Raw genomic sequence first — 72,089 nt, forward strand, 5'->3', positions numbered from 1 at the left:
TGTTGAGGATTGTCAATCGCCAACCCTCAAAGCCCTAACCCTGTTATCCAACCCTTAAATCACAAACCCATACCCTCTGTTTAACTTCAAATTGCAATCCTCAAAGCGCAAACCCTATACCCTAAACCATATATCTATCTTCGATTTTGAAACCATATTCCCAAACTCTTGAAATCACTAATTCAAATCGATTTTCTGATGGAGAAGATGAAGATGAAGCACAAAAAAGATGAAGACGAATAAAATGGTCACTGCCTGTTTGAAATACGAACTAAAATTTGAAATTCAAGTATTTATTGCTTAAAGTTTTCTTGATATTATGTGAGGTTTGCTTTAGATTGTTTGAGATTTATTGAATTGCCTTAAATTTTATGAAATTGTTTGATTGTGTTAGCTAATTGCTTCAGATTTGTTGATTGATTTGTTAATTTCTGTTCAAATTGGTGAAACAATTCTTGTTTTTTTTTAAAAAAAAATAAAATAAAATGTTCTAAATACATTTTTGTTTCAAAAAAAAATGGTGATTTTGGTTTTACAAAAAAATATATATATAATAAAAATAGTAATAACTACGTGGGTGTTTGAGAAATTGTTATTTTAGTAGGTTATTTTAGTTTTTTGCTATTTTAGTAGGCTAAATTTTTTGTATTTGATAAGATAATTGAATTTTTTTTGTGATTGGATATGATATTTATGAGATAAAAAATGAAATGATTATTGATTTGATGTGATATTTTATTTTACTAGTTATTTTAGTCTATTTTTATCTTTTCGTGAATTTTAGCCCAAAGGGAAAGATAAGAAAGAGATGGAGGAAACAGTTGATTTTTTGTGAGTTGGCAAATTTAGCCTCCGCTTGGGAAATGGGTTGGTTTTTTGTTTTTTTTTTTACTATTTTAGCCTGGTTAAAAAGTTTGGTTTGGGAATGACTTTTTTGTTTTTTTGATTTTTAGGCTTTTCTTTGTGAGAAAATAGTATAATGATTATGGATTTGATGTGATGTTTTGTTTGTTGTGGCTAAAATAGCCTATTTTGTCTTTTGTGGCTAAAATAACCCCAAACCTCCTTACCAAACGGAGCCATTTGTCAAATTTTACAGCTGTCATTTTCAACTATTCCCTTTTTTTTTTAGATCCATAAGAAAGCAAATAACAAGAGTTAATGAGTTAAGTTACAGCAAACAGAGAGCTAGTCCCTCCAAAAACTAGCTTCAGTCATGTCTTTAATAAGGAAAGTAGTAATTTCAGCTAGAGGGTTGTCAAGAAAAACAACATGCTCAGTTTGAACCACTCCCAAGTTGGCTAAGAGGTCAGCAGCTCTGTTTCCCTCACGCAGGGTGTGCTGGAGAGAACTGTTACTTCTTCTTAGTAGGAACTTGGCATCTTCGATAAGAGCTTTATATGGGGAATTATGAGATGGACCATGCAGAATTTGGTTGATAGCTTGTGCAGAGTCAGATTCAATTTATACATTTCTAGTTCCTTTCTGGAAGAGTATAGTTAGACCTCGGTAAATAGTCCAAATCTCTGCCTCTAAACTGGAGCAATGACCAAGCTTGCCATGGTATCCCCAAACCCAATTACCAGTTTTGTCTCGCAGCAATCCCCCATATCTTGCCTGCCCTGGGTCGCCTTTTGAATATCCATCAGTATTAAGCTTTAGCTTACTTGCAATTGGGCAACACCAATGGATTAGTTTAGGAATTGCAGGGGATGGGCAGAGAGGAGATAGAAAGGCCTCCTCAATCTCTTGAACATATTGGAAGATGTTCTTAAGATTGAGCTGAAGTGAGTTGGAAAGATTGTTAAAAATCAATTTGTTTCGGTCTTTCCAAATTTGTCATAGAGTAACAATGAAAACAAGGTACCATTTTCAACTATTCAAGCACCAATTTTTACACAGTTGCTATTTTTAGATTTGACAACTTTAATAGCAAATCATTAAAGATGTTCTTAATTAACTATTTGACTCTTACGAAAAGACATATAAAAAAACAGTGATGTCATAAAATATTTTATTTTATTAGATATTTTAGCTCATCTCAAATATAATGTGTTTTATATTTTAATGATGTAAATCATTAGGGAAAAAAATGGTGTAGATTTTATATATTTTTTTTACAGTCTTGCTAATAAGCACCCGTAGGGTACAAGTAAAAGACAAAAAATTGAAAGACCAAGACACTTTTCGCAAAATTAAATGCACTTTTTATTAAAATCAAATTAGGTTTTTATTATTTTTTTACATATTTTCAAAACACTTTTACACACTTCCAATAAGGGTGCTTGTAGTTCGGTCTTGGACGATTCGCTTTGCGGTTTGGGTCCACTCGTGTATGTGCGGTTTGGAAGGAATTAAACCCACAATAGCCCATAGTGCAGGTTGCAGTTTGTGGGGATAGAGTTCGTGGATATGCGGGTGATTTGTGGATTGAATTTTTTTCTTTAAAAAATTATTTTAAAGCCTTTTTTTTTCCCTCTCGTTTTGTAAATATTTATTCTGGGCCATTTTTCCTCCATTTTCAAAAATGCTCAACGTTAATAATTAATAAATTAAAACTTATAAAATTTAAAACACAATAAAATCAATTCATAACACAAGCAAATTATTCAAAATCCTAAACTTTTAAATAAAATTATAAACTAACACAAGTACATCTTTTAAAATCATCAAAATCATTCACCACCCAAGAATACAATTAAAATAAAATAATTCAAAATCTAAAAATATGTAGGATAGGATGAATGAAATCAATTGTCCATTTTTTTTTTTATTTTAAAAAAAAGGTTTAAGTGCAGACGGGTTATTGCTGGTGCAAATAAAGCCAGCAACTCACAATAATATCATATTTCAAACTGCATTCGCCCACATTGTATTTCAAAAATCGCTCATTTGTATGCGAATTAATTTGGATTGTGAGGGTTGTGCAATTCGAATAATTCTATGCTCAACCCTACTTTCTAACATTAAGCCTCCGTTTGGGAAGTGGGTTGGCTTTTTGACTTTTTGGCTTTTTTTGCTATTTTAACCTGGGCTTAAAAGCTTGGTTTGGGAAGGGCTTTTTGGCTTTTTGGAGTTTTTTTATGAGAGAAGAATGTAATGATTATAGGTCGGATGTGATGTTTTGTTTGTTATGGCTAAAATAGCCTATTTTATTTTTTTTTGACTAAAATAACCAAAAAAGTCCAAACCATGTCTTCCCACCAGTCACTTGTTTGCGTTTGACTTTTTTATTTCTATTCTTTATATTCCAATTATCTATCGTTACTCATTATTCATAAAAAAAAAAAAAAAAAAATCATTAATTATTATAAATTTTATTTGTACTTTACGTGTCATTTATTCAACTATTTAACGCAACTAATAAACCAAATCCACAAAGTCAAGCTCTATGAGCACTATACAATTTTTTAATAATGAGAAAACGAGGGAGAAATAAGCCGTTATAAAAAATGTATCAAACTATTTTTTATAGGATTGGATTCGAAATCTCATATTACAAAATATAATTTTACATAATTATTAAACTAATTAGTAATTATGTAAAATAATATTTTGTAAATGTGCTAGTTAAGTTCATTCATGTCAAGGATAACGAATAAACAAAATATTTTTATATATTATCAGCTCTTCAATTCCTACATTTGTTTAGAATAATGTTATATGTATCAATTAGTGTACTAATTAATGTATTAATTGATGATGTAACATAGTTTAAGAGATTTTTTGTATTTACAATGTTAGTAATAAGTGAAATTTATAATAATGTTATAACTATTATTGATATCCTAATTGATCTAATTTTTTAAAAATAAATTGAAATTATCTAAATAAATACATTATTTAGGAGGTATCAAACAAACTTTCTAAGTGGGTAGGGTAATTTTGTCAAAACACCAGCAAAGAGTAATCAGGGGCTGGTTATGTAAAAACTAGGAAACAGCATGGGCAATTCGGACCGGTTAGTTCGAAATAAAAAAAGACCACACGGGCCGGTACAAATATCCCATCAAATCTACATATAACTAAAGCAAAACAAACTAGCCGTTAAAACAATCCATGGACCATTATACCCTCACAAAATCTGCATAATCAAGGCAATTCCAATGGTCTTTCCCAATAATTATTCATAAAAATCAAGGGTAACATTAGAACAGGCCCAAAACTCAAAGATACTTTATCTTTAACCCGTCGTTTTCGTTGGGCAATCATGCTTTATACCGTGCCAGTTTTTAACACAGTGGTGGGGCAATTTAAGTAATTATGAGAACTAAATAAGGGCATTTAATAATTTTCAAGAACATTTATTCATCGGGATGAGAGATCTTGGATTTTCCCGAGCTCACTTTTTTGCTTTAATTTGGTTGGGGGACCTACTTTGACAAGAGTCGGCTACCACTTTCAAATATTTAGATGTAGAAAAAAAAGGGCTAATCACAGTCCAAAAAGAGATTGATTCGTCACGTACGTGTAAAAGTGTACAAGAAATAAAGTATAAATACATTATTAAAATTTGTTTAAAATATAAAATTTAATTTTTATAAATAAAAAATAAATTTTATATTTTAAATAAATTTTAATAATATAATAAATAATTTATTTTATTAATAAATTATTAAGTAATTAATAATTTGTAATAATATTATAAATATATTTTAATTAATAACTTATTTAATTTTATTATTATATAGAAGAGTAATTATAATTTTTTTTATTATTGATTTTATTAAATAAAAAATTATAATAGTGAAATATTTGTAAATTTTAAAATTATAAAAAAAATTCGTATTTTAATTTATTTTATAAAAAATAAAAAATTACATAAAATTAAATAATATTTTTTAATATTTTTTCCACTTTAATGATAATCATTTGGATTTCTAATTTAAATTATAATAAGTACCTTCATATTTGAATGATGTGATTATTAATATTGGGTTGAAATTGTAGGGTGTTTCGAGGATATGGTTAAAATTTTTTATATTTATTTTTTTTAAAAATGTGTAAAAAATGAGAGAGATGATATAATCCAAAATGGGTTAAAAACTGATAAGTGATTTTTAATCCACTTCTCAAAAGAGGTATGCATGTAAAATTATATTTGTTTATGCACTAATATGACTGTATTTAATTAATTGGTTTTAAAAATTATAAAATCACAAAAAAATATGATATAAAATTTAACTTTTTTATTAAATAAGAATAAAATAATTTTTCACCTCTAATTTTATAAAATTAGTTTAGTAATCCAATAATATTACCACTGGGGGTGAGGGTAGCGTGGACAGGCGCTGGCCTTCCACACAGGTGGCGAGGGCTCGATTTCTGGGAAGCACAATTAATAACCCATTTATTTAGTTGAAGTTGACTACACTATACTTCCCTTGTGATTCTGCCTCCTATATTGGGGGTTAGTGCATTCTCTGCTTATCCCGATAGTAGGTTCCTTCCTTTGGATTGGTATAAATCCGGCCTTAAATCACTGAAGCTTAAGGCCAAGTTTGGCATACTTGAAAAAAGATAAAAAGTCAAAAAGTCACTATTCTATTTAAGTCACATCATTTTATTTAAGTCACATCAACAATCCCTAAGAGTTGTAATGATGCGACAAAGAAGCACATTTTTCTACCCATTAAAAAATAAATATATAAATAAAAATCCAATAATAATTACTTATAGAGCTGAAACAAATATGGCATATGTGGAATATTTTGAACTGCAAGACTAATAACGTTAATCTTGCAATTAAGGAGTAAACTCTCTGATTAACCATTAAAACATCCTAACTACTGTTAATGTATTCCGAATTTAATTAATATCTATAAATTGTGGAAATTTTCAATTATCTAGATAAAGATTAAGAACAAGAAAAACAAGAGCCACATCTGTTAAATAATAAAGATTAAAAACAACAGCTAGAGACCCATGATAGTTTTTCATGTAATTTTTAATTTTTGAATGATAAACAAAGAATGTGTACACTCATAACTTCATCTCATGTTATAAATCTATAACTTACTAGGTAATTCCGATTCGAATTCTCTCTATTACTAGTGATATTCATTTCAAAATAAATAGTGATAAAATATAGGGAAAATCAGTCTAGGGTCCCTCTCCCACTTTTCGTAATGGAAGAGGTCCACAAAATTATATTATGATGTCTAAGGTCCCTATAGAGAAATTTCATATCCCTCACCCTTCAAACCTCCATAAACCAATTCGATGATTTGTCTCTCCATTCTAGAGAGAGAATCTAGTGAGAGAGAGCGCCATAGTTGCATTGCAGATCTGTTGAACAGACATGGAGGCTGCCTACTTCAATGATTCTCAACGTGAGGCAGCAAACGATGATGGTGTAATTGCTGGACTCAATGTAATGCGTATCATCAATGAACCCACTGCCGCTCCTTCTTGGCAGCCTCTCGGATCAGATTATCGAAGAAATCTTCGATTGTTATCAGACATATTCACCCCCACATGTATTGACTTTGCCCAACTCCAGTATGGCGTCCCAGAAGTCCATCATCCACCGAACCTCATTTTAGAGAGAGAATCTAGAGAGAGAGAGCGCCATAGTTGCATTGCAGAGCTGTTGAACAGACATGGAGGCTGCCTACTTCAATGATTCTCAACGTCAGGCAACAAAGGATGATGGTGTTATTGCTGGACTCAATGTGATCCGTATCATCAATGAACCTACTGCCGCTGCCAGGCGTCCATACACGATTGCTTGAACACTGGCCATTAGTTTCGCTATCTCTCGACCTGAGAAGCCTTCTGTCTTCTTGGCAGCCTCTCGGATCAGATCATCGAAGAAATCTTCTATTGTTATCAGACATATTCTCCCCCACATGTATCGACTCTGTCCAACTCCAGTATGGCGTCCCATAAGTCCATCATCCACCGAACCTCATTTTTCGAATCTACGAATCTCTCACTCCTCCACCACTATAAACGAGATTGAAAAACATTTTAGAGACAAACCGAGAACAAGACAGAGTCTCTATATACAAACCCATGCCAATTTTAGACCCTTGGCCTCATTTTTAGCAAACTCATTTCCTATAAACAAGAAAGGGACAAATTGAGAGTGTGAATCTGAGAAGTTCTTACTTTAAAAACCCTGAAAGCTCTGAAAATTGAAAGCACTTTGCGTATACACTGACTTTTCCATCTCTTTGCGAATTTCTCTGGGTTTGGGAAATTTATTTGGTTTAAGTGAATTTCTTTGGGTTTGGAGAAGAGAAATTTCTCTGGAGAGAAGGGAAGGCCAGAGAAATTTTCTCTAGATGGCCAGAGAAAATCACAGAGATGAGTATGTGATTTAGTCAGAGAAATTTGAAAATTTTTCTGTGAAGTCACCAGAGAAATTCTTTGTGAACCAGAATTCTCTATGAAGTTCACAGAGAATTCTCTGTGAAATTTGATATTTGATTCTACAGAATTCAGGTTGTAGAGTTGGTAATAATTGTTGATTTTGCTAAATTCGACTTCACAGAGAAAATTGGTGCAGGGACTTACCTTCCCTAGACTTTCCATTGCAAATTTCTCTGGTCTTCCCTTCTCTCCAGAGAAATTTTTTTCTCTGGCCTTCTGTATATTTCCCACTCTCCATTAGAATTAGGTAAGGATAGATATACCCTGAAAAATTTGTAGATAAGTACAACAAAAATTTATTGAATTCATTCAAAGAAAATGATAGGAATTTCCCAAACAAATTGTAGAAATTCTGAATCAATATCAACAATATAACATATTCAAACAAGATGAAGCACATTACAATTTCTCTAGAGAGAAGGGAAATTTCTCTGGAGAGAATGGAAGGCCAAAGAAATTTACAGTGGGAATTCTAGGGAATGTTAGAGAAATTGGAAAGTCCTGAATTTCTCTGGACCAATTTTCTCTTTGAAGTTGAATTTTCTCTGGAAGTCTAGGGAATGACTTCTTCTCTTTCTTATCTATGCTAAGGTATGGCAAAATCTTACTGTCAACCACCTCATCTTGTTGAACTTGATCTACAAAGAGCACTAGGATTAGCAAACAGAATTTTGATAGTAACCCTTCATGAAAAGATATTTGTAAGAGAACATATAAAATGCACGATGATGCAGAGTTTCCTGGATTGTGTGAATTTTCTCTGAACTATCTGAATTTTCTCTGGATGTCTAAATTTTCTCTGGACTATCTGAATTTTCTCTGGATAAAGAGAATTTCTCTGGATGTCTGGAGAGAATTTCTCTGGAAAGTCCAGAGAAATTCTCTGGATCGAATTTTCTCTGGATCGAATTTTCTCTGGATTGATGTTGAAGGACCTTAGACATTATGAAAATATTGAGTGTCCTTTATACTATAAATTCTTAATATCAGGGACCTTAAAAAAAATCCCCCTAAAATATAACATATATTTATTTCAAATCAAAAAATACTCAAAAAGGAAAATATTTAAATGCAAATTTACTAAAGAAATACAAACATTGATTTTAACTTTAATTATGAGTTAATTAAGACATCATGCATTGAAATAAAAGTCTCCATTGGAAAAGTCAAACAATAATAAAATAATATATAACAAATAGATAAATCTATTGAATTTTTCATTGGATTTGTGAAAAATAATGGTGATAGTTGGTCATAACATAAAGAAAAACTACAAAATTTACAGGTCGTAGCTCATGCTCAAAACTCCTACTACACAAGTCCTAGTTGTTGCAACATAAAGAAAAACTACAAAATTTACAGGTCCAAACAAAATGCAATACCCTTTTTTTTTCCATTTAGTATTTAGCAAACTAATCAAGGGAATCCTTGACAGGGTTAAGAGGAGCACATAACTGAAGGCTACCAACACAATTGTCATTAAAGTATCACTGCTGTGATGAACCTGGTGGTGCACCTTGCTGATACTGCTGGGCCACCGCTTGGGGTGGGGGTGGGGGTGGGAGAGGTGGCACTGTAGAACGATAAGGCGGAGGTGGGTATTGCTGATACGATGGAGGGGGAGGCGGCATATACCCATATGGTGGATAAAATGGCTGATGAAACTGAACTTGAGGTGGTGGAGGCATGGTGGTGTAAGCATAATGCGGTCCTTGCTGCTGCTGCTGCTGCTGCTCCTGCTCTGGCATAGTTGTACTCTCACCTGACCCTGTGGGCCCACTAGAAGCCCCCTCTTTGGATTGAATTAGGGCACCCATTCTCTGAGGATCCATCGACGGATAATATGCTCTCTCCATCTGAGGTGGTGGTGGTGGTGGTGGAATATTGAAATAATGCATCGGTGGTGGTGCTTGGTCTTTAAAGTCTGGTGGCTGTAGTTGGTTCTGCTGCTGCGATATAACTGCCCTCGGCAACATTCCACTGTGAGTTACCGCTTGTTGTCTTGCTTCGTCTGAGACTTCGGACTCTGGTTTTGGTGCTTGTGGCCTACCCCACATCAGCTTCAGCCTCAGCCCCTTTATGACCAGCTTGTTTGAGAGTTCTTCGGCTGCTTTCTCTGCGCCTTCTCTGGTTGTGTAGGTTACAAAAGCACAAGCTCGTTGAAGCACAATCCTTACTGATTCAATTTCCCCATGGGCATAGAAATTATCTCTTAGGTCTTGCTCAGTGATCCTTGCATCAAGCCCACCCACATAGAGGGTTTTAATGCTCTCATCGTCGGGGGCCTCCAGAGAAGGCATTTCACCTGCCTTGTTGAGAAGCTTCATTGCCACGGGATCGTTAACTCTGTCAGCATTTGGCAAAGATCAAAAATAGATGTCATTGACATGAAAATTTGTGTATCACGGGTGCATAAGCATAGGTGTGTACAAGGATGTAAAGAGAGAATGATGAATCCCTTTAACAGCTTCAAGCCATATGTTCTTAACATATATTGTCTATGAATCACATGTCTACAAGGTAGGATCGTTGAACTTCAGATCTCCACCATACCCCTCTAACAGGGTTATTCATAATGAACTACATCATAATCAATCTCTTTAAAGCCAATGACTATTAAAGAATATTCAGTTTCTCCCCTGTAACGCAAATGCTACCAAAAATAAAAAGGAGATAAAAAGATGGATAACATTTTGTAGTGCACATCTTTGACTTTTGTATGTGCTTGAGCACGAGTATATGTTTGTGAGTGAGAGAGAGAGGGATTACTGTACTGAGGCTAATTCACAAAAAATGGTAGCAGCATCAAACCACACAAATGTGGCAGTAAATTGGGCTTTCCAGTGTCTACACGATGTTATTCATAAAACTTGAAAGACTTCTGAGACAGTGATGTAGAAAAACGTGTCAAACACCTCATGCAAGCTCTAAACAAAGCCTGATGGTGAAGAGTAATATTGAAAACGGTTTTCTGAAGGCAGGTTTTATTATCTCTCTCCAAAACTGAAGTTCAACCAGTTGGTAGTTAGGGAAGAATGTGAACTTCAACCAGTTGGGTTTCTCTGGCTAAAAGACTGACGCAGGGCACTACTATTGGGATGCTCCAACACTGTTATGTCTAAACAGCCCTCAAAACCAATTTTTCTATACCCAAAACTCCAACCAATCAAATCCCCGAGGTCCCTAACCAACTCTAGACCTTCGTACATTATATGTTCCAATAAGACTTAAAGATCCCAAATCAGAGCAAAATAACATATTTTTCCCTCAGGAGCTGATTCAATAGCCTTATAAACTACTTAGGTCAGAAATTATTCAATGGATCTTTCATCACTGGGTTTGACACAACACAATTAGCTACAGCTTAAAATTGCAAATCCACTTGAAAAGGCCTAAATTTTTACTCAAAAAGACTTGTCGGACACACACATCGCTCATCCAACTGTCACATGTCCAGTAATAGAACTTCATGCATCTAGAAGAGTCCTATAGAAATCATAAAATAAGGCCCAAAATTTACCAAGACTAGATTAGACAAAGTTGTAAGAACTGTCCATGCAAAATTCTGGAGTTTCCCTTTCATTGTTTAGCATGCTTCGCATCTATGTCTACATGTCTATCAACCTATATACATGTATATGCTATTCACACATCCAGTGCATTAAACAGAAATGGCCCTAGATCAAAATATAAATGAAGAAAATATTAATTGCACCAACCCCAAGCAGTTGGGGATATTTATGGTGGTCAGTCTCATGTCCATAAAATTTGATGAAAAAAAAGATGTAGACATTATGTGAAGGAAACTGTCAACCATCTGCATACCCATAGTAACGATCTTTAATATTTTGCTGTGACAACTCCCCAGTAACAGGCATCTCATGCCTGTAAGGGCACTCAGCACCTCTTGTGCATTCACCACGCACATAAAAACTGCAAACATGTGCTCGATTTCTCTTGTAATATGGCATTGTTCTTTGAAGCTTTAAAATGGTATCACTTGGTCGTACCTTTCCATATGAGGATTCGTAATCTATACCAGCTCTTGCCTGCATATAGTGACAATTACATTAAATACTCACAGTAATCTGCCAGAACAGAAGACACAAGTGATAAAGACATCTATCAGATTATCCCCAAAAAGGGAATTAAAAAAGAAAATTCCAAAACACATCTGAGAACACATGCAGTTTTCACATTTCTTATTCAAAACAAATGTCATTTACTTTTCCAAACTAACATTGAATCTCAATTTCAAAAGTCACATAATACAAGGTATTATTTTTTTCTTAAAAAGCATGGACACAACCACATGAAACGAAACGAACACACCAAGAAGGTAATTTTAAAAAAATGTAGGATACTACACATGGGGGACAAGTGCAAACTATATAGTTTTAAATTTATGCCATATACAATGATAAGCGTTTAATATATATCATGTATGTGAATATTTAATTCAAAAACAATAACAAAATGCAATATAATAGTAATTTAAATTCTAAAAGAGGATAATAGGTATAAACTTACATTGTTTTTCTTTTAGTATTGAATTCTAAGTTATTTTATTCAAACTTATAATGTATTTAATGTGTCTAAGTGATAGTCATGTCTTTCCCCACACTTCCAAAGTGTGTGTCTATTTTTTTTTTTTTTCGAATAGTGGGGACATGTTTGAAGGTGTGCCTAACAAGTGTTGAGAAGTGTCTCGTGAATGTCTTATTGTGTTCCATGAGTGTTGTGTTGGTGTTCAACTTACATGTCACCTTTATAAAAGTGTCGGTTCTTAGATTTTTTTCATCAAAGTCCTAACAATCAAAAACCATAAAAAGAAGAAAAAGAAAACCATCACAACATGCGGAGAATACTTTTGTAACCATATCAGAAATGAATCAATTATCCCACCATAGATGCAAAGGCAACTCCCGGACAATTGAGTCAGAAAAAGTTGTAGTCTTTTTTATAGAAGGCAAGGAAAGAGATGGTATATAGGGAGAGAACATAAGTGAAGGAAGAAGAGAAGAAAAAAGAGATTCGGTAGTCAGAACCATAAATTTAAAACTTAGCCAACAAGCGTATCTCAAAATGTAGCGAGCATATTTTTTTATATATAACTAAAATTCATAAATCAAACGCCACAAAAATGGGCATAGTTTGTACACAAGATGCATACAAAAAGCAAGAGACCAAAAAGTATCGCAGCTAAGCATCTACAAGAAAATTCTCCCTTAGCCAAAAAAAACAAGGAGACAAAATATAAATAACTACTAGAGGTGCTATATAGAAAATTCACCCTTCTATTACTCAACATAACCCCATAAAAAGATTTCACATCAAATCAAACCTTTTTAAAAATGTCTACAATTTATGTCATGTAGACTTAGGACGCAGTTGGTGCTGTACATGCATCTGCAGCTACTAAATTCTGGGATAGGTACATTACCTAAGCTTTTGTAATATCTTGTCCAAAAAAGAGGCATTCTATTTTCTCAACAGATTATGGGTCCTGCTAACAAGTTCCCCTAGAACAAAAAATAAATAAATAATGATTATACAAGACATTTTTTACTAACATACGTTTGGATCAAGAGACGAGAAAAGAAAAGAAAATATTGTGATTTCTCACCTTCTTGTTTGGATGGACTATGATTAAAAGATGATATATATGTGTCTTTTATTTTATTTGCGTTGTATTTAGAGGGTAGTTCAGGTATTATAATTTATTTATAAAGAGTATTTTTGGTTTCTCGCCACTTTTGGTGAGAAACAAAACTTAAGTTTAGTGTCATTTGTCTTTCCCACCATTTCTCATCAGCATTACTCACCCAATTAATCATCCAATCAAGTGATGAGAAATCATTCTCTTCATTTCTTTTCTTTTCTTTTTTCCTCACCAAACCCCTCAATCCAAATAGAGTGTTAAACTTTTCATTGAATTTAAAACTTTCTTCAACATTTTCTCTATTTTCAAAGCACTTTTTACACAAATCTCGATATTAAAACAATGAATCGGGGGCTCTTATTAGTATTTGACACAAATTATTATACAAAGCAATCACAATAGTAGTAGTCTAACAACCTAATTAGCCCAGAAACACACTACAAATTCCTCTTGTGCAGAAAATTCTACAAAGCCACATTTTCTTGGCAACATAGTAGTAAATAATCAATAAAATTTGTAAAGGAAAGAAACATACCCTGCGATCATGCTCCTCAGCAAAGTACTCCCGATTTACATCACTCTTGGGAATGGCATCGTTGGAATTGATATGAAGAGCGGTATCGCGAACCTGAACAGGCAAACCATATTCGAGATCCAAAAGACAAACCTGACAAACATTTTTCAACTTACTGCAAGTTTGGCATATCTCTGATTTCTTATACCTCGCATCCCGACCTGGCCTCCATCTGAACACCGTGAATGGCCTTGTGCATATCTTGCACTCCTTATCGTAATCCGCTTTTGTCTTCCATCCAATTCCAAATCAAGTAATTCAAAATTAGGGTTTGAAATTGATAAAAGAAGAAGAAGAAGAAGAAGAAGAAGAATAAGAAGAAGAAGAAGAAGAAGAAGAGATGGTGTAGATACCATTCGAATGTAAGGATTGTCGCCGAGGCAGGACTCGCAAATGATAGGGAAGTCGGAGCGTTCCCAACCATCGGCTTGGAGATCTCTGAGAAACCTATGCGCCATTCAAAGAAAATTCTCAGCAACTGAGAGTGATTTAGGTATATTCACAGTTTTGGTTGATATCACGAGAGCTCTGAACGAATCCAATCCAAACCCTAGGAATGGAAGAGAGAAGGAAAAGAGAGAATTTGTTTGTGCGTTTGCTTGGTTGAGGATTCGATCAGGTTCCACCGCCTTTCCGATAACGAAGACTGCAAAACGGCGGGTTAACCCGAACCAATCAAGTACATTTATAAGAAGCGGAAATGGGTCTTCTCACCACTACCCTCCCCCCTTCTTTTATTTTAGGACAAATTACATATACCCTTCAAAATTTAGTAAAATTACAGATATTTTCTTAAGGTTTAAGAAATTATAAATATTCCTTAAAGGTATTATTTACATAACAAATTATGGAACAAATTGTTATGAAAATATAAACATCAAGAAATAATTTGTTATGAAAATACAAACCTCAGGAGTATCTGTAATTTCTAAAACCTCAGAAGGTATTTGTAATTTAGCTAAAGCTTGAGGAAGGTATATGTAATTTGCCTTTTATTTTATTTTTTATAATTGAGATATTGTTCATATGGCCTAAATAAATATATTTTTTAATTTTTTTTATAAAATATATATAAATAAATAATATAATTCAAAAAACAATTAAAAAAAAAATGAGTGTGCAACTCAACCAGCCTCTATGTCTGTGTACTTTTTCCACTAATCTCATAATTAAATCTTAAAATTAAGAATAAATTATAAATACACCTTTTCAAGTTTATTTAAATTATAAATTATTTCTTGTGATTCTAAAAATTATACTATGTCCCTTAAGGTTTTTAATTTCATAAAAAAAAGTTCTTTTATTAATAAAATATCAAGTTAATTAATAATTTTTAATAATGTTACAATTTTATTTTAATTAATAATTCAGATAATTTTATTATTATATAGGTGAATAGTTAAAAATTTCACTTTTTAAATTAATTCAATTAAATAAAAAAAATTGACAGAGAGGTATTTGTAATTTTCTAAACTACAATGGACAATTCGTATTTTAAACAAATCTTAAGGAGTGTATTTATAATTTCTCCTAAAATTAACGACATGATTAACTTTGTATTTGTAATTAAAGGATTTGACACTATTTATTTATAGGAGAATATTTGAAATTAGATTTCAATATTTGAATTTTGAGAGTAGTTAGAATGAATTTGAAATAACAATGTCAAAATAATTATATGAAAATATTTAAGAATCACTTTCTGAAAATTAAAATTTTTATTTTTCGTTTTATTTATTGAATTTTTTAAATATTTTAAGCAATTTTATTTTTTAAAATTTTTAGATACACCTAACATAAACACATTTAAAAAGTATAATATTTGTGTATTTCTTTTTAGAAAATTCACTAAATATAAAAAATATTTAAAAAAATTAAATTCAATACATTTTTGTATTCTTATGTGTTTATTGATTTTTTTAATTTTTTTTTATACAAATATTTACTTTTTAAATACATCTAAACAAATAAAAAAAATAATTAAAATTTTAAAATATTCACTATTTTTTTTTAATAAAAAAAACACTCAAAAAACAAAAAAAAAATTAATTTTTAAAAAATTAAATTTAAAAGATTAAAATCAAACATACTGAACACTTCTTTCATACCAGAGTTTACTCGTACCACCCTTGACACTTTGTCAATTCACCCTATAAAGGCCTAATTTGGAATTTGACTTTTAATTTATTTTGAGTTGCATCGCCTTTCTATTTTTTTAAACATCTTTTCAACAAAAAAAATTAAAAAATCAATTTTTACCCAACTTTCCAAAACAATCCAAAAAGACGTACAAAAAAAAAAACTTTTTGTGTTAATGTATATTAGCTTTATATTGTAGATATATCTCATCTCTATCTCCTTATATCTCTATCTCCTTCTATATTTATCTAGGTTTTTTTTCAACCTATAAATACAAGTTTCTCCTATTGTATGATTTGTTCAATTCAATAATACAGATACACAATTTTCCCTTTCTTTCAACAATTCTAACATGATATCAGAGCTTTAGGTTCTACACTTATAGTTTTTTTTTTTTTTTTTCTATTTGTATTTAGTCCCACAGACAGTGGCACTACAACATTCATTTCATCACCCATACACTTATAGCCTTTTGTCTTTTTTCTTTGTGTTTTAGTCCTGTACACAGTGACACTATAGCATTAATTCCATCACCCATACATTTTATTATCTCTGTTCCAACACTGCTTCATCGTTATTTTCACCAATTTTTTTTTCTTTACCACCAAACTAATCAGAATCTTCTCGTGATTCCAACAGCATCGACCACGTCACCAGAAAATACTCAACGCGCCCTCATGCGCCGTTCCTATGCTTAGTGCGTTTCAGTTTTCCGTCGCCACTCTCCCATGTGCCCTCATGCGCCTTTCAGTTGCTTGCTCATATCAGCACTTGACGTCAGCCCTGCGCAGCGTGTGCGCCGTTCCTGCTACTGTGCGTCACGCGTGCGCTAGTCTGCTACTGTGCGCCACGCCTCCTTCTGCTATTGTGCGCCATACCCCTCTGCTGACGTCATCCACCCTTCTGCTGACATTATCCCTGCACCGCAGACCCCTTTTCCTAGCTGTTTTTGACCTTCCGAAGTCACTAGTATGATGTGTTTTACTTGATTTTGCTCATAGAGGTTTGTGCCTATTTATTTAGACCTCTCCCAATATTATTATGGATCGCCATGATGCCTCACATCCAATTTCTCTTCTTCTGGATAGATCTAATTATGTTCTGTGGGCCAAGCCATGTCTTTCTTTCTCAAAGGTATGAAACTCTGACGTATTATCATCGGAGATGTGACCAAACCAGTGAAAGAGGTCGCTGAAACTGCTGCTAAATATGAAGACCATTTAGAAGACTAGGATAGTAAAAACTACCAGATCATTACTTGGCACAGCAAAGAACAGTCCCTCACTGCTCGCTTTAGTACTGAAGCTGAATACCGCTCTTTTGCTGACACTACTCAGGAACTTTTGTAGCTTCGCTGACTCCTTGCTGATATGAGTGTTTCACTTGGTGCTACCTCTTTTTATTGTGACAATTAGAGCGCCATTCAGATTGCTCACAATAATGTCTTCTATGATCCCACTAAATATATTAAAATTAATTGTCATTTCATTTGACAACATGTTACTCGTGGCACTGTTCACCTTCTTCCTATTTTTACTGCTGATCAAACTTGTTGATATTGTCACCAAGGCTCATCATTCTGGTCGTTTCAGTGATCCAATTTCCAACCCTAAGTTAGTTGATGCTTACCTACCTCGAACTTGAGGAGGGGGCTGTTAATGTGTATTAACATTATATTGTAGATATATCTTATCTCTTTCTTCTTGTATCTCTACCTCTTTCTCTTTCAATACTTATCTAAGTTTTTTTTTTTTTTTTTTTCAGCCTATAAATACAGATTTCTCCTGATTTATTTAACTCAATAATATAAATACACAATTTTCCCTTTCTTTCAACCATCCTAACATTTTGATTGATTTTATATTTCTGAAAAAAAAAAAAAGAAAAAAAGAAAAAAAGCAATTTATAATAACTTCTTGATTTTTTTAACTGTTTTAACCAAATGCCAAATGAGGGAATTACTTCAAAAGAAGGGTCAATAATTCAAGCAGTTTATGTACCTGTACCGACCCTTAATCTACTACATTTTATAAATCTCTTCAATAGAAATCCCTCCATTTCCACAATCATCCCTAGTACTGTTTTCAGTAGTTACAGTTTGAAATCCATGCACATGACAGAGAGTGATGCACTCAGCAGCCTAAAATGCAGCCTTCACAAACAAACATACTTCAGCAGCATCAACAAACTCAAAAAACACAGCTCATTCCCATTACCACAAATTGCAGTTAAAAAGTAAAGAACAAATGAAAAACCCAAAAAGCTCATTTGCATCCAAAAATACTTAAAACGCTAGAAGAACTTTCATACCGCATCTTTAGTCTACCTTAAAATAACAAAAAAGCCAAAACAACAAACCAACAAAACTAGAGGCCATAATAAGAGAGTCCATCGTAAGAAAACAGGAAAAAGAATATCAAAGCACCATGTTTAAGAAAAGAAAAGAAAAAAAGCTCATCCCGACCTGCGCAACTCATCAGCACCATGAGCAAAGTGGCACCTTTCTCCAAAGGTACAAGATCCTTTGATAAAGTTATCACAAATTTTTGTCTTGAAGTTTCCTCCTGCAGGACCCGAGCCTGGCATGCCATGGTTCTTCATCGGAGGTGGTCCAGAGGCTGAACCAATGTTCACGATAAGTTCACGAACCATTGCGCTGGCTTGCTTGATCTGATCAAATGTACCTTCCAGCTCAATGTTCCTTAGGTTAGGATCTGACTCGTGCTCTCTTATCGAAAGCTTGGCTCCTGTCAGGCGGCAAATTTGCTTCGAGTTCACACCACTTTTTCCGATGATGGCACCGGCAAGCGAAGCATCAACACTGATCTTGGCCGTGGCAGAGGCTCCAAAGCTGGCTGCAAGACCTGGCGGTGCCTGTGGCTCCATCCGGCCACCACCAAACCTGCCTCCCATTGGTCCTCCTCCCATGCCACGAGGATCTTCATGGTGGTGTGGAATTGATGATGGCTTGCCAAGCTCCCACTCACCGTGTGCAAAATGGCATTTGTCGCCAAACTTGCAACCTTCGGCTGTGTTGTATTTGTTGCACATACGGGTCTTGACAGCTGGAGGAGATGAACCATCTGGAAAGGACGGTGGGGGAGCCGGATTTCTGGCAGCTGTTGGAAGAGCGGGGTTGTTGCCAAGCATCTGGGTCACGGTTTTAATGCCACCAGGAACGTAATGCAGGAAATGGCATCCCTCGCCAAATGGGCACCCCGAAGTGCTGCATATGCCAAGTAAAACCAAATGCATCAGAGGCAAGTAGGTAGAACAAGAACCGAGTCAAAAGATGCTCCAAGTAACATAATAAGGGAGGGAGGGAAGGGGGCATAAAGAGGGAAAAAAAAACAAGTACAATGAAGTTCAACAAACAAAAATGTCCAATCTGAATATAAATGTATCATATGGAATAAAATCATATGTAATTTGTAAATAAATTCCACCTCCTCAAGAATCAAGAACATAACGTTGATAGTTCTTTTGTCATAGTCAAATACTCAACTAACAATTGGTTTGAGCAACCCCCCCAATATACAAGATGCAATGAATTCATGATTTTCTCAAACTCTAATGCTCTATTTCGTTCACTGGAATCAAAAGGAATGGAATGATAATTCCTTCTTAATGTTCATTCTCACATTTGGTTCACTAAAAAAATTGGTGAAAACAATGCATTACAAATGGAATCATTCAGTCATTCCACAGAAAGACTAAGGAATGTCCATTCCATTCCATTCTAGTGAACCAAACACTACATAACTAAAACATCTCAATCGCAACATCACCTTCATGCTTCATGCACTGCTAATACTAATGAGGAACCACAGCACCAAAAATGAGAAAAGTAATTTATGGGATGATAGGCAAAAAGGGGTAAATTACACTAATCACCCTCTAACCTCAACACAAACTCCTGAAATCCTTAATTCAAATTAGTTGTTATGACAGGTTTAGTTGAAGAAGAAACAAAACTACATTCAAATAAGGGAAAACTGGCGACTTCATTATTCCCGTTTGTGACCACAGATTGGTGGTCAATGGTCACCATTGCAAAATGAAAAGAGCTACAAGGATAACATTGTTACAAATTAAACTAGATATTAGAGTGACCAAAGCAATATTTAGATCAAACTTAGGGGTGACAAGTGTGATTTGTCCAATAAAGGATGGGGGAATACCTACAATCAAGTAGTATAATCACTTCTAGAGAGGAACCATGAGGCCTGTGCCAATGACCTACGTGTTGGACATCAGACACTTGTTGGACACTCCTAGAAACATGTCCAACACTTCTTCAACAGTCCAAATTTTAAAATGAAAATTCATTATTTTAAACACTTCGATGACACTTCATGGATATGACTTATGTGATGAATCTCTCAACAGTAATAACATTCATTCATCCTTGGAAAAGCAACTTACACACCCCAAACACGACTTAAAACTTTTGAAAAAAGAATACATCATGTGCATGATCAACATAAAGTATGCAATAAACTTCAAACAAATGAAAAAATATAGATAAAGATTAATTAAAAAGAGAACTGTAGTAAGAACACAAACAATAGGAATGTGCATCATTATATATATGATATTTGTAGATCTTGTTCTCCACAGTTTGCAATTTTTATTAAAATATATATATATATATATATATATATAAATTAAACTACATATTTTCTTATACAATATGCACAAAAAAAAAAAACATAAATATCTTATATGTTGTGGTGTCCTTGCTGTGTCGTGTCCTACTTTTCTAAGATTTGTCATGTTAGTGCATCAACCACCTACAGTGCAAACAATAATTGATGTCCACCATATAATTTAGAACCCTGCCATGCGCACTTTGGGGTTTGACCAGGTGGTAACAAATAATTAACATGAGCCATGACCATTAACATCCTATGTAAAACAAGCACACAGAAGGCCATAAAAGTTTTGTAGACACAAAATCACGTAATTCTGTTTACACTAACCAAACAAAGTATAACCCTTCTTTTGTTTGAAACAACCTTGCAGCCATGCCACACACCAGTCGTCCACTAATTTCCGCACATCCTTCTTTCATTGTAGCTTTAAGTAAGCTCCATCAAGCACAAACAACACATGCACTCGTTATCTAATTAGAAATGGGAGGATGATGCACTATGCACATGATCCTTGCATCATTGTATCCTATTTCTCAAATCCAGTTTCTCACATTGTTTTCAATCATTTTTAATTCCGAAATTATACCAAGCAGCAAATAAACCAAAAAGAGGCAAACCATCAATATGACACATTGATACTGAAGATGATACAAGAGATAAAAATTAGACAGCAAATCACGAACTAAGGCCAAATTCAATAACAAACATCCACAAAATAAATCCAACAAAATTACAAAAACATTGATCCAATAACAAATATTATTATATAAGAATAATATATCCAAAGTGTACATAATCAGCCTTTGAAGAGGGTACATTACCAACCAGCCCGTGAATTTCCTCTATCCTGAGAGGATTGCAGATTCTAGAAAAATTTGACAATTTAAGTTATGCATTCAACCACAAGTCATGGAAATCTTATTAAAATTGACTGTTTTGGAGTATCAACGGATTGATTGCAACAAGTCATGGAAATCTTATTAAAATTGACTGTTTTGGAATATCAAACTGATTGATTGCAACAAGTTATGGAAATCTTATTAAAATTGACTGTTTTGGAGTATCAACTGATTAATTGCAATTGTAGCCACAAATAACAGAGATCAAGACAAGAAGAGGGTAACAAAGCCACTTGTCAGTGGAGATCGAACTTGCATATTTGATGGGTGAAGAAGTCCAGCCAACTGACCAAATGCAAATGGAGCCACAAAGAACAGAGATCAAGAACTGAAAAAGGTAACAAAGCCACTTGCAAGTGGAGATCAAACTTGCACATTTGATGGGTGAAGAAGTTAAGGCTAACAACATCTAGGTTGTGTTGTAAAGTCGTTTACTTGAGTCTTAGTATTAACTCTTGATCTAGTGGTAGTGGATTGTTTACACCCAGTGAACCTCACTTTACATAAATAAACCTACTGAAACCAGAGATTTTTAATATGCAAGTAAAGTATCCAGTCACTGGTCCATGCTATCTGCTGCTACAAAGGATATCATTTTCTTTAGTTATTATCTCTAATTTTAAGTAAGAGAAATAATTGGCATTTTTATGAACTATCATAATAGAATAATAATGTCAACTTTTTACATGTCGCAAATGCAAAATACAATATATATGAAAATAAACAATTACATGTAGACTGAAATATAACACACTTCATAATCTGTGAATGTTCACATTGATTGACTAATGATGAATTTGAATTGCTATATTTTTTCAAATATATATCAATTTACATTTCTTAATTATTTTTCAAATGCATTTTTGTTTATATTCACCTAATTAACTTAAATATGTGCATTCTGATCAGTTGGTCTGGTAGTTTAGCTGGTGACCTATCCACCCAGTCACCTCACCATGTAGGAGCTTGAGCCATGTCAAATAAATGCTTCCTAATATGACTAATTTGAAAAATAGAAACAAGAAGTTCGATTAGCAATCAAACTAGTATAACATAAACACTTCATAAGATCAATGGGCCAGATACCGAGTTATTAAAAAACACTTCACAAGATCAAACTCAACTATGTTACATGGTCACAAAAGCATCTAATGCACCTTAGACACATATGATACACCAATGATAAAGATGTGAGGTTACCGGTACATCTAATATTGAACACCTACCCAACAGAAATACCTAACAAAGAAGAGAGGAGTATATCCTAATTCAACTTTATTTTCTCCCTTATACTTTATATAGTTATGGTTCTTCATTGCATGGTATAAAAAAAATGTGTACCAATCAAACATACATCGTTACACATAAAGACATCATTTTGCCATTGGCATTGATCAGAAAATTTTGGCCCACACATGAATCAGCAGTGTCCTTGTGTCCTGAATGCGCAAAAATAACAAAATCCAACGGAAGACACAAGATTGCTTCCAACACTTGCAGAAATGGCCATGTAATCTGTATCTACCTTTTTTTTTGCAAATAGGAACATTTAAGTTTGCTTGACTCCAATGTACATATCACAGTTTTATATGGAAATATGATCGAGGACATCTTAGATACCCATGGATCCTCAACTATCAATCAACCATATCACAGTCACATCATATATGGATATAAATGCAGGAAAAAATCAATATATGCTTTCATGAAACAAGTAATATTAACACAAAATTAAACAAATAGTCAGAAGGAGCTACTCCAAAATATATATATATATGGATTATTATATAAAAAATACAACAATTGACCTATGTTAACAACTTGCATACCAATTTTGAAATGCTCACTTTGTTTAAAAAATTTGATAATGAATATTTACCAAAGCACTCTATAGTAGTACTACATCCAGCACACATTTTTGGTATCCAATCCTCCCACAGCATACATGGTAAGGTATTCCATGGAGTAAGAGGAGAAATGCATAAGAAGATACTGAAATAAAATTTAACATAAACAAGATGCTGTCTGAATGCAACAAACCAATTAAATGCACATAGCCAAACCAAAAGGTCATAGGGATCAAAAGAGAACCATCGCTTGTCAAAATCAACTTGAAACTTGAAAGTAATATCCAAGGCATAAGTAACGGATATTATGGGCATTTTAAACTCAAGCAACCAAAAGCAAAGTGATTAACAAAATATATTAGGAGAACAAATCATACTATAGCAATCATACTATAGCAACCATTTCCAAGTTAAAAATATAGCCCATAAGAGGCATATTCTAACTGTACTGTCATGAACCCTACTAATTTCATTCAATAGTCTTTCCTAATGAGATAAGGGTGAAAAAAGGGAAAAAGTGAATAACCTGTGCCGACAATTTTAGATGTCCATTAATGGTTCTATATTCCACCGCTATGCAAAGATTGCAATAAATATTTCATACAATGGACAAACCTTTCCATCCCATTCAACTTCTTTTGGACTACAAACAGCCCAACAAGTAATTTATACAATAGTAAGTACGCATCCCACTCGGCTTCTTTTGGACCATAAATACCCCAGCAGGTAATTAATACAACAATACTCTTACAAATCATCCAGTTCTTGTTACCATGATTAAATGATGTGTATGGCCTGTATCACAACTTTAGACACCCAATTCATTAGTCCGAATCACACAACTTTTATGTGCAATGGTTGTAACAATATTTTTTTTTCTTACAATTTGTATAAACATTAACAATAGATAAAAATTGAATTTAGAGTATTTATCTTAGATAGGTTAGGATTTGAACCTGAAAAACTTTGTGCATGGCTTCGATTTGCTTCCTATACCAGTTGGAAAGGACTCCATTTCTGTTGCAGAACATTAATTATTTTTCTCAGTTAAAATTCCAGTAAGTTATTAATCTTGGAACTTCGCAGAATATCTATGAACCACCTTACAATTTTTTTCATCACTAATGACATATCTCTGCCTTATTAAAGATATCCAATATATACACTTTGCTAAAACAACATAGAAGACGCACCATTAACATTAAGGCTCCAAAGGTTCAATTAAAATAGTTCTCGAAAAACTTCATCAAGGATTGTAATGAATTCCATCAATCTGATTTATTTCATTAAAATAGACACTGCTTGTGATAAAATATAAAATTATCAATAAAATAAATGGGGCCCAAAGAAAATTCAAAAATAAGGAAATCAAATCCATTAGAAAACTCGCAAAGATTGGAGGTCTTCAAGCTATACTTGATCAATCGCCACAAGTCATTGCCATTCAGTTTTTAAATTTGTAATCTTTTCTTCTTCTTTTGATTATCACAAAACAAGAATTAAAAAAATCACATTAGCTGACTTAGCCTAAATATTTTGTTCTCTTCAAAACTAAATGGCATAAAATGCAAGGAAAATATTTTTTTCCTTCTCTTTTCCTCAGTTTTCAAGGCAATAACGCATCTTCAAATTTTATATTATATTTGCCCCCAAATAAACAGAACTCCAAATCATGTTGGGGGTAAGAAATTTAGGCACATAACATATTTCTTTCCATCTCTTACTGAACTATTTCCTATAAACCTTTTGTGAATGGACTGATATAACAGGCCAAACTCCTGAATAAAACACACCAATACAAAAAACCCATAATTTTGACAAGGTACGACATTAGTGAAAGATGTCACACGAATAAATCTCCTGAACAAAAGACCAATACAAGAGACCCGTAACACAGGAATCAATAAACTAACGAATAATAAATAAATAAATAAATAAAAAGGGCAACCAAGAATCAACCAAACTGAGCAACTTAAACAAACAAAATGCAAATACTCAGAGACACAAGATGAACGAGATAGTAAAAAGAGAGCGAACACCTAATACAAGTGAGAAACTCTCAGTAGCAGTAGCTAAAAAACCCATTATAAACCAGCAGAGTCGTAACAAATCTTGTACACGCTACATATAGAGATGTCGAGCAATTGAATCAATAAAACCCTAGATTCAACAAAGAAAGAGCATAGTAAAGCAATGTAAAAAACGAACCTTGCTTGGATTTCTTGTACCCTCCATTTCCATTCAAGGAAGCTTGTGGCCTCCCTCTCTTTCGAGCACCTCCGAACTCCATAGACACAAAGAAAGCACGAACTTAGAGAGATAAACTGATACGAAGACTACAAATCCAGAGAGAGAAACACAACAATGACGACGTATCAAAACCCTACAACTACAAAGAAAGCAAAAACCCTAACGAGATGGCTCAGATGTGGAGAGAGAGAAACTAGGGTTCCTACGCAATAGAGATAGAGAAAAAATAAGCGCGGATTTGAAAATTGCGATTAAATGCGGTTGATAATTGGCTTTTATTTACGTCAACCGACGAGGCTGAGATCTAACGATAAGATTTTTTCCGGACTAGGTTTATTGGGATTTATGAAAAGCCCAACTAAATAAATTATGCTTCCGTTAATATTGGGCTGATCCAGATCTTAGAAGGAAGTAAAGCCTACAATAAATTGAGTCCAAAATTTTAGAACCAAATATAGCCCGATATTGTCATCTAGTTTAAATTGCGTTATTTATTAAAAAATATCATTTTAACTTTTTAAACTATAAAATTATACAAATTGATTCCTAAATCATTGAGAAGTATCGTTTTATCCTCTAAATTATTAAAAGTATAAATTGACCCCCTAAATTGTTGATACGTTTTATTTTGTTGCTTCTATTAAGAGGTATAATTTGTATGTTTTTATAGTTTATGTGATTAAGGAGTGTTTTGGGAAGATGGTTAAAAGTTATTTTTTTTATTTTTTTTAACTTTTTTGTGAGAGAATGAAATGAGTTAAAAGCTGAAAAGTGGCTTTTAACCCACTTCCCAAAATAGGCCTAGTTTGTACACTGTGTGTGTCAATTTCCGACCACATTGCCAACTTAGTACTCAACTGGAGAACATCGGTAGAATAGATTAAGCCCGAACAACCTGTAACAGAAAGAAGAGTTTCCGGCGGTGGCTCGTCCACCCAGGGGCACTCCGACAATCAAGTCAGTACTCAATATCTCTCAAAGATAACCAATAGTGCTTAACTCACAAGCTTGAGTATTAAAAGTATACTTTAGACTCATGGAGGTGCCTCTCTTTTATAGCCAACATAAACCTAGTCCCAATAGAAGCCTAACTTTTATGGACTCAGGATTTACTGCTAATCTTGGACTCCCAATAAAATTAGGATAAACTCTCTAAGAGTCTTATCTTAATACAAACTGAAGTCTTCTCTCATTTTAGGACTCTTGTCCCTCATCCGCTTATCTCGGATTCCGATATCTTCGGAGGTAACCTCGGCCTATCTGAGATGACCTCGGCATAACAACCAGGACACGTGGCACATCGGCTGACACGTCGGCGTCACCTTGGCCACGTGTTGGTACTGAGAAAATATATCCCCACAACTGTCCCCTAGGTTCTATTACCTTGGCATTCTGAGGTGATGGAACCTACACTGTTCGTTCATCTGTGCCCCTCTGTCCGAGATCAAACTCGCCGACCTCAAAGTTCCCTGGACTTTATTGTCCACTTCTGTCAAGTATCAAGTTTCATGCTTTCCAAGCTGCTCGAGATCACACCTCCTAGCCGAGGTTCTTGTTCCATTAATTCGTAAACTCCAAGAGCTTTGCAACTGCTCCACTCACATTCTTCGGTGGGTTCTCGACTTCCAATCATCTATTTGACTCCGGTGATCTTCATATCGGCGTTCATTTCTCTTGGTAGGTTCATAAACTCTTTTATTAAGCTCAATCTTTCATAACTCTTCTGAATCCGTTTATTTGCCCTCTGTTGTCTTCTATTTTCGTTTGTTTTCAAGTTTTGAATTGTTTGAATGCCTGACACTGTTCTTGCCATATCCGCTTTCTGTTGCTAGCATCGTGTCTGGGTCATTACTTTCTTGTTCTTCACATACTTACTTAGTGCCTGTGCACTTGGCTTTATTCTTGAACTTTGTCGTCTTCTTGACTCTGATTTTTCTCTTTTTTCATTCAATCTTCTGACTTTTTCTCTTTCTAGCTCTTTTGCTTAAATCCGTCATTGTTCCAAGTTTTCACGCTCTGCAACTGTTTTCGTTCCTCTCCTCCGGTGAAGCTTACGTCATTCTGTCATTTTCGCATCCGTCGTCAGACTTCGGCAATTCTCATTCCGGCTTCCCTCTTTCTGGTAAGCCACTGTTCCTCCTAGTTTTATTTCTTGTTGCTTTCCAAGAAGCTCTGCTTCATTGTTAATCACCATTGTTGCTTTACCCGTTGTTTCCAAATCATCTTCTTGAATACACACTGTTCACACATCTGTTGATTTCTGCCACTGTTCTTGACTTGACACACCTGTGCAATCTTTTTGTCTTGATTTCCTGATAGCTTCATCACCATTCTTGATTACGAATTACATTCTTGTTTTTGTTTTTTGTGTCTTTTTTCAGATTCTTGCTTTCAATCCTTGCCTTCAAACTCTGAGGTGCCAATCGCCGAGAAGAGCTTTGATCAAACTCTTCGGGAGATCGATGCTGAGCTCGAGGCCGAGAAGGCTGCTGAGAAGTCTTCTCAACTGTCTTCTAATCCTGCCATTGATGCCGAGTAGTTTTGTTTCCTTCTTTTACTCTTTGTACCTTGTACCTTGTACTTTGTCCTTCTTTGTATGTTTTTAATCCGGCCGACGTGCCATTTTTGTAGTCTGAATAATTTATTTTTCAATATTCAGGCCGAAGTGCCTTCTTTCTTCTTTAAATGCATTTCTCTAATTTCTTCTTTGAATGAATGTCTTCTTTTTTCTGCTCTTGTATGATTCTACACTTAGAATAATTTGCATGTCTTCAAAGTACACCTTGACTGTGCAATTTCTTCGGGTAAAATACCTCTGTCACAACTTCTAATCTTGCTCATCTCGGCCTTGTCCTAACACTTGAAAATATTGTAACAAATATTTTCACAAGTGTTGCTTAGGACTTGTCACTTTCTCAATGTCTTCTATCAAGACTTCAGTTTTCCATATTTCAAGTTTTGACAACCTGATAGTCTCGGCAAGTACGCAGATATTGCTTGAGCTTGACTTTAACTTGTAAATTTTTCTCAAAAATTTCAACAAGTGTTTTAACCATCATCCTTTATCATAACCTCGGCTTAACTTCAGCATGTAAATTTTTCTCAAAATGTCAACAAGTGTTAAACCATCTTCCTTTCGATACGACCTCGATTTAACTATAACTTGTAAATTCACACAGAATTTCAACAAGTGTTTAAACCAATCTTCTTCCGATACGACCTCGGTTTAACTTCAACTTGTAAATTCACACAGAATTTCAACAAGTGTTAAATATGACATCGGTTTAACTTCAACTTGTAAATTCACACAGAATTTCAACAAGTGTTAAATATCATCTCGGTTTAACTTCAACTTGTAAATTCACACAGAATTTCAACAAGTGTTAAACATCATATCGGTTTAACATCAACTTGTAAATTCACACAGAATTTCAACAAGTGTTAAACACCATATCGGTTTAACCAACTTGTAAATTGTTACAAATTTCAACAAGTAGTAAACATCATATCGGTTTAACCAACTTGTAAATTGTTGCAAATTTCAACAAGTGGTAAACATATTTTTTTCTCTCTGCCCCCTGCATGGCTTCCACATACTCCTTTGCGAACCTTATAAAAGGTCTTCAACCTGGCTAACTGCAGTCCAACCTTTTGTGTTTTCTTTTTTTTTTTATCTTCTGGGATCTGAGATCTGCTCACTGAGCTCTTCTCTTCTCGGACTTAAGTGCCGAGATCTTGTCTGCTAAAATCTTGGATCTGCTCACTCAGGTTGAGCTCTTCTCTTCTCGGACCTACTCATCTAGGCCGAGATCATGTCTTTTAGGATCCGGGATCTGCTCACTTACGATGAGTTCTTCTATACTTGAATGTTATCTCCTTGGGAGCGCTCATGCCCCCTGTCTTTGCATCCCTTCTGGAAGGTTCTTCGCTTCTCCGCAAGTATCTATCCTTCCATACCTGGAGGTCATCTTCGTTGTAGTATCCACTTCGATCTGTTGTCTTTGGTGCGTCACCTTTCTGGCCGGTGTCTTTCACTCCGTGACTCTGGTCACGAGTTTCTGTGTTGCGGTCGTCCCCTTCAACGTCGAGGTTGATAGGTCTCCCACTCCCAGTAGGAGCGTTGTCTCCAATCTGATCCTTCTGTCCGTCATTGGCCATCTATTCTTCTTTCTTTCATTGGCCATCTATTCTTCTTTCTTTTCCACAGATGGCGCCAAATTGTGTGAGTGATTTTCTGACCACACTGCCCGCTTAGTAACTAGCTGAAGAGCACCGACAGAATAGATGGCACCTGGCTGACCTGCAACAGAAAGACAAGATTCCGGCGGTGGTTCGTCCACCCGAGGGCACTCTGACGATCAAGTCAGTATATCTCTCAAAGATAAATCAAGTGCTAAACTCACTAAACAGAATATCAAAAGCATCAAAGACATACCAACTTGTAAATTGATACAAATTTCAACAAGTGTTAAACATCATATCGGTTTAACCAACTTGTAAATTGCTACAAATTTCAACAAGTGGTAAACATCATATCGGTTTAACCAACTTATAAATTGTTGTAAATTTCAACAAGTGGTAAACATCATATCGGTTTAACTAACTTGTAAATTTATGAGATACACTTTTATAATATATGAGATAAAGTGATACATCTCAATAGTTTAAGGGATTCATTTATATGTTTTTCTAATTTAGAAAGTATTACTTCTTAATAGTTTAGAGAGTTTTTGTATAAATAGCCTTTTAAAATTTATATATAAGATGATGTTCTGGGAAAAAAAATAATAAAAATTGGCTGCTTTAGAGAAATTTTATCAAAGGCGAATTGCACTAACGGTCCCTATAGTTTGGAACTCATCTCACTTTAATTCCTGACTTTTCAATTGTGACACATTTAACCATAAATTTTGAATCTTGTTACAAATAAGGATAATTAAATATACAATTGCTTAATTTTAAGAGCAAAATCGTTAATTTGATAAAATATAAACTAATTTGACAAAAAAAAATGTCGAAAAAATATTTTTAAATTTTTAAAAATTATTTCTACCCACCAAATATAAATTTATGTAAAATTGATAAATTTTTTAGGAATTTATTTATTTATTTATTTACCAAAATAAATTTTATTATGTATTTGGATGATGATCATGTAATGGGTGATTGTTAAGATTTTAATATATAATCGATATATTTAATATATGAAATATTTTTAGTTTTGAATTTTTTTATTTAATGGATTGGTTTAATAATGATATTAAAGTTGTCACCATATTTGAATTTTGGAAAAATAGAAATTAATTTAATAAAAAAAAAAACCACCCTATTACATGATCATCATCTAAACACATAATAAAAATTAATTTGGTAAAAAAAAAAAATGTCTAAAATGTTTATCAATTTACATAATTTTATCTTTAGTGAGCATAAATAATTTTTTTAAATTCAAAAATATTTTTTTAAAAATTTATTTTTGTCAAATTGACGATTTTGCCCTTCAAATTATGCCATAGTATCTTTAATTGTCCTTATTTAAATAATATTTAAAATTCATAATAAAATGTATCATAATTGAAAAATTAAATATAAAAGTGATATAAGTCTCAAATTATAGGGATCATTAATGTAATTCACCATTTCATCAATAATAATTTTGATAGGAATGAGCCCACTACATAGGACTTTGGGCTTGTGGGTCATTACATATTTCTCATAAAATAAAGGGGGACTTACCAGCCAGTCCCATGCAAACAAATTAATACCGACCAAGTCCTGCCCTATTTCAGTTTCCAATTTTACCCCTGAATATCACAAAACACGTGTGAAGCAAACAACATATCACGAGGTCTCCCCTGTGCGCGTGAAACACACGCTTTTTCTCAATTGTTATGATTTGGAAACTATTCTGAGGCGATTTGTGATTTGGAAACCGAAAAAAATGAAGAGATTTTCCCTGAATCTCCCATCGTTTCCAAAGAAATCACCTCTGTTTCGATCTATATTCTGATTCCGAACAGAACCCGAGCAAATCCTCTACCGTTTCGATTTATATTCCCTGTTTGATTCATCTTCAACAAACATGCGAATCAAACGCGAGTCGTATTCATCTTCCATTCTTCTTTTATAACTATAATTAAGTGATATTCAACTTCATAATAATCACATCTTCATGTTCATTTGTTATACAATAACATATTTGCTTATTTTGCCCGATTCAGTGAGGAAATTTGCTATAAGAATGATAGATTTGCTTAATTTTCTTAATTGAGTCATAAAATTTGTTATAATAATGGATTTGCTTCCCTTCTTCTTTCATAACTATAATTGAGTTATAAAATTCGACTTGAACCTATTTTCAATGTGTATCATACAGTATTAATTTATGATTGATATTCAACTTCATAATAATTACATCTCCAAGTTCATTTGCTATACAATGATGGATTTGCTTACGTTTGCTAATTCAGTGATAAAATTTGATATACAATAACAGATTTGCTTACTTTGCCCAATTCAGTGAAAAAAATTGCTATAAGAATGATAGGTTTGCTTAATTTTCCTAATTGAGTGATAAAATTTGTTATAATGATGGATTTGTTTCTCTTCTTATTTCATAACTATGGATTTGCTCCATTTCTTCTTTCATAACTATAATTGAGTAATAAAATTCGACTTGAAACTATTTTCAATGTATATCGTACAGTATTAATATATGAGTGATTTCAACTTCATAATAATCACATCTTCATGTTCATTTGCTATACAATGATCGATTTGCTTACTTTTGCTATTCAGTGATAAAATTTGATATACAATAACAAATTTGCTTACTTTGCCCAATTCAGTGATAAAGGCCCTGTTTGGTACAGCTTAATTTCAGCTTTCAGCTTAATTTAAGCTATTTTGATGTGTTTGGTTTAGCTTATAGCTTATAACTTATAGCTTTGTGGAAGTCAGAAAACAGCTTATTCTTTGAGTGGGGCAGGAGATGCTTTAAGAATAAGCTGGAAATCAGCTTAAGCTGAAAGTTATAAGCTATAAGCTGTTTAGGCATAAGCTATAAGCACTTTCCCACAGCTCTACCAAATAGGGCCAAAATTTGCTACAACAGTAATAGATTTGCTTAATTTTCCTAATTCAGTGATAAAATTTGTTATAATGATAGATTTGCCTCCCCTTTTTCTTTCATAACTATAATTGAGTGATACAATTTGACTTGAAACTATTTTGAATCTGTACCATACAGTATTAATTTATGAGTGATATTCAACGTCATAATAATCATGCCTTTATGTTCATTTGCTATACAATGATGCATTTTCATACTTTTGCTAATTCAGTGATAAAATTTGTTATACAATTGTTTTCGTCTACATCATGATACTTCATGACCTTTTGCAATTTGGAATCTAAACTTTGCTATACAGTTAAATATTTGCTTAATTTGCATAATAGAGTGATACATTCTTCTTAGTTTGCCTAGTTCAGTGATAAAATTCTTCTTAATTTTCAATGTTCATGCTCAATGTTTTTGTACAGATGTTGCCAGTCATTGTAAAGGATCACGTCGTCGAGAAACAAGTTTCTCAAAGAAGAAAAAGATTGAAAAAGTTCAGTTTCTTATACAACCAACAACACATGAAAGTGAAAATCAACTAAAAGTTAAACCTGAATCTAACATTGACAATGAGCAGCCCAAACAGGAACAACTGAAACAACCTACAGAGCTCCACAAAGCAAGAGGGAAGAAAAAGATTGATGGAAGAAAAACTAGGACTGAACAGATACATGATAATGAAGCAAAGTATGTCTACCGTTCTAACATTCAATCTCTTATCAAATTTTTCAAGACAACAAAACTCAGAGAGGAGCATTTGACACTATTGAGAAAGACACCTTTTTCACTTCTGGTTGATACATTGAGTGAAAACAAGGTTATGGTGGTTATGGTGTAAAGAAGGAAAATAACCGAGAGCAGAATGACAAGTGCTTCAATCCAAAAGTTGATAATGAAACTTTTGAGAAGCAACAACAATGAAGATGTAGAAGATGTCGTTAGGCTTGTGTGCCTTCTGGTTTGTTTGCTTTTGTTGTATCTGGGTACTGGGACAACAATTGGTTAGGAGTTCATGAAATACCTCGAGAATATTGACGAAATGAAGTCTTATGATTGGTGTGGCGTAACAAAACAACATCTTACAAGATCAATAGCACGCAACATCAACCAAATTGATAGAGTGTGCGGATTTGTGATCATCTTATTGGTAAGTAAATACCTTACTTACAACTTATAAACTATAATATTTACATTTACTAAACACTAATTTATAACATTTTTTTTGTCCTCAACAGTATTGGATATGTGAGCATGCAAAGATCATCAAACCAAATGACAAGAACCCAATTCCAAGATTTGCAAGATGGAACATTACACATCTGAGAGAACAATTGGCAAAGTCATCATTGCATGATCTGAAATGTATCCGTTGATGTCCTTTGTTTTGTTTAAACAAATATTACATTTTGTTATGCAGTGATAAATTTTAGCAAGACTGATAAATTCTTCTTAATCTTCATTGTGTCACATTTGTGGTATAAAAATTATTTAGGCATTTCATTTGTGCTAGGAAATTATTCAATAAATAAGTTTTATTAGTGTATAACCTTTATTTCTTTAATTCAATGATGAATTTTGCTATGCAGCAATAAATTTTGATATGGACTGATAACTTTTTACTCACAGTTATAAATTTTCTTAGTAAGCTTCATTGAGTGATAAATTTTGCTTAATGTTGCCAATTCACTGATAAAACTTGCTATCATGAAGCAAATCACTAGTCTTATTATACATGTGAATCACTGAATGATAAATTATTACTTAACTTTGCGTCATATCATTCTTTTTAATAATTTTCATTCATGTAGGAGAGCAATTTGAAAGACACAATTGAAGAACAGAACATATACAAACAATTGTAACCACAAACAGATGATGAGCATGAAGATAAAGAATGTAACTTTGAGGAATAAGAGGAGACTGAATTATCTGAAAATGAAGAATAACCAATTATCAGAAAGATATTCAGTCTCAGTCCAGGAAGAAATTCACCGAATCCCAAGCATCAAGCAGGTGCTCGAAAAAAGAGAAAATCAACAACATTGCAATCAAAAAAGAATGCAAGAAAGAAACCAAACTTTCAGCATGAAAGTAAAGAAGGTCCAGATCATGTGCAAAGAAATGAGCTTTCTTTTGACAACCTAGAAAATGATGAAGAAGAAACAATGATCAAACAGAAAGTTGGTCCAACAACTTCCCCGGGATTCAAGCATCAAACACCGGCTCAAAAGAGGAAAGCAAAAAGAAAACTTGCCTGTACGGGGAGCAAATATTCCGGCGAGCCTATACTCTTTTCTTCCAAGCTCCCTGCCTGTCCGATCGACCTGCGAACACAACGGCGGTGAGCTACCCGGCGGTGTATAGCTGGAAAACCCCTTTGACAGTCAAGTTAGCACACACTCAGGGATAGAGAGAGAGAGGAGAGAGTTGAATGTCTAAGTGTATCTCACCAAATGATCATCCCCCAGCATGGGGGACGCAGACACGCTTATATACTTTCTGCGCCTCAAATCTACTCCCATTAGTCTCTCGACACGTGGTGCTGCTATCTCATCTGTCAGCACAAATCCAGCAATCACCACCTAACCAAACTGTCAAGATATCTTGGCGGAGCCCGGCAGACCGACGAAATCACCTCGGCTCACAAGGCTGTGCTGCGCCGCATACCCGAATGCTGACTAGCCGAGCTCCATACCGACCGAGCTCAGTTGTATTCCGGCAGAGCCGAGCTCGAAATAGGTCACGCGGGTAAAGCAAAGGCCTTCCTGCCGAGCTAAAGGCGCGAGCCTTCCTGCCGAGCAACGCAAGTAGCACGGTTCCACCTGTGCAAGTTCAAGTAGCTCGGTCTTGGGCTTTAGCCGAGCAACCCCATGTCCGTGCAAGCCCAAAGCTATCCTGGCCCAAACGCGCTCGACCTTCAACTTGCTCGGCCCTTACCATGGCTCATTTTCAGCTCATAAAATCTCCCTCTCAATTGCCCCTTAATTCCGTCTACAAAGGTGTGACCGGGATTACATGATCCGATCGGAGTAAAACCTTCCTCGGTTTGTTGTTTGCAAGTGTTGGCCTCGAGCAGCTAACCATCACGTCCATTCACATTCAAAAATTTTGGCGGTTTCTCACTTCTATTTATACGTCTCTTCCCCTTCACTTTTCGTTCTTATTGACTCTCCTTCATTCTTGTCGATCTAGAGTTCCAGTGCCCTCAGCAGCTCCCACTCTTGCCCTCCTTCTGCGGTCGTGCTTGAAGGATCTGCATTTGCCTCCACTGGTAAGCTCTTCGAATCTTCTTGTGGCTGTTTGATTTGATATTTCTTGTTTTAGGGCACTAAAATCGTAGATTTTAGGGTATAGCTACCCAAAACTCTTCCCTGCTCCTTGTTCTCCTTGCTATTCTTCAACTTCATTGATGAACACCTGAAGATCTGGGGCGGACCGGGCTCTAAGTCTTCTTTTGATCCCAAAAAATGTTAAGGCCGAGCAAATTACAAGTTTGCCAAAACCTTAGTAGAAACCGAGATAGGCAGAGGACTTGGCCGCGCAACCGGGCTGACATCTGGTCCGCTTGAGCGACCAAGCTCCTTGGTTTTCCTTCGCGACCGAGGTGGTCTGGCACTCTTCCTGACCGAGCTAAAGTCAAGCTCATTTTGCGCGACCGCACTTCTACTTATAATTACCCTCCTTTTCCTGCAACGTCCAAGGGGACCACTGACCAATACCGAGGCTCTCAAAGACCGAGCAGCCATCAAATACCAATCTGTGCCAAACCACCTCAGCCGAGCTGAACCAGCTGGCTACACATGGGACGCTACCGCTTCCTTGTTGACACTCCGGTTGCCCTGGCTGTTTTTTGGGAAAAATACGGTATCCCGGAAGACGTTCATTTAGAGCTCGGCGTTGAGGACACAACCCCACGAGGCAGATTAGACTAGTGTCCCTTCACCGTGCTGTCTATTATAGAAGGGGGCCTCCGCTTCCCGGTTAACCCGCTGATCTGCGAATTCTTGCGACGCACCAGGCTAGCTCCAACCCAGGTCTCAACCAACACTTACAGAATAATCAACGGGATCCACGAACTGAACAACCGGCTAGGAACCAATCTAGGACTAGCCGAGATACTGCGCCAGTATACCTTCGGGCATACAGGCGATGGCCTTGCCTACAATTTAAAAATCAGACCAGATAAGGAGAAAATAGTGACCAGATAAGGAGAAAATAGTGACCGGCACCCCAGACAAGGACTTGCACGACGATGACTTTTTTTGGGTGTCTGGTAACTATGAAACAGCCGACGTACCGGGTTGGTTTATCAGTAAGAATTTCGGCGAGACATGTAAGCCGTGCTAACTGCTCGGCCAATTATCTTTCTTCACTATTCTGTACTTGACATTTTTTCTGTTTTCCTTTGCAGCAATCGAAGCCCTACAAGCCAACTATCATTATCCCAACGAAGCAGCCATTAGAACCGTGCTCTGCTACCGCAACCGGGATTGTCACGAGCTCTTCGGTTACAAACCGACATACAAATATTCAACTCCACGCCGGAGTAAAGTCACAGACTTTCTTCGCGCTCCATCTCCACCTCTTGATCCCACATTACCGGACGTGGCATTTATCTGGTTGACCGAGGCAGAAGAGATGGCCAAAAAAAGCCGCATCAAGAACCTTATCACTGCCACCTCCACCGAGATACCGAGCATCCCAACCCGCTCGCCTGCTGCCGGGCAATCCAGCGGGACCGTGGTTGCACTGGCGTCACCCGCCGCCGGGCAAGCCAGCAAAGACAACCGTTGGGCTGACAAAAGGCCACGTGCAGACCATTCCGCCGAGCTAGTTGCGGAGCTCAACACCGAGCAACCTGTCGTGATAGCTGACCCAACTCCGTCATGGAGGCCCCAACTCAAGCACTGGGGTAAAAGAGATCCCAGCGACAGCTTCTGTCAAAGGCGACAAAGAGCATCTGCTCGCCTTTGACCTCACCAAAGCCTTGTTGCTACCGAGCGACGTTGTTGATAGCGACCATGTGCCGGACACCCGGTTGGTGAAATCCTCGGTCAAGTCTATGACCAGGGTAAGAACTTTGCACATTTTGCCAAATTTTTTTCCAAGTGTTTGCTCTGTTTCCTCAAAGTGTTTGCTCGGTTTCCTTTATAATCAAACTTTCTTCTTGCAGGCCATCTAGAAACAACACTTGGTGCTGGAAATGATCCACCGACTCCGGCAGAAGGCAACCGACTCTGCCAGCTAGGTCGAACGCCTTCAAGCCAAGTTCGGCCGATCAAAGACTTCGCTCGAAATGGCAAATTCTGACAAATCAAGGTTGCTCGGCTAGCTAGGTGTCGCCGAGCAAGAAAGGGACGCTCTCCGGCCGAGCTGGAAACGTTGAACCAGTCATAGAAGGAGGAGCTGGAGGATGCCAACAACGCCAGTTTCAAGGAGACCGAGGAGAGCTACACAAAGCAAGTCCATGCCACCCAAGACATATACTTCCAGGCGGGTTGAAAGGCTGCTTGTGAACAGCTCGGCCAAGGATCTGGGACCGACGTGTTTGCCTTTCCCACAGCTGTTTTCCTGCCGACGTACCTAGTGCCATATGCCAACGACGTCTTCAGCGCGTTGCAGGCTGAGGCCGAGGAAGATGAAGTGGAGGACGCCGAGGAAAATGCTAAAGGTGACAACCGCCCAAAGCAGGCCGGCTAGAAGCAGACTTGTGTTTAGGAGACCATAACCACGGTGGACCTGGAGGCGACTGCGATAAGGGATGAATTCACAGACCTTTCCCCCTTAGTTTAGTTTTCTTTTTCTTTCTTTTTTGTTTGAACATGTAACCGGGCTATTTGCCCCTCCTCTTGTAATTATTTTGCACATCAATGAAAAAGTTCAATTTTCATCAAGTGTTTTCACGGTCATCAAGCTAAATAACTTTAGCCAGACAAAATACTTCGGCAAAAAAGACCATCTTGTTTAACTTATTTAACCGGAAAAGACATCTCGGTTTGAATCATAAAGTTGAGTAAATCATCAACTCAATCAACCAGAGTACAGCATCTCGGTTGAAGTTTTACAAAAGTTGAATAAATCTTCAACTTAGTCAACCAGAGTAAAACATCTCGGTTGAAGTTCAAAGAAGTTGAGTAAATCATCAACTTAGTCAACCGAAACAAAACATCTCGGTTGAAAACCTCAAAGTTAAGCAAATCACCAACTCGATTAAATGGAGTAAATCATCTCGGTTGACATTCACAAGTTTGAGTAAATTATCAACTCAGTCAACCGGAATAAAACATCTCGGTTGAAATATCAAAGTTGAGTAAATCATCAACTCAATTAACCAGAGTAAAACATCTCGGCTGGAATCTCAAAGTTGAGTAAATCATTAACTTAATCGACCGGAATAAAACATCTCGGTTAAAAACCTCAAAGTTGAGTAAATCATCAACTTAATCGACCGGAATAAAACATCTCGGTTGAAAACCTCAAAGTTGAGCAAATCATCAACTCAATTAACCGGAGTAAAACATCTCGGTTGACATTCACAAGTTTGAGTAAATTATCAACTCAGTCAACCGGAACAAAAACATCTCGGTTGAAATCTCAAAATTGAAAACAACAATCTGAATGCTAAAGTAAAGATGAGACACTTCTATTATATTGACAAAAAGAATATTACATTCTGAAGTGTGAGGCAAAAAATTCCTTTGCACAAAAAGAACACAAAAGCTAAAAATAGTATAGTTTGAGGTTGGCCGCATTCCACGGCCGGGATATTCCTCTTCCCTCCAAGTTCTCCAAGTGGTATGCCCCATTGCTCGCCAGATCGGTTATCTTGTAGGGTCCTTCCCAGGTTGCCCCTAGTTTGCCTTCACCTGGCACCAGGGTATTGTCCATGACCTTCCTCAAAACCTAGTCGCCGACTTTGAATGGTCTGGAGTGCACCGTTTTGTTGTATTTTCTTGAAAGCTCTTGTTGGTAGGCGGCCACATGGATGAGAGCCTTTTCCTGGCGGTCTTCCACTAGGTTCAATTTTAGGGCAATGGCTTCGGCATTCAGCTCGGGCTCAAAACTTTCACTGCAGAGGGTGGGCATTCCGACTTCCAAAGGGATGACCGCCTCCATACCATATGTCAAGGCAAAAGAAGTTTCCCCGGTGGATCTCCTCGGGGTCGTTCGGTATGCCCAAAGAACGCTTGGGAGTTCCTCGGCCCATTTTTCCTTGGCTTTCTCAAGTCTTTTCTTCAACCCATCAAGAATGGTCTTATTTGATGCTTCGGCTTGACCGTTAGACTGTGGGTAAGCCAGGGTAGAGTTGTAGAATTCAATCTTCAAGTCTTCACAAAATCCTCTAAATAGGCGGCTGTCAAATTGGGTGCCGTTATCAGAGATCAGAATTTTGGGAACGCCAAACTGCGTTACCACATTCTGTCAGACAAACCATTTGACGTCTTTCTCCTTGATTGTTGCTAAAGGCTCAGCTTCAACTCATTTGGTGAAGTAGTCCGTAGCTGCGGTGAAGAACTTTCGGTCGCCTGGTGCCGTTGGGAGTGGCCCCACTATATCTAGCCCCCACATCGCAAAGGGCCAAAGGCTGGTGAGGGGAAGAAGTTCCCTGGCCGGCTGGTGGATTTGGTGGGCAAACTTCTGGCACTTCTCACATTTGCGAACATATTTCTGCGCGTTTGCTTGCATGCATGGCCACCAATATCCTTGCGAGATAGCCCGATAGGCTAGAGATCTGCCCCCTATGTGACTGCCGCATATGCCTTCGTGAATTTCGTACAGGAAAGCTTCCACGCTGCTTGGGTATACACACTTGAGATAGGGACCGGTGAAAGACTTCTTGTATAAAGCGCCAGATGGAAAGAGCCAAAACCTCTTTGACTTCACCCGAACTTTATGTGCTTCCTTTTTGTCGGTGGGAAGGGTCAGGTCTTTGAGGAAGAGGATAATTGGGTCCATCTAGGAAGGACCTAGTTCGGTGCAGAGTACTTCTGTCTGCTCGGCTTCCTCAATGCTGGGCCTCAGAAAGAATTCAATTAGGAGAGGGTTGGGAGATGTGTTATCTACAATGGAAGCGAGGCCGGCTAATTCATCTGCTCGGCCGTTTTCTTCACGGCCAATTTGTTGGACCCTTATTGCCTGGAATCGCTTGATGTGGTCTCTTACCAAAGCTTGGTACTTCGCCATTCTGTCGTCTTTAGCTTCGTAAACCCTAGAAACTTAGTTAACGACAAGTTGGGAATCACTATAAACCATTAGCTTGGATGCTTGCATCTGAAGCACGCTCTTGAGCCCGGCCAAAAACGCCTCATACTCAGCCTCATTGTTTAATGCAGGGAATCCAAGGGTGATAGAGTGTTCGATGGTCAGTCCGTCTGGCAAAATCAGAACTATGCCCAGCCTGGCACCGTGGCGGCTAGAAGCCCCATCTACGAAAAGTTTCCACATTTCGCCCACGAAGAGCTTCCAACATTCTGAGGGGTCCTGGGAGGCTTACAGGTGGATGGGCACATGGTCGCTCGGCTATGCGGTGTCAGGTTCAATGCTGATCGATTCCACTTCCTCCCCTTCTGGCGATGAAGAAGAAACAATGATCAAACAGAAAGTTGGTCCAATAACTTCTCCAGGATTCAAGCATCAAACACCGGCTCAAAAGAGAAAAGCAAAAAGGAAACTTGCCTATGAAACAAATATCTACCATGTCAAAATTAATGAACATACCTTTCAGAAACTAAAAGAGAATGTCCTGATAATCCAAAGGCTGGAAATGGAGAAGGCAAGAATCCAAGCAGAAAATGATGAGCTTAAGGACCAACTCATGAAGCTCAGTAAACAAATGGAAGAACAGAGCAAGAAAGCAAAGACACAAATGGAAGTGAAAGATGTGAAAATAGTGCTACTTAATGAGAGAATTACAATGTTGATTTAATCAAATCTCTACCTGGACAGTCAAGAAGAACAAATCGCAGTTGAAGTTGAAGCCATCACTCCCAAAACATAGCCTCTTGTGAGCTCAATGATAGAAAGAGTGAAAAATAGAGAAACAAGAAAAGAGCACAAAGATCCAGATTTTTGGTACATGATGAAAAGACAACCAAAACAGAACAAGACAGTTGATGAAGTAGAATCAATGGTTGAAGAAAGTGCAAAGACCAGCAAAGAAGAGCAGACACAGCATTAACATCCGACAAAACAAATTGACACTTCCTATCCTGTGTTTCACAAATTGCCAAAGAAATCAAGGATGAAACTCACTAGTCTTTGGGCAACAAAAACCAGCAGGTAAGAACATGATTTGGTTTTAAAATTTCCAAATTTGGAATCTAAATTTTAGTATATAGTCATGCATTTACCAATGTATAACCTTTGTTTACTTTATTCATTGATAAATTTTGATATACAGTGATACAATTTGCTACATAGTGATAAATTTTACTTAATTTGTTTGGTAGAGTGATATATTTTGCTAATCTTAATGGTGTCTCATCTATGGTATCAAATTATTTAGGTGTTTGAGTTTATGTTCTGTACTTTATTTCATTGTTCGCATTTGATACATCAAGTAAATTTTGATGCTCAATTTGTTCCCCTAACCTTTGTTTCGTTAATTGAGCAACAAATTTTGCTATACAGTGATAAATTTTGTTTTCATGTTTGCAGTTATCTAATCTTACAAGGAAAGGAAGTAGGCAACTATTTGTACTTGGATGATATTGACAAAATAGTCAAATGCGAAGAACTTTCTGGAAATGTAAAATCAAATCCCTATTTGTGCATATATCAATTGTAATACCAAATAATAATTCTCTCATTAACCTTGTTTGCTTTTGTTTTTAAAATAGGCAATAAATGCATACAAGGAAATCTTATTGACAGAAGAGCAATCGAAACCAAAGTTCAGCCTCAGCTCGCAAGCAGGAACAACATATATATTTACTACATTATGCCATGTAAGTAAATTACGCATATATATATATATATATATATATTTCATTACAATAACATCCATTTCCCTTGTCTACATCAAGTGCATAAGTTCTCATTCATCCAGTCTTATAGTGATAAAATTACCATTAACGAATTACATTGTAATCAAAACTAATATATTTGCAAAACACAGTATTTGTTCACCACAAAGGATGAGGCATAAACAAATCAATTGTTGAATAAACTAATGTTAGAAGCTATCAAGGAAAGACATCTTCTTTTCCCAATTTTCAATGAAAAGCATTGAACGTTGTTGGTACTCGATACTGAAAATGGCTCATGGAAGTTTTACAATTCAATGACACCAAGCACAGAAACAGATAACCACTTAAATGAGGCAAACAAAATGGTAAAACACCAATTAATTATCATATCATCCATTCCCCTTGTCTATATCAAATTTTATTATGTGTTTATTTGTCAAACACCAATTAATTATTAATATATTTTGCAGAGAAAGGTTATTGAAAAATACCTTCAACATCACAATCCCAAACTCATTGAAGGTAACAAGTTTTATGAAGAAACAGAAATTGCAATGAATTGTCCCAAATAAGTTGATCATTCGTAAGTTTCTGAAAACAAAAACACATTACATTGATAAAATTATCATTGATGACTACTAACTTTGTTTTTCCAATGTCATCGTAGACTTGATTGTGGTGTCATAGTTTGTTACCTCATGAGAGAATATGTCTGTAACAAAGACATCTTTCCCAACTTAACAAAAGAGCAGTACCAGCAAATCAGAGCAGATATCATAAATGCTTTGTTGACTAACCAACAGACAGACACCCAGCAAATCGTTGATGAGGCAATAGAAGCGGTGTTTGAAGACAAGGAGTTTTGGGACGCAATACACAATGACAACAATGTTTGAATAATTTCGAACAAAGATTATAATCACTTTGGTTCTTACTTTGCTTCAATGAATGTTACAATGCTTAGTTGTTACAATGTTAAATTTGCTTCAATGAAACATTCAGTCTTTTTTAACCATATTGTTACCAGATCTGGCTTTTGATATAGGTCTTGTTTTATGCAAATTTCATTCAAAAAATTAATTATGATATGATTATTTATGTCAAATTTAAAGCTTAATAACAGGTTTGGAGTCACTATACTGATAAATTTATTTTTTTATAGTGTTTTGTTTTCACTGATAAATTTATCCCTGTTTCAACAATTTTATCACTGTAAACACTGATAAATCTTTCACTGTTTAAACAAAAAAACCAACACCTCTCTCAATTCAAAATTGATTATAATTTGATTATTTGTGTCAAATTTAAAGATTAATAACAGGTTTGGAGTCACTATACTGATAAATTTATTTTCTTATAGTGTTTTGTTTACACTGATAAATTTATCACTGTTCAAATAAAAAAACCAGCACCTCTCTCTCTCTCATTCTTTTCTCCAAACTCAATTAAACAAAGCACTATAAATAAATAAAAAAATTACCTAAATTGAAAATTAAAACACAAACCCTATTACATTATTTTGATTATTTTGGTTCTTCATTTGCTTCAATTAAATATTTAGTCTTTTTTATCCATATTGTTAACATATTTGGCTTTTGATATCAGTCTGATTTTATGCAAATTTCATTCAAAAAATTGATTATAATCTGATTATTTCTGTCAAATTTAAACGTTAATAATAGGTTTGGAATTATTATACTGATAAATTTATCACTGTGAACATTGACAAATTTATCACTGTTCAAACAAAAAAATCAGCACCTTTCTCTCTCTCTCATTCTTTTTTCCAAACTCAATTAAACTATAAAAAAATTAAAAATTTACCTAAATTGAAAATTAAAACAGATACACTATTACATTGTTTTGATCATTGTAAAATTTTTAAAAATAAGATATAAGTATAGTTAGAATAAATTTCTAAAAAAGAAAAATTATATTTGTAGTTACTTACACATGAGCTCAAGAATGTTGAAAAATCATATTATAATTTAAAATGCAAAATATTAATATTTAAGAATTAGGTGTTATTAAAATGCTCAAGAATGCTCTAGAGTGCTCTCATGTTTATAAAATGCTCAAGAATGTTCTCATGTATTATATTTCATCTGAACATGAGAATACTGAAGCATTTCTTAGACTGAAATTTTGAACAATTTAAACTGAAAATGAATTGCAAAACTCAAAATATCTTGCTATTGTAGCAAGATATTTGTCACTGATAAAAAAGAAAAAAGAAAAACACGACTATTATAAAATGTCTCTCTCTCTCTCTGTATATATATATATATCATTCTTTTTTCCCAATTCAAGTAAACAAAACACTATAAAAAAAAATAAAAAATTTACCTAAATTAAAAATTAAAACATAAACAGTATTACATTGTTTTGATTATTTTGGTTCTTAATTTGCTACAATGAAACATTCAGGGTCTGTTTGGTTGTATTTTCAAATTAGTTTTCAACATGTAAATTCGCGCTTCACGTTTGGATAGAACACTCAAAATACATTTCCGCGTGTGAATTCAAATTATAGTATGAAAACCTGTTTGGCAGGTTGTATCTCTACTTTCAACGCTTGTGCATTCTTCCATGTCCTTCTATGTCGTCTCCATCATCTCTGAAATATTCCATCGTCTCCGAAATATTCACGTGAAGCTCATCTCTGTATCAAACATCAGTCCTTTATATTGATCACGGGTAGGCTTCTCTATCAAACATCAGTACTTCAGATACTTCAGATTCATCACGGGTACTTCAGATTCATCACGGGTGGGCTTCACAGAGAAGACTGATTTTATAAATAATGAATCCACCCAACCCGCTCTATACTGGTATCATCTTTCACAAATTGAGTTCCTTACGATTTGTGCGTTGTGGAAGATTCTTATTATGGGCAACGAAACAACGACGACTGCGACGTAAAAGAACTCACAAATTTATTTACATATTTTGTTATACAAAAATGATTTGAAAAATTCATCCCTAATTTTATTTTATTTTCTTTCAGGTCAAATTTATGAAATTTATTGTCGAATCCGACGAAGAAACAGTGCTACATTAAGTCAGTATACACATTCCATCACCGACGATAATTATTCAATTCCCACTAATCTGGTAAATATATCCTTCAACTGCAAACGATTTTATACGAGTCGAAATTAGTTCTCAAATATTTTCTGAGAAGTGTAAGGGACTATTTTTTTTTATTTTAAGATGTTTTCTATTTTCCTGAACTGTTTCACCTTTTGCGAAGAAGAATAACAGTAAGCTGCTAAATCGATTTGAATCTGTTATATATAAATAATTTTTGAGAAGTTAAAATCAGTTCTCAAATGGTTTCTCATAATTTGTGGACGCCTATTTCTCATTTCATATCGGTTGTTGTTTTCAATTGTGAGCTGTTTGAACCTTCTGCAAGAAAAGAACTTGTGAACAACTTGAGTCGGTGTACCTGGACACCCGGACGGTCGTCCCCGGGGTCATCCGGCCGGTCGACCTACCCATCCATTTTTCAACTACATTCACTGGTTTATTTATTGGTTTTTTTCCTACTTCATTTTATACCCGTCCCATTTTCCTTACATCTTTTTTACTGGTTTTCTCCTACCATTCAAAGATAATGTTACCTGCTTTTTTTACCTGATTTTTTTTATTAGTTGTGGTTATATTTCTGCTATTTAAATTGAAGTAATCTGTTATGCTATTTTTTTCCTTTAAATAATATCATCTGTTTTTTTTTATCTGTGTTCTCTTTGAAATCATTTTGCTCTGTTATGATCTGTTTGTCTTGTATATCTACCCCAGACTAGTTTAAATTTCATTTGTATGTTTATAGATGGATGAAAATAATTCTGATGACAACCAAGAAACAAAAATGTGGACGGCCAGAAGTGAAACAAAATTAATAAATATGTTGAGAGATGAGGTTAGAAAAAATCAAACAACTGGCCGTACTACTTCGTGGACAATTAGGCATTGGAATCATTATGCAAATTAGTTGCACAATCTGTATGGACTTTGGTATACAGCAACACATGTGCGCCAAAAATATCAGCGATTGAAAGCTGATTATCAGACATTTAAGCGACTCCAGGCACAGACTGGTCTGGGATGAGATCCAATTGTAGGCACTGTTGTTGCACCTGATGAATTTTGGAATAAGGTTGTTCATTAATCTGTACTATTAAATAATTTTAATTTAAAGATTTCATGATACATACAGTGCTTAATTCTTTATTTGTATTTGTTGTAGGCCAACAGAAATGTGAAGAAGTTTAGGACAAAAGGATTTGAATATTTTCAAGAAATGACAGAAATTGTTGAAAATTGTTGTGCCACAGGGGCCTTATCTCGTGCATCCACACAAGGAGCCCTTGACTCAGAAGAAGAAGATGACATGTTAAATAAATTTTGGAACCCTGATGTTGGTGGGAGTAATGCTGGAGGGAGTAACGCTGCTAAGGTAATTCCTGTTGACTTGTTTGGGGATGAGTACATGGATCCAACAAAGGGCAAAAGTCACAAGAGGGGCCCTACAACCAGCCAGACTGACAGTGGTCGTTCTAAAAAGTCACGGTCAAGTGGGTTTGATGATGTGTGCGCAGCTTTCACATCCTATGTACAAGCAAAAACAGGACATTCACGTGCACGAGAAAATGAGACAGAGGCTGTAAGTGCAGGTGGTGATGATTACTCTCTTGATGCATGTCAAGATGCATTACTAGAGCTTGGGGACATACCACCAGTGCAGTACATTAAAGCACTGACACTGTTCAAGGATAAGGAATGGCGAAGGTTTTTTATGTGCACTCCTACCCATTTGCGCCTACCCATGATCCTCGCTTTGCAGTGAAGTCAGAAGCTCTTCATTGATTGCGTTATCAAATCTCCCTGTCTGAACTAAAAATGATTTCATTATTCCTTACTTGGTTTTTTTTTTCTTTTTCCTTCCATGATATCCTCTTCCCTTTCCTATCTTCGTATGTTTTTTTTTTTTTGAACTTTTAAGTAATTTATGTTTTCTTATCTATTATGTTGTGTTATGACAATATGAGCACGTATTAAATAAATTTTGTCCTTTTATGAATTTTAGTGTACACTGAAAAATAACTACGGCCGACTATTCATATACTTCCTTTTTAATTCTATTTCACCATTAATGGTATGTGTTACAGCATTAATGACATTTTTATAATTATGGTTTTACTGTGATGTAGACAAAACCATATGTCATTCGACAGAGAAAATAATTCAATGGAGATCTCATCAGACGATGATGAGGTTACTGATGATTTTATGGATTTTTTGATGATTGCTTGCATGCATGACCAAATCAACGCCTCAAGTACTCGCCGACCGCAGCAAACGTCTCCATTCAAAGGTGATGATTACATCTTCGGCCTATTAACTGGCTATCCTGAAACAATGATGAACATTATGTGAATGGATACACAAACATTTATTTTCTTGGCATGATAGCTGCAACAGTGAAAGAAGAATATATAAAAAATATATATTAAAACATGAATTGAGAAAAATGTATGGAAACTATATCGAAAATAGTATGATGTACAAAAATGTATAGAAAATATATCAAAAATAATATAATGTTAGTGTAAAAAAATGGAACACATATGATGGGACAGATATGAAAAACATGAACAGATCGGCAGCCACAAAACTGATCGACTGGGATAGGATGACCGGCCGGTTGACCACCCGGTTTACCGTGTCGAAGGCTACTGATCCTCTTCTTCTTCGAAAGCTACTGGTGTTTTAATACCAAAGGTAGTCTGAATAAAATACGAGATGCGAAGGTAATACGAAACTAACCTGTAATTGAAATTACTAAATTACCCTTTATATTTTGTTCACTTCCCATGTAAATAGAGAGGGACAAAATAGTAAATTTATAGGTGAATTCAATTATATGAGCGTGCTGATGGTCCTTCAATAATGGTCTGATTTGTACTCATTTCCTAATAAATTAATAACGTGTAATAAATGAGAAAAACAATTGATAATATTTTATAAGGTTTACGATATGATTTGTATTTTAATCTATTAAACTTAGTGTATTTATGTTAATTTTTATTAATATGTATTTTTAAAAGTTGTTGACTTCAACAAAATTTAAAAACAAAAATTAAAAATGTATTGTACAAGATGTTTGTACAGGCGTAAAAAATGAATTGATATAAAAATTTAATTGACACAAAATAATTGACATAGATTTATTTTAAAATGGAAAAATAATTTGAAAAAAAAATTTATTCAACAAAAATTACTGAAAAAAATTAATTCAAAAAAAAAAAAATTTTAATTTCAGTATTTTAAATATAGTTTGGTTATTACTGTTGATAAAAAAATACGGATATCGATATAAGGGTTGTGTACACTCAAAATAAATTATTGATTGAATTAAATTTTGAAAACTATTTTGAAAACACATTACCAAACAAATTTTCTTATTTCACATGTCACATCAAACTTTCAAAACATAATTCAAAATACATATTCAAAACACATTTCAACACTCTATTTAAAAACCATAACCAAACAAATTTTCTACACTCAAATCACAATTCCACAACACACAAACTCAAAATACAATTCATTCTCAAATCACATTTATAAAACTCTACCAAACGCTACCTCAATGTTTTATACTTAATTACATTCAATGTTTAGAATACATTTAATATTTAGAATACATTCGTTAAAAAAAAAAAATTATTCAATGTTTATAAACATTCAATGTTTTGTACTTAATTACATTCAATGTTTAGAATACATTCGTAAAAAAAAAAATTAAAAAAAATTATTTGTACTTAATTACACATGAGCTCAAGAATGTTGAAAGATCCTACTATAATTTTACAATACAAAATGCTAATATTTGAGAATCAAGTTTTATTAATTTTAAGTTGATAGCTAATTTAATTTTTAATTTTTTTTTAATAAGTATTGCAAGTATTTTTTTTTCAATACCAAATATAATATGTTTATATTTCATATGAATATGAATATCAGAAAGCTGAAGCATTTTCTAAATTGAAATGTTGAACAATTTAAATTGAAAATGAATTGCAAAACTCGAAATATCTTCCTATCGTACCAAGATATTTGCCATTACTATTCAAACACAATATATTTGCCAGACAAGGGAAACAAAAGCGTGATTCACGCGATTGAACACCTGTTTTCTCATTCTCCACCGTCGGCGAATCCCTTCCACTCTCAGTCAAAACAACGACCACAACCCAAGCGATTCGAACACCCAATCAACCGATTCGAACAAAAAATTCGAGGAAACATGCCTGTAAAGCGTAAGCAACTGAAACCCTTATTTCTCTCCTAGTCAAACACATTTTCAAAAACCCTAGATATGGTTCAATTACAACTTGCAAATTTTAACAATATTAGGGCATTTTCAGAAAATAAAACTTGTGAATATGTAAAATGTTCGTTGATCAAGTAATAAGGGTGTTGGTTTTCAAGTTCAAAATTAGGTTCATTTTAAAATATATATTTTTTTAAAATTTTTGATACAAAAAAAATCAATTAACAAAAAGGGAGAGAGTCGGCTCAAGAGACTAAAGTAGGCAGTGGGTTCAACATATTAAAATGAGTTGTTCACATATCAAAATCAAATACAGTGATAAAATTATCAACCAACTCAAACACATCTAAAAACCAACACTAATAACGTTAACAGTTAACACCACCAAAGACCAAGAACAGTGAATAAGGCTTACACTTATTAGACATGGTAACTCGATTTGAATCTTACCATTACATTATGCAACCTTTTCATCTCCTATTCCCATACTCACTCATAAATTTATCACTGTTGAAAAAGTTAATCCAACATCACCCCCAAAATACACAGTGATAAAATTATCACTGTATAAAATAACAAACCAACACCTGTGTTCAATCAACACAATTTCGTAACCAAAAAAAAAATAAAAATCCAAAATTCAATCAACAAATACATATCTCAAAACTTTCAATATCATGATCAAAATACAAATTCAATCGCAACAGAAACAACAGAGTAACAACAATATCACCACAAAATCAAAATCACCAACTCAAACTAAAAAGAACCAAAACATTGAAATTGAAATCAAAATCAAACATACCAGTCCACCTAACTCCACAACATCGCAAATCAGAAAATGTAACTATACACCAAACGCGAAATCGCAAATAGGAAGAATCACCAAGCACGCAATCGCAAAGATACAGCAAGCGCGAAATCAGAAATCACGAAGCTCAACAATAATACAGTAGCAAATCGTGAAGTTCCACCGAAATCCAAATCACAAACACAATATTTTGATGGAAAATCTAAACAGAAACGCGCCAGAACGGGAGAGGGGTAAAACAGTAAAAAAAAAAGGCTCAGGACCTATTGGTGCACAAGATGAAAAGTCAGGACTAAGAAGGGAATAAGTGCAAAACTCAGGACCGGCCAGTAAAAAACCCTAAAATAAATTGATGATAAATATGATTCTATAAATAAATCATTAATTTTTTTAAAAGATAAATATAATAAAATCATTCGATTAAGAAGTATTGTTTTGTTCTCTAAACTAGAAAGGCGTATAAATGAATCTCTTAAATTGTTAATACGTTTTACTTTGACTCCTTCCGTTAAGGGATAATTTGTATGTTTTTATAGTTTATGTGGTTAATTTGTATACTTTTATAATTTACAGAGTGAAGTGATACATCTTAATAGTTTAAGAAATTATTTATATGCTTTTATAATTTAGGAGTTAAAATAATAATTCTTTATAGTTTAGAGAGATTTTGTATAAATTACCTTTTAAAATTTATATGTGAGATGATGTTCTGAAGAAGAAGAAAAAAATATTGGCTACTTTTGAGAAATTTTATTAATAATATTAAAATTATCAATAATAATTTTATCAATTATATGATTTGTTGAACATATAATGAAAAAAAAATGATTCAATAATATTAGTCACGTGATTTCAACATATTTATTCTAAACAAATTGACAATAAATACGATTTTGTAAATAAATCATTAATTTTTTAAAAATACAAATATGATAAAATCATTTGATTAAGATTATTAAATTATGTTTTTTCATGAATTCTCTGTATACAATTATCAAATCAAATATAATTTTTTTTCATTAATTATCTACACACAATGGTTTATAAGATGAACATATTGGATTAGTAGAGATGGACTATGGTGGACTGGTTCAAATGAGGAGAGTTAGATGAAAGTAATTTATATAAATGAATAGAACAAAACTTTAAATTTATGACTGGCATGTCAAAGTGGATCAACTTTATCATTATGTCAATTGTGATATTCAAATTATAATAATATTAAATGTTACTAGTATACTTAAAGTAATTATCAGCAAAATATGATAAAGTTCACAGGAGACATATCAAAGTCTATTGGCTATATATGATTGTGATTGTGTTGAATTGGCCGATTTGATTACACTTTCATTGATGGGAAAACTTACAATTGACTTGCCATTGTCAATTGAATAGTCCATGTATTAACATTGCTACGTCTTCTTCAGAGTCCAATATGTTCCTATATATAATATATATGGCTATAAAATGATGTGAAAACATTAAAAAGACATCGAAATTAGTGGACAAATTTACGCACACAACAAATTGGAGTGTCATTTTCCAAATCAATAATGTATGTATTGAAGAGTCTTACATCACACTTCCCTCTAGCAAAGGTTGTTATTACGGTTGCAAAATACCATTATAATTGCAATTTAACGTATCTGGAGAAGGTGCTATCTAATCTTGACATGTCTAAATATGATTTATTGTTGATATGATAGGAACGAACAAAATTTCATTTTGTTTTCTCTTGTTTCTCAAATAAGGTGTTACCTGGTGGTCTTGATAATATGATTTATTGTTAACATCTTGGGCGATGAACAAAATTTGGTCATGTTTTGCTTCCATCGAAATGGCCAAAATGTTGTTTTTTACTAAATCGAAATAAAGGATTAGTGAAATGTCAAACTTTCAAATTTTTCCCCCCAAAAAACATATTGAAACACTACAAATCATCCCAAATGAGTTTTTTTAAAAACCTATTACAAATATCTGATAATGGTTATTCATATCTATATTTTTGTTCTTAAGAAAATATTTAATAATTAAAAAAATCATTAATTTATAAGAGTTTTTGAGAAGTTAGAAAAGAGAAGAGATAGCAAGTACAAGATTAAAAATAATAGTATGATTAGAGACACCATTTTCTATAGCACCCCAACATAATCGAGTCACTTATTTCTTTATTTGTTATTGTGAAATAAAAATGTTTTTTTGGTAAAGATTGTAAAAAACATAGTTCCCAACTAAGCAAGTCTTCAAACAATTTTTTTTTTTTTGTTTTTTGTGAGCTTCTAATATTCATATACCGCCAAATGTTTAATTATTTAGTTTTTTAGAATGTGTCAACCTTTATACAGACATTAGTTTTAGTTTCCAAACATTTTTCGTAAATTTTCAAATTCTTTTATCATTTATTTATTTATGTTTCCTAAATGGTTTTCATTATCCCAACATAACGTAAATAACATAGCGAAATGAAATTTTGATCCTTGCATCTTGAAGATTTGCTCATAAATTTAGTTACAATAACTGAAATTTTAAATAAGTTATGGTCTGAAAGGAAAAAACGATTGAGCAAAAATTGCTTAATGCAAAACAACCTTACAGAGAAGGCTCTAAACATGTCCTTAACAACAAAATATAGCCCGAAATAAGCCTGCATACATGCCAACCTTAACGATTCTATCGACCTTATCATTGTTCAACCCCTCTACAATCACAAGAAAATACTCGATATGATTATTCTATTTTTTTCCTTTTTCATGATTATCATTCTAAACAAGATTGGAGGAGTCAAATTTGGAAAATTACACTCTATTGAGTGCTTTTTCTTCTGCAAATTGTCCATCGTTCTCAAGTCCCATCTTGCTTTCCTCAACATTGATACAATTATACCACTTTGCGCAATAAACATAGATCACAAAATCAGCTGCTGTTAGGACCGCGATAAGGAAGTAAAACCGGTCCATGTGGCCATTATTTAGATCATCAGGGATCCAACCCGGGCTCTTACCTCTAGCTGTGATCCCCATCACCATGTTAACAAGCAAGCTACTAACATAATTGCCAAGTGATATCGATGCCATACACAACGAGCTTCCAAAGCTTTTTATCCCATCTGGCGCTTGCCCATTAAAGAACTCTAATTGTCCCACATACATAAAAACCTCAGACGCCCCAACAAGGACATATTGTGGTACTTGCCAAAAAATGCTTAAAGAGCTTGAATGGTTTTCAGGAGTTACCCTTTTTAGCCTTTCTATCTCGGTAACACCTGCTGCAACCATAGCTAGCATTCCAATGATAAGCCCAACACCCATTCTTTGAAGCTCGGTTATGCCCTTGGGGTTTCCACTTAACCTACCGGTTATTGGCACTAGGACTTGGCAATAAATGCCGGTGCAAATTAGGACACTGAAGATGTCAAAAGTCGACATGCTTGCTGCTGGGACATGGAAACCACCAACAATTTTCGCATTCATGGCCTGTCCTTGTTCCACGAAGAGCGAAGCCATTTGAGTGAATACAACCGAGTATATGATTGTGCATAGCCAAATGGGTAACATTCTTATAATGCATTTGGCTTCTTCCACTTGTGTGACGGTGCAAAGTCTCCATGGGTTTGTTAAGCCGTTTTCACTCTCATTTTTATCTGTCAAGGTTGCTGCTTTGTCCAAACACCTGATCATGTCCAAGGAAAAACATAAGTATCAAATAAAATAAATCTATGAAATCAAGAAATCCTATGTTGTTCTAGGCCATCAATTATAGTACTTATGTATATATCAGGAAAGAATAATGCTTGGGGCCCCTTTTGGGGGTCACCCCCTCACCCCCCTTTGCCACGTGGCAGGTGGTGATTGGAGGAGCAGGAAAAAAAAGAAAAAGAAAAAGAAAAAGTGACCAATGAGAGAGAGAGGGGGTCAAAGGGGGTGGGGGAAAAAGGGGGATGAATCATTGTTGTACCAGGAAAAAGGAAAAAAAAATAAAAAATTCCAAAATTTAGCATACAAGCAGCAAGTGAAAATTCAAAATACTCACTCGAATTCATTGCTGTGAACAATCTTTCTACTCCCTTTAATTGCAGACTGTGATCCTTCCAGCTCATATAATCCATTCTTATCAGCTGGGACCACATTCCATTTCCTAGCTGCTGCGACAAATACTTGAGCGACACGTGCCAAAGGGTTGCCACATGGTTTAACATACCTATACCCCGGTGATCCTAACAGAAATAACACTAGGGCTATGACAGCAGATCCAGTGGATACCCAAAACCCGAGCGTCCAATTACCAACATCCTCGTAATAAACCAAAATGGTGTTGGAGAAGACGGAGCCGACGTTGAGTGCAGAGTAGAAATAGCTGAAGAAAGCAGCTTTAGAACTCTTTTCTTTAGGATTTGTCTCTTCGAATTGGTCTGCTCCGAATGTGGCTAGCGTGGGTTGATGCCCGCCATATCCAAACGCCACTAAGTAGATAGCCATGTAAAACATGGCTGTGCCAATTGAAGAATTGGGCGTGCAAAAAGTTTCTACACTGCCACAACCTTCAGGTTTGATCAAGAAAAGCCAAGAAGATAGCGATAATAGAACCAAACCCTGATTGAAAATACATAATTTAATTAGAAATTGTAGGATATGAACTGAAAAATAATTAAAGAAAATGGTAATTGACTATTTTGTATTACCAACACAAATATCAACTGAAAAATGGCACAGGTTAGGTAACGGCCCCAGTAGGAATCGCTAAGGAACGCTCCCACCAGTGAGCACAAATAGACAGTCCCAGTCCACTTGCTGACGCCATTGGCAGCATTGGCATTGTCTTGCCCTATGACTCGGGTTAAGAACAAGACCAAGTTCACACCAACACCAAAAAAAGCGAGTGTTGCAAGGCCTTGATTTGCTGCTCCAAGAGAGAACAAGAAACTTCAAATTATTGATACATTAACTAATAGCAAATTCATCCACCAAAAAATTTAAAAAATAAATAAATAATGATGACAATGCAAAAAAGATTAATCTATTACCCAACAAGAGTGTTGCAGACTTCCAGCCTCCCGTGCTCCTTCTCTTTATGCAGTATCCAATATTTAGACAACTGGTCATCGCCTTTTCATTGTTGCTGTAGTATGGATCTACAGGTTCTGATTCAAGGTTAGTAGTGTCTTCCCTTACCTGTTTGAAAAATGAAAACAATGAAAAAAGTTATAAATTATTTGCATATCAAAATCTCAACTAATAAAACAGCCCCATTAGGCCAAGCACTTGATAAATAACAGTTCCATTCAGCATATTGTTTTGGTTACAATGAACTGAGAAAAGTGAATGGTTGAATACACGGCTGGAATAAATTACAAATCACAAAGAAACTTTGGAAACTAGAAGAGCATTTGAATAATAATTGACTGAAAGAAGGCATGGATATATGAAAAATTATGCTTGCCTAAGAAAATTGATAGTCCTGACGACAGGACTTTAAAAGCAGAATTGGGACACTCTTTAGTGAACAGAGAGCAAAATGAGGCTACTAGTTTAACAGCAATGATTCATCCCACTAAAAACATCACCACTAATAGCACTAATGCATTAAAAAAGTAAAAAAAAAAAAAAAAAATACAACTCCAAGACCAAAGCATCACATCATTAATGGCGGAACCCACTGCCACCTAATTAGTGGGAACACTAATTAGTGCTCCCAAGCATTTTTCCTAGTTTAAAGGGTATCCCAATGAAACAAGCCAAAACTATGTGGGCCCAAAAACCGGCGACATAATTTTAGAACTTTGATCATACTGTTTGTAGAATCCTATTTTTAAAATTTATTTTTGGTTCTTTTTTTTTATTTTTAAAAGTGTGTGTTAGCCAACCTTTTGCGCAATCTTGCTGGTGGTGTTAAGCGAGTCCATTGGATCCATTTGAGAGTTATTCTGCAAATTAACCATCCAAAGATAACCAGTTAGAATGGAGCATAGTTGAATAGAAATAACATGCAATCACACAACTTCTTTTGCTAAGCAAGTATGTTCTATTGATTTCAACTTTTTAACCATAATAGAAAAACTAAAAAAAATTATGATTTGTTTTCGTATAACAAGAAAATAAGAAATAAAGGAATCGTTAACTAAAATCATCCAAGGCACACATAAGTACCAAGATGAGTATTTTAATATGAAAACAAAAAATGGGCATTCCAGGATAGAACATATTTCTATTCTAGATTCCATAGAATACTCACAATCAATTCACAGAAAGGATAGCGGGAAAGTGGGGTAGAAAGAAAGTTGGCAAGGAGAAGATTGATGAGATTGGTTTAGGAAATGGGTGAATATATAAGAAAACGTGTAGGGATCAAGAGAGATGAGGGGTCATTGTTGAAATCATTTTTGTTGTGGAAACAAATATTTGTAAGAAAAAAGAAGAAAATATTGGTGGATGGAAAGGAAAGAGAGGCTTGCTAGAAGAGTATGCACCACAAATTAAGTCAGTGGGATTTTATTATTTCTGTGAAAGTGATTTCATGACATGCTTACAGTTTTTCTTACCCAGTTTTTGGGTATGTTTACTTATAAAAATGATCTCCACGGGCTTTATCAAATTGCATGACTTTTTGGACGTTGCACGTCACTGACCATAACGAACAGACCTAACACTTTCTAGAACAAACCAATTCGAAATTCTTCTGTTGCTCTCTTCATTAGGCGGCTATGAGCTCATAAACAATTTTTGTTCACAGGAACACCTCTGTGTACAAAATTCAGTTTCAATTATGTCTTCATTTTGTTTCAACTCAGGGCAGTAGAACAAGTGTACTTTTTAATCGACTTCAGGTTCCTTAATCGGCAATTTTTGGCATAAAAGAGTGGTTATTGATTTCACTTCATCTATGCTATAAATGCTGGTTTTATAATTAATCATTTATGTTTTGGTTTTGGGTAGGTTGAGTAGGTTGTTAAGTGTTATTGTCAATCACGTGAAAAAATAGACTATAATCATATAATTTTTTTTTGATTATTCAGTACAATTTGTACGTATCAAGACATTTGTATGACCCTATGAAATTAGGAGTGTGCTCAATCATTCATCAGCAATTTTTGGTTTCTGTTAAATACAAAGTAAATTCTTGCAACTTGGGTTCATAATTAAGATGACTAATAACTTTAATAGTGACATGTATACATATATATGAACGTATACATGTTTTACGGAGGAAGCAACATAGAGTAATACATCAAAAGCAATCAAATTAAAGAATGTCACAAGCTACAAGTTTTGCTAAAATTTACTAATGTTATTATAATTTTTTTCTTGTACGTTAATCAGAAGTTCCTGCTCTTCCCTTTTCCAATTACTTGAAATCAAAGAACTTGGATCCTCTGTCTTTTAGAAGATGTAGTCCATGTTTGGTTTGTTTTCAAAAATTGTCAGATTTAAAAAAAAAAAAATTTAAATTTAATTTGGTGGAAGAAATAAAAAAATAAAAAAAAAACTTATCATTTTTATATAAAATTTTATCTTTTGAAATGCTTGAAATAATTTTTTAAAAATTTAAAATATACTTTTGATACTATTTATTTTTTCAAAAAAAATTGAAATTCTTTTGTGAGAAACAAATCAAACATGGCCGTAAGTTCCTTCAAGTCATTTTTTTTTTTTTGAAAAAAAAAAACTTCGTTTGGAATGTGAGTTGGTTTTTTAACTTTTTGAGTATTTTAGTCTGGACTAAAAAGTCTCGTTTGAAATGAATTGTTTAGTTTTTTTGAGTTTTGTGAGAGAATGAAGTGAAATGATTTGGTTTTAATGTGATATTTTATTTTATTGACTTTTTATAATATTTTATCTATTTATGAGTATTTTAACGTAATAACCCCCTTCAACTCACATGCTAAACGAGGGCTAAATATCAAATATTCATTTTTTGTTCGTCTAGTTTGGTTGAATTACTTAAATCTTGTGTCATTTTATGTATTTACTATATGTATAATTTATTATTCTTATGTATTTATTCTTTTTTGAATTACATGTCTCATATCATGCTTTTGTTTAGGAAATGAGTTAGTTTTGATTTTTTAACTATTTTAGTCTATTCTAAAATGTCCTATTTGGAATGATTTTTTTTTATTTATAATTTCTGTGAAAAAAAAATAAAATAATTATGATTTAAATATAATATTTTATCTTTTTAATTTTTAATTTTTAAAAAAAAAAAAAAAACTATTTTAACCAAACTGACAGGCCGACATAGCCCTAATTAGGTATGAGTCAACAGTCTCATCACAAGCAACATCCCATCATCATTTCAAAGGCACCACCATTATACTTTTAAGAATAAAATATTTTAATTATAAAAAATATCATTATTATATTTTTAATAAAAAAATTAAATATTTAATAATAAATTATTATTATTTTGAGATCAAAAAGTTTGTCCAAAAAAATAAACTCTTGCTTAAAATTTTGTCAAAAGATTCATCTCAAATATTTTTTATAACAAAATGTTTGCTCCTTTTAGTTTTAGAGATATATATATATATATATATATTAATTCTTAAAACTTTTGCATGCATGCATGCCTTCCGATTCCCATGTACCCAAATGTTTACATCTTTATATATGAATTAAAAAAAAATACTATTCTATGTAAAAAGATTTTAAAAAAGAAAAATAAAAAAAAGAGAGAGAGTAGGGTTTGGAACCTTTTATGGAACTGGATCAGATTAGGGAAGAAGCCCGACTCCGGTGACGGCGAAGAACGTGTATCAACAAGTGCAAGCAGCAAAGTTGGCCGGAAAATGACTGGACGACTCACTTGTAAGCTCGAAAAGCCGGTGAAACCTATTGTCATTTATGGTGAACAAGAAAACAAATGAAGATAGTATCCAACTTTTTCCACACTTGTAGTTTCACTCAAAACCTAATTTTTTCACATAGTTTAAAGCAATAATATATCATGAAACCCAAAACCCATGTAGTAGTGAAGAAGACAATGAATTTGTTTATGCTCAAGTGTAATGTGTCAAAGGAAGTTTTATAAATGTTTGCAAGTCTGTTTCAGTCATTGACGCCACTCTATGTGTAACCAACTCCTGATCAATCTCCAAATATTTCTAACTGAATTTTTAAGACGTTGGGCACTCACTTGTTTTAGGACTATGTAATTAATGCAACACGTTTTAAAAAAACAAATAAATAATTCCACATGGTGTTGGTCGGTTTTTTTGTGTTTTCAGAAACAAAAGTAGTTTTGTTTTTTGGAAAATTTTCATGAAAATAGTTTGAGACAATTAAAAAAAAAAAAAAAAAGAATTGTAACAAACTAAATTCTGAACTTTTAATTTGTCAATTTGAATCCTAATATTTTGATTTGTTTTCAATATAAACCACTATAAAATACTTTTTGTTTTGTTAATTTTATTTGAAAAAATAGATAAATAGTTTAGATTGAAAACAAATCAAAAATATTAGAGTTTAAATTAAAAATTTAGAATTTATTTTGTTATAAGGGTCCAATCTTGAGTTTTCTTTTTATTTTTTATATAATTTTTTCAAATAGTTTTTGAAAGTAATTTGTCAAATACATATTTTTTTTTCGCTCATGGAAACATAAAACAAAAATCGAGGCACAACTAAGCATAGAATGAGAGTTTTTCTTTTTTGCTATTTTAATCATAAAAAGATAAAATAGACTAAAAATTCAATAAGACATAATGTAACATCCAAATTATAATTATTTCAATTTGTCTTTCACAAAAGTCAAAAAAATAAAAAAAAAAATTATCCCAAACAAGACCTTTTAATCCCAGACTAAAATAATTAAAAAACCAACCTACACACAAACGAAAGCATATTATTATATTTTGTTTACTATTTTATGTGTCAATATTGTATTAATAAAATATGTTCATTATTTTTTCTTTTTCTTTTTTATTAGAAAAACGAGAGTATATTGCACCATAAAAGAACAACACAAAAAAACTCCCAATTGCAATCAGACTAGACTTGGACTGTGAAAATAATATCCAAACCCGCTTGTGGGCTAAGTTGCCCAGCGGCTTCTGTTTTTTGTCAATCCAATCCAATGGCAAAGACTAACAAGCTGGCTGGCCAGCAAGTTAAGCTCAACAAATGAAGATTCCAACATGTTTGTTTTATGTTTTTTGAAAACACTTTTTAAAAAAATTTACTTTTTATTTTTCATATTTTTTTATTTTTATTGAATTTTTTAAATACTTTAAGCAATTTTTTTTTTAATTTTTAGACACACTTAATATAAATACACTTAAAAAGTATAATTTTCATGAAAAAAACTTTAAAAAATTTACTAAAATACCAAAAATATAAAAAAATATAAAAATTTAGTATATTTTTCATATTTTGTGTATTTATTAAGTTTTTAAAATATTTTTTCACAAATATTTTATTTTTTAGATATATCTCAATAAAGCGCATCTAAAAAAGTAAAAAAAAAAGTTTAAATTTTAAAAATATTCAGTAAAAAGAAAAAAAAAGAAAAAAAAATAATTTTCAAAAAATTAAATTTAAAAAATTGAAACCAAACACACTTCCTTTTGAGACTTTTTTCTTCTTCTTTTTTTCAATTTTATATTAGGTTGGTGGGCTGGTTGAGCTTTAACCCAAGCTCAATCCAAACCCAAGACCTTCGTTTGACATATTGGCTTTTTGGGCTTTTTGATTAAAATAGTCACACAAAAAAAAATTAAAAAATTAATAACACAAAATGTTACACCTAAATCATAATTATTTTATTTTATTTTCATAAAAGTCAGCAAAACTAAAAATCTTATCGTAAACGAAATTTTTTAATTCCAGGCTAAAAGCCTCTTTTGGGAAGAACATAAAAAACCAAAAATCAACTTTTAACCTCTTTTAGATCACATCTTCCTTTCTACTTGTTTACACCTTTTTTTTAAAAAATAAAAAAAGTCAAAAAAAATAAAAAAAAGTCAACTTTTAATCAATTTTTTAAAATAAATTAAAATAACTAAAAAATCAAAAAAATTAAAAATCAATCCAAATCCCAGACGAAGGCTTATTCAAGTTAAGGAAACGGTGCCTGACGTGAGAGTTTGGGTCAATTCTTGAAATTTCAGGTCCAATGACAACCCCCGATATTTACTCACGAGATTGTTAACAAAATATTTATAAAATATATATAGACATCATATAAATATTATTGTAACGGGTGCTCACATTGTGAGTGTTTGGAAAGCGATTATTTTAGAGGTTTTCGGACTTTTTTGATTATTGTTTTTGTGTTTTGAAAGATGGGATAAATTTTTATTTAAATTGTTGTATTGAAAAATGTGTTGAAATGATATTTGAAATTAAAATAACAAATTTGTCCCTAAAAATATATTTTTTCAAAATTGATGTAAAGCCAAGTTTGGGAAGATGAAAAAAAGTAAAAAAATCAAAAAGTTACTTAAAAAATTAAAAAGTTATCACTATTCACCAAAAGTCAACAATTATGGCTACACAACTCTCAATCTTAATTTTTCCCTACAAACCAATTTTTACAATTTTTTAATACACATTTTTTCATAAAAAAGTCAAAAAGTTAACCCAAACATCCATATTTTTTTCCTCAATTTTTTAGTCTAAAAAGATAAAAGTGCACTTATTTAGGACACTCCAAACAACCCCTAAAGGGGCAAAATCGTCATTTACCAAGGGATGACACAACTTGTCAATGTGACAGTGTAGGCTGTGCCTACACTGTCCACAGTTTCAGTTATATTTTATATTTTATAATATAAAGTGTTGGTTTGGAGACTTCTTTTTTTTTTATTTTTATAAATTTGAGGCTATTTTAGCCTCAAACTCATCTTCCCAAATACTCCCATTATATGATCAACAAAATTGAATTTTAACACACACGCAAACATATATATATATATATATATATATATATATTCTAATATTTTTGCTATTTTAGACGTTTGATAGTACTATGTGGTATTTTGAGAAGTTAGTAAAAAGTTAATTTTTTAATTTTTTTAGTTTATTTTATCTTTTTATGAATAAAAAATGTAAGAAGTTATGTGACTCAAAATGGATAAAAAGTCAAAAGCTAACTTTTTACTGGGTCGCCAAAGCACCCCTATATATTTTTATTAAAGAATTAATTACAGCAGTAATTCTCAAAATATACATATTATCTACTTTTAGTTCTTAATTTTTAGTTTATCAATTTGGTTTTTAAATTATAAAATGTGAGTTTAAATAATTTTAATATTAAAATTGTCTAAATTAATTAATCAAAAAATTTTGCGTAACAAAAAAAAAAGAAAAAGAAAAAAAATGTGTGAATATATACAGCAGCCTCATGATGATGTGAGCCATGACAAGGCCCTCCAATAACATTTTTGCAAATGGTATATTAGCTTTTGAATATTTTTCCACTTTAGTCTTTAATTGTTTTTTTTTTTTACTTTGACCATCATGTTTTATTTTTTAAAAAAAGTTAATTTATATTTAAAATTGGATAAAAAATAACATATTAACAGTCGCATAACATAAAAATATTTTATTAATTATAACTCACACCTCTAATTAATGTAACATTTTTGTCTAATTTTGAATATTAATTAACTTTGAGATTAAATTAAAAAAAATTAAAACATAAAAAGTTAAAGTGAAAAAAAAAAAATAACTAAACATAAAAAGGTAAAATGTACTATTTTCTAAAACAAAAGTCCATTTTGCTTTTGATTTTGTTTTTTCCTTTTTATTTTGGGCACACTTTAAAAAAAAAAAAAAAATCATATGATATGACACACGGCATGTGCATATATATGATAAGGACAGGTCCATATTACACTGTAAACACTACGGACTTATCAAATCAAAAACAACCTAAAATGACAATGTCCTTGTCAAGTTGACTTATCGAATCAACTAGTTGTCTTCCACTCACTATGTTTAGTGCAATTGTTAGATTCGATTTTATTATTATTATTATTATTATTATTATTATTATTATTATTCTTTTATCGATTTTGGCTACTTTTACAAACAATAATGATTTATCCCATTAAAAATATCACTACTAATAGCACTAATGCATTAAAAAAGTAAAAAAAAAAAAAAATACAACTCCAAAACCAAAACATCACATCATTAATGGCGGGACTCACTGCCACCTAATTAGTGCTCCCAAGCATTTTTCTTTTGGAAAGGTGTTTAAAAATCAGCTTCTAATTTTTAATTCATTTTAAATTATATCACTTTTTACATAGTTTATTTACAAAAAAATAAAATAAATTAAAAAATAAATTTTTAACCAACTTTTCAAAACATCCTTTTGTATATTTGTAATTTTATCAAATGATTATATAGGTCTTGTTTGGGAGAAGAATTAGATTAAAATAAGTTTAAATAATTAATAAAAAAAATATCGCATTCAATTTATAATTATTTTATTTTTTTTCTCATTTTATTTAAAAAAAAAAAATCAACTTTCTAAAGACAATTTTTTTAATCAAATTAAAATAATCAAAAAATTAAATAGCCAACTAAAATGGTTAACTTTTTAAATAAGACCACAATTGGAAAATTTCACTTTGCTTGGTTTCCATTTTTTAAAAATAATTTTCAGAAAATTCTACACTCTTATTTTTCGTGTTTTTTTTATTTTTACTGAATTTTTTAAATATTTTATGCAAATTTTTTACTTTTTAGACACACCTAACATAAATACACCTAAAAAGTAAAAAAATTGTAAAAAAAATCTTTTAAAAATTTACTAAATACCAAAAATACAAAAAAAATACAAGAATTTAGTACATTTTTTTGTATTTTTATGTATTTCTTAATTTTTTAAAATATTTTTTCACAATTTTTTTACTTTTTAGACACATCTAAGTAAGGTGCATCTAAAAAAGTAAAAAAAAATGTTTAAAATTTTAAAAATATTCACTAAAAATAAAAAAACATGAAAATCAAAAAACTCAATTTTCAAAAAATTTAATCCAAAAAATTCAAACAAGTGATTAGGTGTGGGTCAATTGCATTGAGCACTTTGTACTTTTACTAAAATATTTTGATTTTTTAATTTCTAATTGTGATGATTAATTATTTAGATGTTCAAATATCATCCTATTATAAATTTTTATGAGAATGTAATTGAAATTTGAATGAATAAAATGAGATCTTAATAAAAATATAAAAATTTATAAAGAAGCAAAATAAAATTTAAAATGTAGATTTGGTTTGTTACATCACGGTGCTATTATTTATAGCACGCCAATCGCACTGATATAGTGAGTTATAGTAATATACAGTGATTCAATTTTCATTAACAGTAATATATTTATTCACCTTTTTGAATATATGGATATTGATTTGATGTAATGATCCAATATAAATGTGCTAAAAATGGTGATAAGGTTGGCGATAATCAATGAAATGATAAAAAATGTCCAACTATTACAGGCTAGCATTATTTGTTTTTTTTAAAAAGATAATGTTATATTGAAACTATACTTTACAGCTTATGACCTAGATAATTGCAGTCACGTATAAATTATATGTACTACTTAAGATTGGATACAATGATCCTGTTTGGTAGGATTCATTTTCAGTTTATTTTATCTTTTAACTTAATTTAAATTATTTTGATGTGTTTGGTTCAACTTAATAATACAGTTTATAACTTTTTGTAAGTTAAAAATCAACTTATTTTTTTAGTGAGGGAGAAAAAGCTTAATTTATAAGTCAAAAATCAACTTATATTCACAGCTATAAGATATAAGCTGTTAAGTTATAAGTTATAACCACTTTCCCACAGTTCTACCAAACAGGGCCAATATCAATTTATAGAAGCCGCTTATATCTCCTTTTTTAGAATATTTAGTACAATTTTTATTTAGGAAAAATTAGTCTAAGGTCCCTCTCCCATTTTTTGTGGTAGAAGAGATCCACAATATTATTTTATAATGTCTAAGCTTCCTTGATCCTACACCCGTATATTTCAGAGAAAATTCATTTTCTCACTTTCTTCTTTCCTCTAGCTAGGGCTTTCATCATTCTCTCTCTCTCTCTCTCTCTCTCTCTCTCTCTCTCTCTAATTCGATCAACCATGAATCGTTGCCTCCACTCTCACTCTCATTCATTGCCACACCCACTGAGATTGGGAAAATTTGCAAGGAATTGAATGTTCAGCTACACACCGATGCTACGCAGGCTTTGGGGAAGATTTCAATCTCTCTCTCTCTTTCTATATATATATATATATATATATATCTTCATCCTCAATCTCTATCTTCCTCTATTAATTGGTTCGTTCCATATCTTGTATAGTTCTTCATCAAGCTCAATTACTACATTTCCCATTTTGAAGAACTTTACCAGCAAATGCTTGCAAAGGCTTTATATTCATGATTTTTATCTGAAATATATATTCATGAATTAAAAAGGTTGACTGAAATATATATTCATGATTAGGAAATTTCAGATAAAAAGCAGCGAAAATGATTTTGACAAAATCTAGGACTATTTTAAATCCAGACAGAAATTAATAATAAGAGTTTTAACTTATATACGAGTAATTAATATTCCACTACCTTATTGTGCACTGTAGTATGGGACGTTAGTCAAATTTATTACTAGAAACATCATGGAAATATATTTTTTTATGGTCTCAACCTTTTTATCTGAAATATATATTCATAATCCACAAAAAGGCTTATATTCATGAATATACATTTTTTTGTGGTCTCAATCTTTTTGTGGTCTCCCATTTTGAAGCCAAGTTGTTGTTGTTGGATGTAACTGACTTTTTACTAAAGGTGGGTGCCAGGACACAAATATCAGTCACCCTCTTTGTGATTTGATAGATAATGAACAATGCCAAAACCCTCACCTTGGTGTTCTTCCATGCCATGAGGATCCAAGAAGTGGTCTGTATCTGCTGCTAGGAAGGGTGACTTGGAATATAGCTCTCCAATATATCTGCATGGAAGGCAAAAAAAAGCATGAAAAAAATAATACCAAGAACATTTCTGAGGTTCATAAGTTCATTGACTCAAGTCAGTTGCAATAAAACCAATAACCTATTGGCAGAATGGTATCAAGTTGGCCTAAAGATACTTAAGTTCATAAAACAACGAGTTCAAGTAATGGAAACGGATTCAAAGGATTAGAGATTCTTTCCCAAAGAAGAACAATAGGGCAAATGTGTATAAAAGTGCAGTGTAATGAATCAACTCCTACATCTACTCAATCTATTACATAGAACTTGGCCTGAACAATCTCTCATTAAATCTTGAGACAGAGAGAGAGACAGAGAGAGCCAACCCATTTTCTCTGGAGAGAATTTCTGTCCAGAGAAATTCTCTGGGATTTTGGCCACTGTGTAAATTTTCTCTGAGAAATTCTCTGGGAGGTTCCAGAGAAATTCCCCTCTGGACAAAAAATTCTCTGGTCATATTTGTCACTTACCAAAGTACTCTGGTGGTATGAAGCTTTTAAAAAATTACATAATTTAAAACACTTTTTGTCTAATGAATTGGTGGCTTGCTGTTGTTTTTTCTGATTTTCTATGTACTAATGTCATGTATATTTGCTCTAGGCAAGGGTGAGTCCTAGTGTTGTGATCTATGCTCAACTTTCAAAGCTTGATGAGGTTCTGGAAAGGTTCCATGTCTTACACTACTTGGAAATGTTTAGGGTGGCAAAATGGTTTTTCCACTGGTATATATTAATGTGTTTCATGAAATTTCATATTGAATGTTATGAGCTATGATATTGTTGCAGAAAATGTGTCAGTGGAAGCATATGGAAGGCAAATTTCTCTGGAGAGGTAATTTTGTGGGAAGGCCAGTGAAGTCAGAGATCAAATTTCTCTGGAGTGTTGAGTCCAGGAGGGCAGAGAAATTTACAATGGGAAGTTTAGGGAAGGTCAGAAAAAAGTCCAGAGAAATTCTAGAATTTCTCTAGACCAATTTTCTCTGTGACGTGAATTTTCTCTGGATCAACTTGAGGGACCTTAGACATTATTAAAATATTGGATGTCTTTAATGCTATAAAATTTTAATACTAGGGACCTTAAAAAAAATCCTTTTTATTTATATCTAATGAGGTACAAATCGTTTAAATAAATTTTAAAAATAATGATTATTAGAAAGCTGAAGAAATGATTTTAATGTTGATTATTAACTTTCAATTTGATAAAAGTTTGTATACCAAACAATCGCCAAAAACAAAAAAAACAAAAAAAAAAAAATGATAATTTAATGTTATTTTGTTTTAAAGAAAAATCCTATTGCAGCCTAAATAGTTCAAAGGTGACCTAAATAGTTTGCAAAATATCCCATGGTTTTTAGGGATTCTCATCCACATACAAAGAGGAATTTGCTTGAAAAAGCCTTGAATGTGGGTTACACTGTATATAAACAAACAATGCATGTTTTGGGGCTGCCCTTGATGAATGGGAGAGCCCTAGGGCCATCAATTCTTCTATTGAAAAAATTTATATTTTATAGAGGATTGTTTTAGTTAACCAAACAAACGTGAAAAAATCCTCAATAAAATACAATTTTTTTTGAATATTAATATTTTTTTTAGTTAACTAAAAAAATTCTCTATAAAATACAAATTTTTTCAAAATGTTAACATAATTGTTTTAAAAATATTACTATTCAGGTCTAAAAGTTCATTTTCTACACCTAGTGATGTGTCAAGAAATTTATTGGTTCAAAATTGAATATTCTTTAATTGTCAAACAATTATCTTTTGACATAATTATTCGTATTTTTTTGTTTTTACTGATTTTTTTAAATATTTGAAACAATTTTTTTTTTTTACTTTTTAGACATACCTAACATAAATATACCTAAAAAGTAAAAATTTATGAAAAAAACCTTTTAAAAATTCACTAAATATCAAAAATACAAAAAAAAAAATTCTTTAAAATATTTTTGTATTTAAAAAAAATACATATTTTGCATTTTTTGTATTTAAAAAAAAATATATTTTTTCAGTACATTTTTTGTATTTTTATATATTTATTAATTTTTTAAAATATTTTTTCACAATTTTTTTACTTTTTAGATACATCTAACTAAGATGCATCTAAAAAAGTAAAAAAAATGTTTAAAATTTTAAAAATATTCACTAAAAACAAAAAATACGAAAATAAAAAAACTCAGTTTTTAAATAACTAAATCCAAAAAACTTAAACCAAACACACTGAATACTTTTTAAACAATTATGTTGATATTTTGAAAAAAATTATATTTTATAGAGAATTTTTTTAGTTAACCAAACAAAGTTTTACTTTTTTTTGATAAAAAAAATTACATAATAAATATATAAAGCATAGAGTGAGTGGAAGGAGGGAAAAAAAAAAAAGAGTTGAATTTAATTTGAAAAATAACAACAGTTTGGAGATGCGGGGATTGAATGCACTACCATTTGAGCTACATCCCACTTAAGTTTTATTTTGATCACATTTTAATATATTTTAAAAGCGTGGTTAGAAATAGCGCTATTACTTTCAGATGAAAATGCTAATAGGAACAACATTTTCCTTGGTCAACAGTAAAAGTGTGGTTACGAACCACGCTTTTTTTAAAAAATAAAAATTTATTTAAAAGCATGGTTAGGAACCACGTTTTTTATAGAAAACAAATTTCCTTAAACGTGTGGTTTGCAACCACGCTTTCTTAATTAATAGTGTGGTTTGTAATCACGTTTTTACGATTTCACAAATTTTTCGCGACTAGGCCATAAAAACGGTGAAAGCGTGATTTGTAATAGCATTTCAGCTTAGTTTGGAAATTCCGTCCAAACTAAGCTTAGTTTAGAAAATAAGTTGATTTTTAAACTTATTTAAGGAAAAGCCCCATGTATTTTCTCTCAATGCCCTTCACACGTTTGATATCAATTAAGGGTTTTTTTCCTTTAAAAAGAGTCCTTTTGGTGATCTAAGCCCATCTTAAATGTTTTTCCTAAGTAATAATGAATGGTAGAGTTAAAGGTATGGTGTGTGTGTGTGTGTGTGTGTGTGTGTGTGTGTGTGTGTGTGTGTGTGTGTGTGTGTGTTACGTTGGCCAAAACCATTTAAACACAAAGAAGGAAAATAATTTAAAAATAAAATTATTATACCGAATTTGTTACAAAAATGATAATGACAATGACATTTTTGAAAATATAAATTATTCTAATGTACTTCTAATTTTAAGATGAGTGAACATAAAGTTAGATCAGAAATTCAAGTGTACATGAATTTTTCACGTCATTTTAGATAAACTTTATATATGAATTTTATATTTATATAACATTACTCCAAAAATTATTACCTAGATTGGGAATTCAAGTGTACATGTTATGTGTTTGTCAAAAAAAAGTTTGTTGTTAATGACAACAAATTTTCTCTTAGTTATACAACTTTATATATAAATATACATATGCACATTTTTAAAGACAATGCACTACTACATTTAAAAATATGTAATATCAAACAGTTTATCCAAAAAAAATAAAAAAATGTAAGCCCCCCCACTTGGTTAATAGTAACTGACAATTCCAAAATCCTTCCATCTCATTAGAGGTGAACAATTCAAGTTTCCCTTCCCATGTTTCAATTAATTATGCACGTTTACAAGTACTTTCTCCCTTATAATTAATATTATAAAAGGAGTTTTTCTAATATATATATATATATATATATGATGAAGTGATTAGGGATTATTACGAAAATGTTTGAGTGCTCGAAATGTGTGGCTCGAATCTGGTTCGAAATCGATTTTTTTTTTTCCATTCTTTTTCTTCCTTCTTCTGTTACAGAGGAGGCGAGAAACCGAGGCGAGAGTCGTCGCAGACAGCTTGTCGTCGTCGCTGGCAGCAGCTCGTCGTCGCTGGCAGCAGCTCGTCGTCGCTGGCAGCTCGTCGTCACAGGCAGCTCGTCGTCGTCGCAGTTCTGTCCCTCGCCTCCGCCGATCGCGTCCGCCCCTTCCTCCTCCATTTTTGAGGCCCCCTCCAGTCCTTCCTCCCCCTCCTCCCCCTCCCCTCCCCTCCCCTCCCCCTCCTTCTCTTCTTCGTCTTCTTCCTTCTGCTGAAAAAAAATAAAAATAAAAAAATACAAAAACGACGCCGTTTAAAATTCGAGCCAACTTCGAGCTTGGGTAATTCGAGCTCTGTAGCGGGTTCGGGGATTATTATCTATACATGAACTTGGTTCCTCAAAAAGTTAAAATTAACAAATATTATAGAATAGAGGAAATTAATTACAAGAGGTAATTGACACGAAGAACTTACCGGTAGATCTCATATATAAAGTTTAAAATTTATCTAGTCTTAAAAGAAAAATAGTTGCACTAATTAGTCCTATATTAATTGGTATAAAAAAATCTTTTTTCTTTTTTTTTTTTAAATTTAAAGACGTTACTACATTTTACCATTGCTGGACTTTTGTCAAGCAATTATCGGAAACTTGTCGAAATGTTTAACATCACCGGGAAGTCGCCAGAGTATCGTCAGAGTGTTCTAAACGTCACTAGAAGTCGTCAGAATGTCTAGAATATTTGTTGGACATTAAGAACATTGCCGAAGACTTACAGGAATATTGTCAGGAAAAAAATAATAAATGAAAAAATTAGAGAAAAAAACATAACAAAATGCGCTAAATATTGATAAACTAAAAAAAGAAAAAAAAAATGTAACAACAACAAACAGCAACAATGGGAAAAAAACATATGTTATTTTCAATTTTTATAAGATTTAAGCAAATAATCTTCAATATTGATCAAATTGAAAAGTAAGTTTTGAAACTGTAAAATATTACAGTTTCAAAACATGATTCTATTAAATATTTATCCTTATTAATCAAACTGAAAAAAAATATTATGAAACCACCAAATTTTGCAGTTTTAAAAGCATAATTTACTTTAGCATAAAAAAAACTAAAATTCTAAAATTTTACAATTTTCACTGGTTATAATTAATTAAAACTCGAAAATAACTTGTTCAGAAGTTGAAAAATTTCTCCATTAAAACAAGAAATGTGTAGCAGAGAAAAAGTAAAAAAACTGAGAGATCGAAGGAAAGAGTCAGATATAGAAAGCGGATTGTACTCCAACAATTATTTTTGCCTTAGATCTAGTCGGATCTAATGTAAATTCACTCATCTTCTTCATTGGAAACTTATCTCTTTTGCCATCGGTGAACTAAGGAGTTGGTGTTTGGTGGTTAATAGTGAACCCCAATTAATGGTGGTCGCAAGTAACTGTATGTCAAAAAAAAAGAAAAAAGAAAAAGAAGGAGGTGGGGTTATGGTCGTTATTAGATATCAAAAAAAGATAGATAAAAAGAAGAAGTAAGTTACAGAAAAAGAGAATAAGAAAAATGCGCACAAAACTTTTAGGTCTACTTAAAAAATTTTAAAATTAAATAAAATACACGCGTTTTCAATAATAACTTGTGGGTAATTTGCC

The 72,089-nt window shown here is 33.2% G+C and overlaps 3 protein-coding genes and 1 long non-coding RNA gene across 5 annotated transcripts; all 4 read right to left on the minus strand.

Moving 5' to 3' along the window:
• Positions 1-5,932: 5,932 nt before the first annotated feature.
• On the minus strand, positions 5,933-7,651 carry LOC145804766 (uncharacterized). Its single transcript, XR_014347146.1, has 2 exons — positions 7,522-7,651; positions 5,933-7,062 (listed from the first exon to the last, which is right to left on the minus strand). It is a non-coding gene; the product is annotated as an uncharacterized LOC145804766 (long non-coding RNA).
• Positions 7,652-8,573: 922 nt separating this feature from the next.
• LOC114286628 (zinc finger CCCH domain-containing protein 40) lies at positions 8,574-14,342 on the minus strand. The gene is made up of 4 exons (XM_028229803.2): positions 13,967-14,342; positions 13,575-13,844; positions 11,203-11,426; positions 8,574-9,723 (listed from the first exon to the last, which is right to left on the minus strand). The coding sequence occupies exons 1-4, from the start codon at positions 14,069-14,071 to the stop codon at positions 8,865-8,867; spliced, it is 1,458 nt and encodes a 485-aa protein (XP_028085604.2). The 5' UTR covers positions 14,072-14,342; the 3' UTR covers positions 8,574-8,864.
• A 3,677-nt stretch (positions 14,343-18,019) lies between these two features.
• On the minus strand, positions 18,020-25,715 carry LOC114302331 (zinc finger CCCH domain-containing protein 14-like). Its single transcript, XM_082899824.1, has 3 exons — positions 25,362-25,715; positions 24,110-24,170; positions 18,020-18,978 (listed from the first exon to the last, which is right to left on the minus strand). Exons 1-3 carry the CDS (start codon positions 25,441-25,443, stop codon positions 18,207-18,209), a joined length of 915 nt encoding a protein of 304 aa, XP_082755950.1. The 5' UTR covers positions 25,444-25,715; the 3' UTR covers positions 18,020-18,206.
• A 27,471-nt stretch (positions 25,716-53,186) lies between these two features.
• Positions 53,187-57,172, minus strand: LOC114302336 (protein NRT1/ PTR FAMILY 7.1). Of its 2 annotated transcripts, XM_028247354.2 has the most exons (6): positions 56,873-57,172; positions 56,505-56,564; positions 55,665-55,812; positions 55,323-55,540; positions 54,674-55,233; positions 53,187-54,313 (listed from the first exon to the last, which is right to left on the minus strand). In XM_028247354.2, exons 2-6 carry the CDS (start codon positions 56,550-56,552, stop codon positions 53,440-53,442), a joined length of 1,848 nt encoding a protein of 615 aa, XP_028103155.2. In that variant the 5' UTR covers positions 56,553-56,564; positions 56,873-57,172; the 3' UTR covers positions 53,187-53,439. The 2 variants fall into 2 exon arrangements, with proteins under 2 accessions (XP_028103155.2, XP_028103156.2); XM_028247355.2 differs by lacking the exons at positions 56,505-56,564; positions 56,873-57,172 and adding an exon at positions 55,944-55,965.
• Between the last annotated feature and the right edge of the window lie 14,917 nt (positions 57,173-72,089).

This window comes from Camellia sinensis, chromosome 12, assembly GCF_055761805.1.
Source record: "Camellia sinensis isolate YWXY chromosome 12, ASM5576180v1, whole genome shotgun sequence".
Classification (NCBI taxonomy): Eukaryota; Viridiplantae; Streptophyta; class Magnoliopsida; order Ericales; family Theaceae; genus Camellia; species Camellia sinensis.

Bases quoted from the DNA above. Each gene is read 5' to 3' on its own strand.
- LOC114302331 (XM_082899824.1), bottom strand. From the start codon at position 25,443: ATGGAGTTCGGAGGTGCTCGAAAGAGAGGGAGGCCACAAGCTTCCTTG. The intron at 24,171-25,361 runs GTTCGTTTTTTA...GTTCTGCAACAG, and splicing joins GTACAAGAAATCCAAGCAAG to AAATGGAGTCCTTTCCAACT. The intron at 18,979-24,109 runs GTTCAAATCCTA...TGGCATATGCAG, and splicing joins CCATGCACAAAGTTTTTCAG to CACTTCGGGGTGCCCATTTG.
- LOC114302336 (XM_028247354.2), bottom strand. From the start codon at position 56,552: ATGGATCCAATGGACTCGCTTAACACCACCAGCAAGATTGCGCAAAAG. The intron at 55,813-56,504 runs GTTGGCTAACAC...TTTTTCAAACAG, and splicing joins CCAGCAAGATTGCGCAAAAG to GTAAGGGAAGACACTACTAA. The intron at 55,234-55,322 runs GTAATACAAAAT...ATTTTCAATCAG, and splicing joins TTCAGTTGATATTTGTGTTG to GGTTTGGTTCTATTATCGCT.
- LOC114286628 (XM_028229803.2), bottom strand. From the start codon at position 14,071: ATGGCGCATAGGTTTCTCAGAGATCTCCAAGCCGATGGTTGGGAACGC. The intron at 11,427-13,574 runs GTATGTTTCTTT...CACTATATGCAG, and splicing joins CTGAGGAGCATGATCGCAGG to GCAAGAGCTGGTATAGATTA. The intron at 9,724-11,202 runs GTATGCAGATGG...AAATGCTGACAG, and splicing joins ATTAAAGATCGTTACTATGG to AGTTAACGATCCCGTGGCAA.